Below are 71,729 nucleotides of genomic sequence, written 5' to 3'. Positions count from 1 at the left end.
AACTGGCAAGCTTTCCACAAAGTCAAGGGAAATTGCCTCCCAAGCTTGCCCTGGTATGGGGAGGGGCTGCAGGAGACCTAGGGACAAAACAGTCTCAGTTTTGTTAACTTGGCAAACATCACACTCCCTTACTGCCTTCTTGATGTCTTTCTTTATTCCCTTAAAAAAAAAAAAAATCCCCTTTTGCCCTTTTATAGGTTTTAAGAAAACCTGAGTATCCAGCATGAGAGTTCTCATGTATAAACGTTAGGACCTTGCCCTTGAAGGCAGACTGTAGATCCACAAGGATTCTTCCTTTTTTTAATATCAACCCTTGCTGAAAGGAGTAACCCTTAGGTACATCCTAGTTTATCTGAAACTTGGTCAAGAGCTCTTGTAGCTCCAGTGAGGTGGCATAGCTGTTCTTGAGCTCATCAATCCATAGGGGTGTAGGGAAAGTAATAACTGCCAGAGACCCTTATGTGATCTGATCAGACTCATGCTTCCTGGATAGGGCATCTGCCACTTTGTTTTCCTTCCCTCTTTTGTACTCAATGTTGAAATCATAACCCATGAGTTTAGTAACCCATTTATGTTGGACAATAGTGCCCACTTTTTGCTCCAATAGAAACTTGAAGGACTATTGGTCAGTTTTGATAGTAAAGGCCTGGCTCAATAAATAGGGCCTCCATTTTTTAACTATCGTAACAAGGGCTAAGAGTTCCTTCTCGTATATATATAGGGCTAAAGCCCTCCCTTTCAGAGCCTTGCTTAAAAAAGTTATTGGTTGCCCCATTTGCATTAGGACAATCCCTATAACCCCACCACTTGCATCGCATTCTAGAGTGAAAGTTAGTGAAAAATCTGGTAGCCTCAATACTGGTGGTGACGTCACTGCAGATTTAAGTTCTAGAAAGGCCTTAGCAGCCCTGTCATTCCATACAAATGAGTTAATTTTTAACAATTCAGTGAGTGGTGATGCAATAAGCCCATATCCTTTGATGAACTTGCAGTAATAACCTGTTAGACCCAAGAATCCTCTCAAGGATTTAGTTTTCTTAGGCATTGGCCAGTCCAAATAGCTGCCACCTTCTTGGGGTCAACCTTAACCCCTTCGCCAGTCACAATGTGTCCCAAATACTCAACCTTATTATCTATTAGTTGTAAAATGAGTCTCTTCCCCTTGTGAAATATATTCAACAAAAACTTATATTCTTCATCAGCAAAAGTAGTTTCACTTAGCTGCATTCCCCTCAACCCTACCATTTTACTCTTCCACTGGAATTTCATATTTAGACTTGAAAAGTCCCATGTAATGGGTCCTAATCCCTTCAGCCATTGTACTCCCAATACATCATCACAACCAACTAATGATAACACATGAAATGAGGGACAGAAACTGGTACCTTGTATGGTTGTTACAATACTGCTGCAACTGCCTTTACTTTGCAGGATCTCCCCGTTTGCCACCTTGACCTTGAGTTGTCTAGACTCATCCATAAGCAAGTTGTTTTTTTACACAATTGAAGGATCGATGAAGTTGCAAGTACTTCCTGAATCCACCAAAATGACCACCATAGAAGTGCCAATTTTTCCCCATAACCTCATTGTATTAGGGTAGGGAGTACCAGTTAAGGCATTGATTGACATTTTTGGGTTGTTCTCTAGCACATGGTTAGACCCATTTTCTTTTGAATCATTTGAATCATAAAAACCTCATCTCCTTTCTCTTCAGATTTATCCTTTGTACCCTAAAGGAAATAAATCTTAGGAGACTTTCATATATGAGAGGGGTTCCATTTCTCCTCATAGTAGTAACACAACCCCTTCTTCCGTTTTCCATCCATTTGCATAGATTAAATATTTTTGGTAGGTACTGCTGGTTTATTTACTCTGTTATATGCTTCACCAGCGGATCCCCCTTGACCACCATTGAATGTTGATGCACTGCCCTTGTCCCCCCATGTTCTTGATGCCCTTCTTGAGCTAATCATGTATTCTTCTTGAATCCTTGCAAGGCCAAATGTTGCATTCAAGTTTATAGGATTGAACATGTGAAGGGGAAACCTAATCTTATCTTTGAGTCCATTGAGGAAGTAGCTCTGCTTGTGGGAGTTTGGAAGTCTTTTCAGCTTGTTGGATAGGGCTTCAAACTTGCCTTGTAATATGCTACTGTAGTGGTCTGTTTTAGCCTTGTGATGGCCTCCATGGGGTCATCATAAGCTGTGGGGCCAAATCTCAGTTGAAGGGCTTGTGTGAAAGTCTGCCAGCATGTGAACTGACCAGTATCGACAACATCCTGATACCAAACGAGGGCCTCACCATTCATGTAGTAGGAAGCCATGAGGAGCCGTTAAGGAGCAGGTGTTTGATGAAATTCAAAGTAGTGTGAAGCCTTGAAGATCCACCCCGTCAGGTCCTTTCCATCAAAGTGAGGAAAATCCAACTTAATTCCTCTAAGCAGTGGCCTGCGATTATCAAGATGTTCTTGTTCTACTTCCAAGTATAGATCTCTGGTAACAAGTTGATTCTAGATCTAATTTTGGGTAGCCATCATGGTGCGCATCATATTATTCATCTGGCGCATTTGATCTCGCAGCTCCTGAATACTTTGATCATGGTAGGGGTGATACTCGCCCCCTACGGGGCGGGGCCACCCTTCCCCAGCCCCCCGCCCCCTCATGGACGGGGGTGGGGTACCCCGTCCGCTGGCCGGGGTGCGGGGGTGGGCCTCCATCCGTCCGCACCCCCGCATCCCCCTACTGGGCTTAGGCCTAGTACAGTTTTTTGGGTCCTAAATGGTCTAGAATCGGTTTTTGGGCCACTTTGAATCCATAATTTAACTTAAAAAATATATAGATTTAAAAACTGAAAAAAATAATCTATATATATAGATTGAACTATTAAGTAGATATTAACTTTCAAATATTAACTAATTAAGTAATAATTATCACTAAGGCACTAAGCTAAAATAAGTAGTTTACAATTGTAAAAATTAAGAGAACTAATAAACTATTACACTATTACAAACTCCTCTAAAAAAAAAAATATTACAAATTGTACAATTAACTATTGTAGCAACATTACAATTAATTGTAAATTAACAAAATTATAATTTTTCAATTTGATCAATTTGATTTTGGGGTGGAGCCGTAGCGGTGAGTTCACTCAGTGGTGAGTTGTGACTGTTGTCGACTGCTGTGAGACTGAAAATCAAGATTATAAAAATTAATAAGTTATAAAACTTGAAATATTAATAAGTTAAAAATAAAACAAATTAGAATTAAAAGGTTATAAAGATGAAACAAAATTTTAAATGCAAAAAACAATTAAGGGAGAAATTGTGCAAACCATGGCAATGGTGGGTCCAATACAAAGTCATACTGCATTGGAGGTAGCCGTAAACGCCGTCTCATGTATCACTATAAGTATTAAATTTGAAATCAAATTAATGAATACCAATTGAATTAAAATAAATAAATTAAAATAAATACTAGATCCAGGCTGATCATCACCCTCCTCCTCGACGTCGGCCTCCTCATACTCAAGAACATCCGGAACATGAATTGGAGTTCTCTTGATCCAATTATGTGTGCAAATCAAAACCTCCACAGTGGTAGGAGCTAATGAACTCCGAAATGAATATAATACACGCCCTCCGATGCTAAATGCTGACTCTGAGGCTACGGTGCTAATAGGGATGGCCAAAAGTGTGCGGGCTATCTCTCCAAGGATGAGATACTTCACGGCATTCACCTTCCACCAACTTAATATATCGAAATCTCGTGAAAATAGTAGAATCTCTACTGCTAAGTATCTGTCTATCTTTGACTGAGCCTCTACAGAACTTCGGAGGAAAGGGGTCTGCTCATACCTCTCACCTCACTCCAATCTATGTCTTTTTCCAACCTCGACTTCAGGAAACTATGAGCATGAGGCTGAGGGGGTAGGTGTAGGTGCTGTAATATTACCACCCCACAGGGTGGAAAACTCATCAAATAATCTACCAAGGGTTTCCCGAACCCTTGTTGCAATAAGCTCCCCCATACTTGCCCGTACACAAGACCCAATCCAAATATCATGCCATCCAATTTATATCTCGGGTCAAAGACGACATCTACATATAACAAAATATTAGCTCTAGTTAAATCTCCCCAATAATTGTCGTACTTTGTCCTCATAATCAATGCCATCTCCCGCAGCCTAATGTGACCACCCGTGACCATGTCATCTAATTCTTCTTTTATCCTACATATTTGCTGACATACAACATTGGATGTAGGGTACAAAGTTCCAGATAGCCTCGTGGTGACATTGTAAAAAAGCCTCAAAAACTCTACAAAAATAGCTACAATTCCCCAATCCCCCGCGATCATCAAAATATTTAACATATTGGATATATTCGTCACCCAATAATGCAAATGCCAACTTATATTCTTGGGCCGCCTCCAACATAAAAAATGTTGAGTTCCATCGTGTAGGCATATCAGTACAAAGGCCCTTCTTAGATGTTAGGCCCGCAGATCTCGCAGCAACCTTGAATTTCTCCAACCTCGAAGGAGAAGTTCTCACCCATCTCACAGCAGTCCTAACCCGAGCAATCGAGTCATGAAGATCCCTCAAACCATTAATGAAAATCAGATTCAGAATATGTGCCACACATCTCACATGCAGACACTCACCACCCATGAGTGTCTTATTTGTCTCTCTAAGATAGGTCTTCAGATGTCCCAATGTAACATTATTAGACGATGCATTATCGACTGTGACTGTAACAACTCGGGTCAACCTCCACTCCTTTATTGCAGCCTCCAAAGCCTTCCCAATTGTCTCACCCTTATGATCGGTGATTTTACAAAATTTTATAATTTTCTTTTGCAATGTCCAATGACAATCAATAAAATACACCGTCAATGACATATAATTAAAATTTTGGATCGATGTCCAAGTGTCAGTGGTGAGACAAACAAATTGATCCGCCAATTGACCCCTCAACTTCTCCTTTTCAATGTAAAAATATTTTTTAACATCCTTTGCCACCGTGTGGCGAGAAGGAATATTAAACCTTGGTTCCAAGTAGCGAGAATACGTTTGGAACCCGCCTTTCCCATCAACAAGTTGAAAATGTAGCTCGTCCATGATGACCATACAAGCTAGATGTCTTCTACACTCATCGGGATTATACTTAGTACACCCCCTCAAAGTTGCACCCCCACTAGTCCCATCCGTCATTTTTTGAATTCCAATTTCTAGCCTAGATTGGTTTTTCTCTTGTAATAATCTTAATATTGGACTTTTTTTGCATTGCTCTTCTAAGTGCATCTTTAATTGTGAGGTGCCATGTTTCTTATAGTGACATCCATAAATTTTTCCACAATGGTTACACTTGACTTGGGGGTTACTTGGGTTATCATCCTCTAGTTTGGTGAAATGACTCCAAACTATTGAAGCAGGTTTCTTGCTGGGCTTGGGGGCGGGGCAAGGTGCCGTAGGGCTAGGGGTAGGGGTATGAGTAGTAGGGGTAGGTGTAGGTGTAAGGGTAGGGGTGCCCTCGGCCTAGAAAGGAGAGCTCGCACTAGAATCTACTAGCATATCCATGAACTCAAGCAAACAAGAAATCTGAAATTATAGAAACATAGCAATATACCAAACAATTAACATCCTTATGATCTTTAATTTCGGACACGATAAAAAAAATAAAAAATATCATGATTGAATGGATCATAACTACTACGAAAACACGATAAAAAAAATAAAAAAATATTGAGTACTTTGATTATATATGTAGTTAAGTATATTAACAAGATAGTTTCTTAGACTTGAAAGACTATAAACATAACAACTATATAATGAACATAAAAAAAAGTAGAATAAAAAAAAGTATCACTTGACATTCATATATATATATATATATATATATATATATTTCATCTTAATTAATGAATTATTCTATACATCAGCCTATAGCCGCAGCACACCTCACATGATATTTTTTTTTTTCTTTTTACCGCAGCACATGAGGTGTGCTGTCATGTATTGTGGCTATAGGCTGATGTAAACATTAATCCTTAATTAATTATATTGTATTTCAAAATACCCTAGTGCATTCTAATTTTTTTTTTTTTTTGTTCAATTTGGTAGGGAATATGAAATTCTGTTTTTAAATGCAATGCAAATTTAGGGTGAAATATTCTCATATGAAACCAATCACATAGTTCCCTAACAAATTAAAGCCTAAGGAAACCTCACTTTCACATTCATCAGCAAATCCAGGGTCTCAAGGAAATAAACCACTGCATAGCAATTTTTTTCTTTCAAACTCCTAAATTAATTTAAGGTTTTGGATTGGAGCTCTAAATTAATTTAGGGTTCCAATCCGAATTAATTAGACACAAATAATATCATGATTCACACACATTACATAATGCAAAAAAAAAAAAAAAAAAAACAACAAAAAACAAAAACAAACGGACGGGACTCACCCCTAAATCCAAAGTTCAAACCACATGCACAATCTAAGCTCCACAGCACACAATTCACAAAATCTCATCCTCCATCTCCCATAAATCCCATCCTTTCTCCAATCTCCATTAAATATATAAATCACAAAAAAAAATTAAATTTTGAATTTAGGTTTCTTACCTTCGGACCTTTGGTGACTGAGATGAAGAGAGAGGGACCGGGTGCGAGTCGTGCGACGACAATGGTGACGGGGACGGCGATGCAGAGAGAGGGACCGGGTGCAAGACGCCGGGAACTTAGAGAGAGGGAGAGATTGAGAGCGAGGGAGAAGAGAGCGAGGGAGAAGTGAGAGGGTCGTCTAGGGAGATGAAGGCTCGGGAGGGGGGCCGGGGGTGGGTTTTGATATAAACCCGGAGGTAGACCCAGATGCGGGCGGGTGGCCCTGCCCCCCCCCCCCCCCACCCCAATCTGCCAGACGGGGTGATCCGCCCCACCTCACAGGGGCAGGGCGAAAGCCAAGCGGGGCAGGGCAGCGGGGGCGGGACCCCGCTGCCCACCCCTAGATCATGGTGAGCAAGCATTTTTTGTTGTTATTGTTTGTTGGACATTGTATTTTATGCCATTAGAATTGTGGGTTCTAGATACCAATTGTAAGGGTTCTCTTCTGTTTGTGTAAATGTAAAGGAAATGTGAAATGTGATTGCAGTGTATAGTAAAAGGGACGGAAGTAATGATAAGTGCTAGATGAAATGGTAGAGATGAAAAATCAGAATTGCATTAGGGTTCTTTAAGGGAATCCCTTAACCTCCCAAATAGTGTCAATTCTTAAAATGTTCCAAATGATTCTTTCAGTGCCTTTCTGGTCTACATATCCATGCAGGGATAACCAATTGATCTAATAGCAGTGCGGCACATGTAAAGTAGTAACTGAATTGTAAAACAAACAGTAAATAAAAGCAGTAAAACGACAGACTCTAAACAACAGGACTTTATTTAAGCTTGGGCCCAAAACGACGCCGTTGCTTGTTGGCTCTGAAACGGTGAGCTTCAGTTCCTCTTCAAACACTGCGTTGCGAGCTCCCTTACACATAATCCCTAACCTTCCACTTTCCACTTCGACGAACACTTCACTCGACACACTCCCCCATCCTTTTGGTGCTCCCTTCATCTCCTTCCTTCACCCATCCCAGTGAGAGGCCATAACACTGACTATATTCTAGCAAATTCGCCTGCAGATGAGCATGCCATCACCCACAGAAGCATGAGATATTTCAACACGAGAGTCAGCAGCGACGAAACTGTTAAACTCAATTGTAATCTTTGTCGAGGCTCTTTTCTTTTCTGGAATAGCCTCTTCAGGAGCAGCAACGTTTCCTCCCCACAACGAGTTATCATAGACAATCAGCCCCCCAACCTTAACCAGTTTCAACAGCCTCTCATGGTAACTCCAGTAATTGTTCTTGTCCGCATCAACAAAAGCAAAGTCAAAACTCCCTTCATTCTTTAGCTGCATTAATCATGAGATATATATATATATATGTAGAGAGAGAGAGAGAGAGAGAGAGAGAGAGAATCCTTCAGATATGTTGATGAAAACAGGAAAAACGATTTTCAGGTGAAGCTCAGATGAAAACAGCAAATAGGCAAAACTTACGTCTTGTGTAAGATCATCAAGAACCGGTAAAGCTTGTGACTCGATAAAGTTAATCTTGTGTTCAACGGCAGCTTTTTCTATAAATGGCAACCCTATCTCGTAGGCTTTCCGATCGGGATCTACAGCTGTAATCTGCAATATTTTGAGATTGAAGCACGGATCATACAAATTACAAACTAGACAAATATATAAATGAATACAGGATAAGTGGTATTAGTTTAGCACGTTCACAAATTAATAATTAAGATCTAATTTATAATAAAAAATATACTATATTAAATTACGTCAGTTTAAAATTTAATATTTTTTTGTAAATCAAATATTTCTTTAAATATATAGAAAGGCTACATAAAAGTTTAGAAAAGATAAGTTTCATTCAATTCATTTGAAAATATATGAAGCCCATGCACTATTACAAAATAATCTTTTTTAATTAGATCTCATTTTTTTCAAAGGTTCTGTACAAGATTTGCATTATCTAAACCAACGCAAATCATTACATATATATATATAAAATTTAATAGCTATGCAAACCTGGCCATCATGAGGTAAGGAAAGAGCAGTGAGGAGAAGAGAGTATCCAGTGAAGACCCCAATTTCAATGGTCTTCTTTGCGTTCATTAACTTCAAGAGCATAGCCATTAACTGACCTGCATCTGGTGATGCGCCCAGAAATGCACTGCATAATATAATATGTTTGTTCACCAGCCTATTATATATTTCATGTAGTCACTCATGCAAGTGTAAAATACGATGACCCGGCCAGCTTTCTTTGCTCTTTTTTTTTTTCTTTTTTTTTTTCTTTTAAATTAAATTATGTCACGTGGATGGTGTGCAGTATAAAGGTATTCAAATAGAATTATTTATCCTCTTTTATGTCTATCTTTTACTTGTTTTCAAAAAGTCAAATAAATATTCTTTAAAATTATTTTTTGCTTTTTTATACATTTTATTTTAATTTTTTGATATATATATATGTATATATGTATGAAGCTTAATTAATAGGATAGGATCATAGAACAATTACAAAGGGTGTTTTGCAGTAGCTTCCCTCAGCTCCTTGAGAGGCTGTGGTTCTCTTGGGAACACACTAGTGGCTAGTATATACTGCCAGATCATGATTAGTGCAAAATTATTAGATCGATCAAACGTCATTATATTATAAATTAACAAATAATTAGCAGCTAAAGTTGAAAAAAAGAAAAAGAAAAAGAAAAGAAAAAAAGATAATTATGGAAGTACCTCCATTAAATCCTCACTTTGCAATATTACATGGCTTTTCATCCCCAATTTTTGCTTTGTTTTGTTTTCCATTTGGGACGCTGATGTTACCTGAACATGCAAATTAGAGTTGCTATAAATAATTAGAACATGACTCATCTTCAATCTTTATAATTTTGTAGTACTGGTACTCTCTCTCTCTCTCTCTCTCTCTCTCTCTCTATATATATATATATATATATATATATATATTCATGCTAAAAAGATTCATAATTATTATACAAACACTAGGAAAACTAAAATGCTACTAATTTAAATTAAAATGAGTAATCTGATGAAACATATTATTTATTCTTTTAAAAACTAAAATCCTATATATAGTTTTATGAGTTATTTAATTATATATATTATATATTTTTATAGGAATTATATATATTATTTGAATTTCATTTAATAGTAACTTAAATGGGGAGTGGAGAATGTCATGTCTTTATAGCACTCATTTCATTTGTATTTAATAATAACATAAACGGGGAGGAAATTATATCATGACATTATTACACAAAAGATTTTCAATGTCCGGCTTCGATCAGTACTAAACACTAGTAAAGGTGATTTTGTTTTGGGTAGGAATTAAAAAAAAAAATATTGGGAGTTGAAATCACTCTTTTTTTTTTTTTTTTATTACATATTGGTACTATATATGCTTAATTAGCAAATAAAATTTTCTTCCATTCAGTAACTAGAACATAATTTTTTAATGGTAAAAGTTTTAAAAAGAGTTGTCATATTAGGTTCTATTTTTCTTTTTTGGGTGCAAAATTATTTTTACTAGATGCAACAATTCATAAAAAAAAAAAAAAATCAAAACTGTATAAAATATTATATATATATATATCCAAACAGTTTTTTTGAAAAAAAAAATAGCCAGAAGCATCAACCTGATCAATAATATTGAGAGAGTTGAGAGATAGAGAGAGAGAGAGTTTTCTAATACCACATGATCAGAAGATTCAGTACTATACAAATTACACAAACTATATATATATATATATATATATATATATATATATATATATATTCGTCTCAGCTATAAACATTGACAGATCACTGCCAAATATCATCAGATCAAGATGTTTTCAAAATTATATGGACAATAATAACTACTGTAAAACCTCTTTCATTAAAAAAAAATACAAAATACAAAATACAAGAGTATACCTAAAAAAAGTGCCAAACATCATCCTCAATGCAAGCAATCATTAGAACATGGATATATATGGCCTATATTACGTACATACAAAAATGTCAACTACGTTGATGTTCTGAGTTTTGTCTGTAAATAGTTTAGCTGCAAAATTAGTCAGGTTTTGGAGGAGAAAAACCTGGTGATGAAGTAGTACTACTCCCAATGATATATATTGTTAGTGGCTGTAGCCTACTTAGAGAGAGAGAGAGAGAGACAGAGAGAGAGAGAGCCCGTGCCTGAAGGAAAATGGTTTCTGGGTTTGAGCAGCGGCAGGAAGAACTTGCAAGCACAATACTTAATTATAAGTGCTTGCTTAGCCAACGATATTGAGAGATGCCGGATCGATCCCTTCTTTATTATACTGAAATGAAGACTGATTAAAGCAAGCGAGAAAGAAAAGCAATGCAAGTTTAGAAGGTTAGTTTAGAAAGATTGTTCGGAGGAGATAATCAATTAGGAGGAGGCCAGACTGAAAATTTTATATTAAAAGGGAAATAATAGAGCAGCCATTCTTTTTTTTTTTTTTGATAACGAGCAGCCATTCTTTAACGTCTTATCTGTATCTCATCATGTTTTGCACAGAATTATTAATGTAACGAAGAGATAACGTACCAAAAGCAGACCCAACAGTAAATTTATTAAATAACTTTTCAATTATTTATTTATTTTATAACTTTTTAAAATGGGTGAGTGGGGAAGGTTATCAACACTCAACAGTAATATATATGTATATATATATATATATATATATCACGTGACTTCTGATGTGAAATTCAATTTTTTATTAAATAATTGCACACTTTTTGTCGGAGTTTGGTTTTGACTAGTCGTTGATAAGTTTAGATTAGATTAGGAGATTAAAATAATAGATTTTATTTTATTTTTAATTTTATAATATAGATAAATGTAAAATATTTTGACTTTATTTATAATTATTTTGAGTTTATCTAGAAGTTATTAAAAAATGTTTTAGATAAATTAAGAGTGTGAAAATCGAGTTTCAAAGGTTCTATAATTATCCAGAGAAGAGTTTGAATGAGAAACTGAAACTGTTGAGAAGATTAATGCCTTATTTGGATATACAAATGAAATGAGATGAGATGAAATATTTTGAATAGTAGTGAAATTTTTGAGTTATGATGAGATGAAATAATTTGTAAAAAAAATGTGTGTTTAGATATTGATATGAGATGAGATAGTTTTTAATTTTTTAGATTTGAAAAAAGTGTGGGTCTCATTGTTTTATAGAGTATCCGAATTGTGCACTGTTCATGTCAATTTTCACTGTTTTATACTGTTTATTTACTTTTCGTTTAAGTGGATGTTTTTAAAACTTAAGAGATGAAATATTATATTTGGATAGCCAAAACTACTGTACGGTACAACTGCAGATGAGATGTTTTCATCTGTATTGGCTAACCAAACCGAGCCTAAGTGCTAGGTGTCAGCATCTCGCCAGAAGAGTCACTCGCGATAGAGTCTCTCCATCAGCAGAATCCTACTACAATAGATAGTTTATTTAAATAATCCTATTAATTAGGATCCGTAGAGATTCAATTTTGGATATTTTTTATAGCACTTTTCAGTGTATATTTTGGTGATAAAATTTCTTGAAGAATTTTTATATTGTTTCTCTCTAAGAGTGTGATCGTTGATCTAAGATTGAGATAGCGTGATCATGATTGAACCACTCGAGTTCCAAAAGAATAGCTAATATTTAAAGATCTTCAAAGGTTCTGGTTGCTACTGCGGTAGAGAAAAATGGGTCGTTTGTCTGGTCAAATAAGAGTGTCAATTGATAAAAGTTTTGTAATTGAAACTTCTTGTAACTGATATTCAAATAATAAAATTGATTTTTATGGGTTTAGCTGCTCCGTAAGGTTTTATCTTTAAAGAGTTCTTTAAAAGGTTTTCCTTCGTTAGCAATCTTGGTGTTATGCAATTTATTTATTTTATATTATTACTTCATTGTTAAATAATTACATGGTTGACGACTAACTAATTTGTTGAGTGAATTAGTAAAACGTTGTGTTACTATATAGAGATACTTGAGTAATCTCAATTGATATCAGAGTGTGGTTCACTCATTTAAGTGTGATCCGTATTCCTGTAGATCATGTTTTGCACATAATTATTAATGTAATAAAAGATGGGTCGCGCTACGTACAATCCACAAATAGGACTCCTTTGCAGTCATAATATAGGAATAGACAAAATTATCCCCATTTTTATCATAAAATTGACCAAAACATCCTTATTTCTAAATAAAGAACAAGCCAAAAATTTGAAAACTCATTTATGTTTCTCTCTCCCTCTATGTGTCGTGCATCTGGGCCCTCCACTGCCAATCACCCCACTGTCGTGGCAATCTTCTCCTCCATAAATTACTCGATCATCAAAGCTTAGGTTGTTTTTCTTTCACTTTTGGTTCTGATATTTCCAACTTGATGTATAACATAAAGGAAATACCTATAAACCTCCCAAGACCTTGCAATGATTTTGCTTTGAGAAAGATTGCTTCCAAGAGTAAGCTGACAGCATGTATAGACAGAGATGGGTCAGGAGATCTTTGAAACTTGATGATATACTTTTGGCCATTTGGCCATGAACTTGATGATATAACACCAATTTGCATAATCAAAAGGCTATTCAAACACATACACTGCAAGCATGAATAACCCGTATGGAATCCATTCACGAATTTTTACAAACAAGTAGAGTGCAGATTTCTTATTTACTCATTTATGACTCATGTAAAGCATTTGTGACTCAGCCAAAAGAAAGAGAATGAGAAAAACTTGACCATGTGTAAAGGAACAATTTAAATGTATTCTACTTGTATTTGACACGATGTTCTTCTGGTTTCAACCTACACATACAAGTAGTCTCTGAATGTATAGCAAGTTTTTCACCAACAAATTAAAGACTTTTGGTTGTAGCCATTCATCGACAAGATGTATAATATATAGTAGGATTTGTGTTTTATTGAGAAAAAAAAAAGTTTTAACGAAAACATAATCAGCATAGAATGCAGTTACCTATCAAAGTCATAGCATGTAGTTGAGAGAGTGTGAGTTCTTCCTTGATCTCGATGTTGTAGAGGGCAATGGTGCTTGGAGACTACGTGTGTGGGGCGATGGGGCGAAGGGATTTTTCTCTGTGATATGAGGAAGGAAGGGATTTTTCTCTTTTCAGGAAATGAAACACTATCGTTTCATTATTAATGAAACACTGTGTTTCATTTCGGCCTGCAAAGCAGTCTCCATCTGTGGACTGTAATAAGAATTACCCATAAAAGATAACGTACCAAAAGCAGACAATTAAACATTAAAATTATTTATTATTTATTTTATACCTTTTTAAAATGGGTGAGTGGGGAAGGTAATCAACACCCAACAGTAATATATATGTATATATATACACACACATACATACTAGTGAAGGTGCTATGTGTAAGGCACATATACCCCTTACATATAGCACTTGGTTAGAAGAATAAAAAAAGCATATGTGAAATCAGTTCTGGTTAGTGAAGGTGGTTTGCATATGTGAAGAATGTTTGTTTTTAACATCATGTAGACATTTATTGCATATTATGTTTAGATTTAGTTTAGTTTAGTTTCATGTATATAGGAACAGATTTTGTTTGGATTTTATTTTGTCTATATTTTGTTGAGAAAACCACGGCAAGGTAGTCGGAGTTTGTTAGGATTTGTGTGTGCGGTCTTAAATAGGGGCAAAGATGTAAAATTCTTAATTAAACGAAGGGATAAAAACGTAAATTTGTGAATAAAACAAAACAAATGACAAAGAAAAAACGGGAAAAGCCGAAATGAAGAGGGATAAAATTGAAAAACAAAATTTAGAGAAAATCAGGGATAAAATTAAAAACATGAGATTTGGAGAAAATTTACTGTTTATCCGTATAGGCTCTTTTATTCATAGAATAGATTTATATATATCATGAGATTTCACGTGACTTCTGACATGAAATACAAATTTTTATTAAATAATTGCACACTTTTTGTGAAGGAAAGAACGGAAGCAACACTTTCAAGGAGATTCGCGTGGGCTTTAAAATTGTGAAATAATTAAAAATAATTGCAAGAGATATTGAAATAATTTATAAAAATAATATTATTTTATAAAAACATCGAAAACATTAAAAAAATTAAGCAAATTTAAGATTTATAATATCATTTTCCTCTCCCATATCAGCAATCATGATTCATGACATCTACTGCAAGCGAAAGACAGAAAATGTCAAAGCTGAGCATGGATCCTTCATTCTATTTTTTAAAATAAATCATTAAATTTTTTTTTATTTTATATATTAACTTTTATAATATATTATATATTAATTTATTTATTTTTTCTTCATATCATTCAAATATTATAATTTTTTAATCTTTTTTATTCATTTCAAATATTTTCTCTAACTACCAATGATATATTCATATATTTTGATATTTGTAATATCTCTCCATATACAATGTCATATAATTATGTTCTATTTTAAATTAATTCAAATTTATAAATTAAACCAAAATATAAATTAATTAAAAAAAATAAAAAGAAGATATTATATAATAAAAATATTCTTAAAGTATATTATGAGAATATTCATTCTCGATAATTGTAAAAAAAATATTCTTAAAAAAATTGAGTCACTACTTTTTTTAAAAAAATTGAGTCAAAATCCGGCAAATAACTTTTCTTTAATTTATGTCAAACCTCTTGTACAAATTTATGAACATTGAAGCAATATGAACCTTGAAGCTTAAATATGAACATTAAAGATGGGAGGGTCAGACAGGAAATCAGTTTGAGACTGCAGAAGGTTGAGGTTGAGAGAGGCGTGCAGAAGGAAAGAGAAATTAATTAAAAATGTTTACAATGATGAACAGAATTCTCTACATCTAGCGGTTTCCTGTAGATGAATGTAAAAGTTTCTTTAAAAATAGAAGATCCAATGGAGAGCCTTTTTGAGAGCATCTCTTTATAAATATGAAGAAAAATATATTATAGAGGGTCCATTGGGAGTTGGGAGTGCTCTAATGTATGAAAATCAGGCTAAAGAATAATAGGTTTATAAAGTAAACTTGTGAGTTTAGTTTGTATTAATATAAAAAAATTAAAATTATATGAAGCCGAAAGTCTTGCATATTGTTTCTTTGCTAATCTTATTAAATATTACAAATTTACAAGTGCGATAATGAAGTTTACACTAGATATAGGCCTTTTTCTCTATGAGTTTCATAGACATATATTATATATATGTGTGTATATGTATATATCTCTATTCTACAAAAAAAAAAAAAAGGCTATAACCTCATGAATAGTAATTTGTATTTGAGTTCACACTATCCTCATTTGTATAATTATGTTCTTGTCCTCTAATTCTTTATTACAAATACAATGAAATTTTCTGTTATTCTAATACTAATTAGAATTAAATAATAATAAGAAGAATGAAATATTTTACTTATTGAATTTTTGTGGAACAAATTAACAATTTAGGTTTTTTTTTTTTTTTTATATTTCTCCTTAGATTTAAAAATAATAATATTTTTTTCATATAATGTTATTTGAAAAAAATAAAAGTTATCTTCATATTACTTTTCAAAGTAATTCATAAAAATAAATCATAGTCATTGGACTAATAATATTTTCATTTTACAAAATGTAATTATTATTTTTAGGTTTCAATTTATGCATCAGTTTATAATTAATCTTTAATTTATCACATTCACTATTTTATTTTTTTGTGGTAACACATTTCATATTAATCTCTTTGTAATTTATTTTTAAAATTATTATTAAAAAAAATTAAAAACACTTTTTATACTTTAAAAAATTATTTTGGTAAGAATATGCTTTTATTTTCTAAGAAGTAAGATCGATATTTCAATTTCAAATTTGCAAAGAATAATAATATTATATTTAAGTTCAAAAATGGAAATATTATCTTTAAATTTAAAGAATAATATTTTATTACTTTAGAATATCGTTTTAAAAAATAATAATTTTCTTCATATTATTTCTCATAATAATGAATCATACTAAATAACACTTTTTAAAATAATATTATTTTCATTTGAAAAAAGTTTATACTTTTTTAAATTTCAAATTAATACTCTATTTTGAAAACTGTTACAAACGCAAAGAGATTATACAAAGTAAACTCACAAACAGACGTGACTTTATGAAATCTTTTAGATCTACTTTATAATAAAAGTAACTTTATAATCTGATGTACCACATCAAATCTAGAGATTCAAGATGAAGAGTTGTGATTTAAAGTCCGAAACTCAGACCAAGCAAAACAGTGGCATAAATGGAAAAAGTGGGTAAAAAGTGTCAAACACAAATTACCATTCATTCTTGTTCATCTCATATAGACACTTTAAATATATATATATATATAAAAGCAAGTAGAAGACTATAATAAGACCCAACTGTCAGGAGCATTGATGGAAAAAAAAATTGTTAAACATAAAGCATTGTTCATTATTATTTATAAGGAGATAGATGCTTTTAAGTATAAGGAGATATCCCTTATATATTAAAAGTGCCTATAGGCATATGAATAGGAATGAATAGTATTTTTGTTTGACACTTTATATTCCACTTATGCCCATGTGTAATTGATTGTTATTACAGTTATGCCCTTGAATGCTCTGTACAAGATGAATAGTATTTTTTCGTCCAATTTTGCCATCTGTTTTCTCAAATTTCCATCCTTTTGTGCTTTTCTTTACCTCACCAACTATGTAAAGTGTATTTTTACGGTGTTTCACTTATCTCTTTACAGCTTTCTTCTTATCCAAAAGTTGGTCGAAATTTTTTTCCTCACTTTTTCACGTTTCCAATATCTTTTACTCCCCACTTTCTTATACAAATTTCTGGGTTCTTCAGCGTTAGAATTTCTCTTCTTGCCTATAAATCTCACCGTTATGTGGGTATGAGTTTTCTCCGTCTCTCTTCTCAGTTGAAGCTCTTTAGATTTTTAGAAGTTATTTTTAATTAGATGTTGTTTAGAGTTTGTTTTTAAAGAGTTTTTATTTAATGAATTGTTACTTTTATATGCTTCTGTGAAGAGATTTTAGGATTGTTTTTTTCCTCCAACCAGACACTACATACAAGGGGCATACATGCCTTGCCCGTAGCCCCATGCTAGTGTATATATAAGCGCCTATCGAAAGGTGAATAGTACATTTTGTCTCAAACAAAATTATGTTTTTATACTTTGAGTTTATTTGGGAATGAGTTTTTCTTTTGTTACTCTTTTATTTTCTCATCTCATTTGTTTATATATATATATATATATATATATATAATGTCTCTTTTATTATAATAGTGTTTTGTGTTTGATATGCAAAATTATCTGTCCTTAAGGTTTTCATTTAGATGTTCGGTGTCTCTTGTTGTGTTTTTTTATTTTTCATCTTTCCTTAATGTTTATTTTGCCTTAATTAAATTGTATTTTCTCTTAAATAAAATTATATTTTTACCCCTGATATTTTTTTGAGCAACTTTTAGGTAAATTCGGTTATCCCCTTCTATGACTGGCTTAGGATTAGGTTTCTGTGCCATTTTTTTAAAGAATAACACTATATGGTATGAGTTATTTAGAAACAAGACCATTTAATAATTTTCCTGTCCATTAATATTTACAAAATATAAGTGGTCCAGTCGTATGGGTTAGTGTACTAAAGGATGTCAAAGTTAACATTCTATTCTTATTCCCTTCCATTTGCATTCTCATTAGTTTAATCCAAAACATTCAACCTTCAAGATCATCTTCATATATCCAAACAATGTAGAGCTAAGCATGAGCCTTGCAGTGAAGGAAAACTATACATGAATTGGGAAGATCCATTTTATGAACAAAAAAACTCCATCTCCTAAAAACAAGTTAACCATCTTCTTCATAGCCTGATCGTGTATGAAACAAATACATGTCCGCAGCTAACAAACACTAAATTTTACAATGGTTGTATATCTGCCTATTGGCTTAACTTGTTCGGAAACCATGTTTTGATTCACGTATCTATCATTGGTTTGCTACCTTTGCTACTACCAGATTAGCAATTATGTTTTATAATTGAAAAAACTCCAAAACACTTTCGTTCATTATCATGCTAACAATTATTATTTCTCCTCAATGATTCTTAATCTCAATGATCTATTCTAATTTATATGCATTTTGAATGTTATATTTTATCATATAAAAAACGCAGAGCAACACTTACACTTGAGGAAGCTCCTAACTAGTGTGTGTCTGTGTATGTGTGTGTGTGTTTTGTATTAGTTATATCAAACAAAAAGCTGCAAAAAATTCCTGTGGTTTTAGAAGAGAAATAGAGTAACAAATACCTGAGAGGAAATTAACGTTGAGCCAAATGATCCCCAGTGTAGGCTCCAATTACTACAGAATGCTTGGGAAGCGATAATCCGATCCTTGCTTTATTATGGTACTTCTGATATGAAGATCAGTTCTTACAATTCTCAAGAGTGGTAACAGAAAAAGAACACAAAAATTTCTGCTTCTGTTTTATAGAGAATTATTAGAGGCAATGCGACATTCCAAGGGAGGCTCAAGCCACATGTGAGCTATAATTTAAAAGGACTAGTCAATGATACAATTGAAACTCCATTAAAACCATTATAAAGAGCAAGAATTTTTCTTTCCTAAACAATACGAGATCTTATATACCACTTATCTTTATCACTTATTAATCAATATTAGATTAAAAAAAAACAATATTGGAGTTAAAATCCAAGTAGAATCTTTAGCAATCCCAAACTGAGCATGGCCAAACGTACAAAGAATAGCTGTTTTCTTTTGTGTGGCAAACAATGCATTTATCTTTTATCTTTGGGAGAGGGGCCTTAAGCATTGTGGGGTTACTATGGGAATCCCCTTCGACAAAAACATACAACTTCATTTAGAGTGATATTTCATTTAGGTTGCCCATATATATGAAATAAACTGGACATCGATTGACATGGAGATGAGGCATATATACAGATCAAAGGCCAAGCATGGAACATTCTCAAGACATTACTATTTAAAATCAAGCCAGCTTCAAGTATGAGAGCAACTATAAAAGTTGAACAGAAATTATTATGGACAAATGTAAACAATCATACAAGATAAAAAGGGCTGCAACCTTAGAATTTTCATCTCCCAACTCAACCAAAAGAAAACATTTTATTGCATTACGCCAATTGTAGAAGAAATAATTTGAGGAAAAAATACAAATAGTGCAACTGTCTTGATTCGTATTGGACAAAGGAAAGTTTCATCTTACAAATCCTATAACCAAAATCATTTGAATCTAAAATCAAAACGGCATTTACAACAAGAAGCATTGTAAGGAAAACACCAATAATAATCACGTAAAAAATTAGCTGTATCCTATGTGCAACTAACTAAGGCCTCATTTGTTTTCGTAGATAGAATGAGTTGAGATAAAAACTGAAAGTTGAATAAAATATTATTAGAATATATTTTTTTAATATTATTTTTGTTTTGGAATTTGAAAAAGTTGAATTGTTTATTTTATTTTGTGTGGAAATTTGGAAAAATTGTAATGATTAAATGAGATGAGATGAGATGAGAATGGTTGTGAAAACAAACGAGGCCTAAATTTGTTAGCGACTCTGCCGGAGAGACATGAAGTGTGCAGCTAAGGCATCATAGTCTGGAAGCTTTGGGTGAACATGACTGGCCTTTTCCTTAGATGGAATCTGATCTGCATTTGAACTTGCAGACTTCGGAATCTCAGTGCTACCTGATGTTGGTATCCTTGGAAAAGAACCAGAAGAATGTTTCCTTGTGGATGACTTTAAACTGTCCCCATTCGGGACCTCTCAAATTCTAGCATTGGCTTAGAAGTTGCCTGCACTGCTGGCGGACGCTGCTCAGAATTTCCCAAGTGACCTGAACTCTTGGTCTGAGACAAGGACTTTGGTAGATCTTCCGTGGCATAGGATATCCTTGAAGAGGATTTCCTTCCTGCTGCATGGTCAGGAGTCAATGACACCGCGGAGCTATCTGTAGCCTTCGAATAAGAACTCCTACTGGTACTTGAAGCAGCAGCTTTTGTCCTCTGAGAAAACCCAGTAATTGTGCGAGCATTACAAGTGAAATCCTGTTTAGGATGATCTCCCTCAGAATCACTAGTATCTGCATTAAAATATCTAGTTGAGACCCTTGAGCTTGAATGTTTATTTACTTCCCTGCCTACTTTCTGATTGTATGGCTCTTGATTGCTGCTAATATTCTGTTTTAAGGCATGCTCAGAATCCTCATCAGAATCAGAAGATGAGACCAGAGCTCTTGAACTTGGTTCTTTACTGTGTTTTAGAGCCACATTCTGATTGCGTGGCTCACGATTGTGAACATTAGGACTGATTGAAGTCCGGACAGTTACAGAAGGAGAGGATTGATCAATCATGGAAGAAGTATTGCCTGATAGTTTTGTGAATGATGATGCATTTCCTGATGTATTTGTAGTATAAGGTGGATGCCTGAAACCCTTATTTCGAAGGCCGCCTGTCAACTTTCCAAGGTTCAACCCACTACCACTATCTGAACTAGACCCTTTCAGAAGTTCGTCATCCTTCCATGTATCTGGTAACCCTGGCACGTGCTCCTTGTCCTTGGTTCTCAAATCTGATCCAGATTTCTCAAGTTTTGGAGATGGCAGGTCACTATAACCGAACTTTCTATCATAGATACCACAAAATTCTTTTCCTTGGTTTGTTTCAAGACCTACTTCCATGTGATCTGAATCAATTGAAGAGGGTGGCAACCGTGGTTTTCTCTTATACGCTAAATTTTCTCTCTGTGTAGATGATACTTTTAACCCCTGACTTGCAATCTTGTACAACTCTGAATTACTGGAGTAAACATTCTGTTCACGAGGATACATACCACCCTTCTTACTCCCAACAAACTTGGATTTCTCCAGATCCTCTCCACCACCCGAACTTTCACCATCTGAATAGTCACAAGTCATGTGTGACAGGTCATGTGGTTGTGCAGGAGCCACAGAACTTTCAGAAAATAGAAGAGAAGAATGTTGCTTGCCGAAAGAATGTGATGGGGAATGGGACTTTCCAAATAACTCATCAATGTTTTTCCTGGCGCTCAAAGCATTTCTCTTTCCTAAGAGATTTTCAGATGATTCTCTACCTGGAGAAGAAAAATGCAAACTAGATTCTTGTCCCTTGAACACTTTGTCTACATTGAATTTATAGTCATCAGTATCTGAACAATATTCATCAAAAACTATAGAATCCTTGTCATAAGAAGTCTCCTCATGGTCGCTGTGGATGCTTCCTTGATCAATAGCAAAAGGTTCCCGACCAGCATCGTGCCCTAGGTTCTGGCGGTTCAAATTCAAGATATCATTCTGATCATCAATGAAAGTGCTTGAATGAGAATGAGAGGAAACTCTGCTGGATTGTCTTCTGATACCTGCATCTCCACTATAATCAATGTTCTCATATTCCATATTATCATTCATTTTGCTAACAAATTTTGCCTCATTGTTGTTGGATCGTCTCTTCGTACTCTCCCCACCTATAGAATCACTGTTCTTTAGATCAGATGAATTCCTTTGAGGATATCTATCTGTCTTTTGGGAACCACTAACCAATGGACCATTATCAATGGAAGCTGTAGTTGACTTCAAGGAAGCTGACCGGGTAGATTTATCAGTGTTCTTATGATTATTCCTGTAAAAATTTTCAGTTTCTCCTGCCAGGATATCTTGCTCAGTGCGATCAATTTGATCTTCATGCATCCAAGAATTTCTTCCAGGAAAGGCATTATTAACCGGATGTTTGGTAAGATGTTCACCTCGCAATTGTGATCTGGCATATTTTTGCGACTCTCTACCACTTAGCGCACAAGCAGAGGACTTCGGTGATTCCATAGAATATTGCCTAGTGACCTTTTCACGGCTTGAAAGCTCTGCAGCTGCTCTGGCAGCCATGCTTGCAAGCTCTGCAGATGCAGCAGCTGCCTGTGCAGCAGCTGTAGCGTCCTTAAATTCCATATTCCAATTCTTCCCACCCAGAGAAAAAGCATTCCCATACCCAGAATACGAATGCGTGGACTCTCTCTCTTCACTTTCATTTCCTATATGACACAGAAGCCTATAAATCCACTTTGAGAGAAAGTAGATACAAAAAATTGCCTCTATATGAGACCTCAAAGGAGTAACCATTTACCATCTTCAAACGAATACTTCACATACCTGGAGTTCCCACATCTGAATGAAATGTACCAAATGTTGTCACTCTTTTGGCACCACCATCTGCAGAATTAACATTTTGGGAGGTAGGTGAATATCTTGCATGTTGCTCGTAGAAATTTCCAGATGCATCATGTTTAGGAGGAACATGAACATTTGGAGGTCCCTTGTCATCACGACTTGGTGAAGCTTGGACACGAGGCTCCAAAAATATTTTACTGGCCTTCTCAAAAGTGTTTGGTCCATTCTGATCAAATATTTGAAAATGGAATGAACAAAAAACCCCTTTAAAACAATTAAATACAAATATATAAAAAAAAATACATTATTGCTTCCTGACTTTAATATTGGCTAGGCTCTACGACAATGTCACATCAAGTAATGTAAGGACTAATTTCAAATGATTGAATCTTACCAGCAAATCCTCAGGATGCCTTGTATCTTGCTCTTCTAATGAGTTAGGATCCCACTTAACGTTATGTTCCTCAGCAATGCCTCTCAAAATTTTGATCTTTGTCTGGCCATCAGGTGTTTTGGCAGATAATTTCTCAACCAACTGAATAGGACAAAGTTATCAAAAAGCAGTAACCTAAACCATAGTCCGTTCTCAGATTGTATGTTACTCTCTGTAATTTTGAATCATCCAAAAAACATGCAGCGTCTGAAAACCTACCATTCGGCTTACACCACACTCTGGTCGTAATTCAATAGCAGCAGAAACAAATTCTTTCCCATATTTAGCTGTAAAATGCTTGCGGACATCCATGAGCTCGGGAATGTCTCCACATCTTGGAGATGCAAATATTACACTTGAAATTGCTTCCTTCATATCAATGGGACAGTTTCTGGAAAAAGACTAGAAAATATTAATACAATACAAGCTCTCAAAATGCAAGAACTAAGAATTTAGGAAGTTCAACCAACAAAGACCACATTATTTTATTAATTATCATCCTAACCACGGGAAATAGAAACCTTTAAAGACCACAACACTTCTCATAATGTTGAAATTTACTTCCTTTAATAGCTTTGTGAGTCAACCGTCAACCTTATTTAAAGACCTTATGCTCAATCTAAGAGTAGAGGACCTACAAGACCATAATTCATGTCTCAGTCAGTGGGACTGAAGCTAAATAGTACTAGTACATATATATTTAGATATACACACACTTTAGAGCCACATGATTAAACATGACTTTAAACAACATCAGGCATTTCCCAACTGCCCAAGTAACTCCAACATGAAAATTCTCAACAAATTATAAGATTAATAAAGACAGCTGTTATTTTTTTCAACACAATTTCATACTTTTGCGAGTCAATGATTGATAGGCGTGCCACAATAAGCTCGCAGTATATCTCAATCAGTTCATATGCAGATGTTGTCTTGTCCTCCCTGACAACATGCTCAACCTGAAATGCAGGAGGTAAAGAAAAAATTAACCAAAAAAAAAAAAAAAGATGTATACACTTCCTATCACCGTGAAAACCTTAACAAAGGAAGAACCAAACTAACGTAGATATAATGTACAGTTAACGTCAGACGTGATAAGCAAAGTGTAAAGATCTTGGTCCGGGTAGATTTACAAGTTTACAACCAACCGAGTTGCAAAAACCAGGAACTTGTATACTTCATGTCCATGAGATATTTACTTCCATTGAAGTGCCTCATGGCTGTGGAGCACGAATGCTATCACAAGAGTAAGCAAAGGAAAACAGAGCAGTTAAGGTCTAGTCTTTTATGAGAGGAAAGCAAGCAAGTTAAGAGTTAGGAGCTCCCACTCAGCTACAATTTTGGCCCTTGAAAATCGACACAGGTTTGGTTTTCATCCGAAACTTAAAATCTTCCAATCCAGTCCTTAAAAAATTGAGGTGGCAGAAATCTCGCCCTTTCGTCCTCCAAATTGGGTGCAAATGGAAAACGAAGAGATGGGGTGCAACGTTAACAACATAAATGACGTGAAATGCCCGTGTAATTGTACATACCCAAACACCGGCAAACGATTAATGGAAGAATTCAGAGTGTCATAGTATACCCGAATTCTGGCAGTCCGGTCCTGCCCTGACTGGAGCAATTTAGCTACTGCCCTCTTCAGCTGCTTCACCTGCGCTTCCCTCTTATTCTTCAACAGCTTTATGCGCGACACCGCAAGCTTCAACGCAGTTTTGCTGCATCAAAAACCAGCAATCCAAATCCGATAAAAACCTTGTCAATCAAACAGTAAAATCAGGAGAGAGAAAAAAAAAAAGAAGAAAAAGGACATAATATTGCTTTGATTCTAGAGAAGCAAGTAACAAAGAATACGTTTGGTTTCCAAGAAAGCTTGGAATCTAGACGACAGCCAAGTAAAGGTAAAGTCTTTACCATTTGGCGGCCTTGAAACTCCTACTTAGCATAGCTATTCGAAGTTTGAGGCCGAAGTTCAGATCCTTCGCGTTGCAGAGCAAACTTCAGAAAAAAAAAAAAGGGAATCAATACGGACTTTCGTGGAATCGATGGAATTACAAGTTCACAATGGAAACGGAAATGACATTCTTTTCCTTTATAATCACTTGGATTCCTCCGTCGGTAACTCGAAGGAAACCGAATTAAGCAGAAAGCAGCAATTTCAGAAGGCTTTTGGGTATGGGAGCAAGTAGAAAGTAGTCCTTTGTCTGGTCTCTACCGTCTTTCGGAGTTAACCAACCTGCAGGCTAGTACATGGGATGGATAGGGTTGACCAAACTATTTTGTTGTACCAATCAGCTTCATACAAAAATTGTGAATATTCTCCTTCTCCTGTGTGACGATGCTCACAAAGTCTCATTGTTTTCATCAATATTTAATTACTTTGCAAATTGCTTATACGATAATTTGAAAAATTATAATAATGAGATGAGATGAAATTTTTTGTGTATTTGAACCGAGCCCGATTGAGAATACGTGAGTAAAATTGTTACCTAGTACATATTAGAAATAATGATAGGGTTACTATCATATTATTATTCATCTACTACTCTTTTTGTATTTTATTTTTTATTTTACTTAATGATTAAGGAAATAAATATTAGTAAAGTTATATATTTTTTTAATTTTTTTTTAATGATTAAAAATGTTAAAAAATACTTAAAAGAAAATTTAAAAATTAAAAAAAATTGAAATATACTTGACTAATAAATAGATAGTAAGTTTATTACTACCCATATAATAGTGGATCTTGTTGCCATCACTGAAAGCGAGACCCATTAAATTTAGGACAAGTTGGCAGTGCTGGACTGCTTGTGTCTCGCTGTCTGTCTGTCTGTCTTCTCGGTATCTTTATTTCTAGTCAAGAATCTGCATATTCTTTTAGATTCCATTAGCAATTTTCTTTTGTCAACTTCTTCTTCTCCTCCAAGAGCCACATGCAACTTAAATGAGTATACACAGCAGAATGACTGCGATCAAATCCATCCAAAGAGGCGACTCTGCCAAACAAAAGAAAGAGATACAATTCATCATATGCAAAAGAAAGAGAAAATTTAGTTTGGGGGCTAAGTTAAGAAAAAAATAATTTCAAGGGATTAAATGCTAATTTTTATATAGGCTACTTTATAAAAACACCTTCTAAAACCTAATTTTCATCAAATTTTAAAAATTTTGGGGGGCCAAAACCCCTCAAGTCTTAAAGTAGTTCTGTCCTTATATACATAGACAAATTTATCAGTTTTCTTTATGTTGCTATTCGTTCTCCCCATAAATGAATTCTTCATTCTAAAATATACAAAAACGAAAATGATTTATTCAGTATTAGAGTGTACAAGTCTTGCACACTCTTTTTTAAAAAAAGTGAATAAATTTGAGATTTACCTAAAAAAATTCAAATTTTAATAATAGGTCTCACTTCTTTTCAAGAAGAGTGAGTACACAAGACTTGCATACTCTAAAACTGTATCTAGCATTACTCAACAAAAAAATCTCTTCCACTTTCCTATAAAATCGTTCTTATTTGAAACATAAATGAAGGGATATATAGGAGAGATTACTCATGCTTTCCCACCTCTTCTTTCATATTAGCCATTTCATTCCTCAACCAATGCTACCTATTAGCATCAATGGATGGCATAAAAACCAAATACATTTGCAATGCATGAAAGCAAGTTTCATTCCATGTGTCCGATGTTTTCATCATGGTGATTGCAACAAGCATCAACATCATCCCATGGTTTTTCTCTAGGAAAATTAATATTGAGCAATACTTAAATTTAGTATTGATTAATTATTTTTAGTTACATGTAGCACATTTTAAATTATTTCATAAATCAATTTTTTAAATAAAAAAATTGCTACTTAAAATACGACATATCAATTTATATAACCAGTGGAGACAAGACTCATGATGAATAATAGCCTTTTTCTTTAAAAAATAGTAAAGAAAGAGTAATAGAACTTTTCACCCTAAATTTTATAATCCTCAATTACACCACTTGATATCGATTACTTGTACTTGCAAGCCAGTATATAGAACAAATCTTCCACATTGCCGACATAACAACATTTGATTTGTAAGAGATTGATTTTTAAGCATTTTTCTTGCAAATCAGGTATTGGCACATCAACAGTGTGAAGAGTGTATTTTTCATTAATACAGTACAATTTAAGTGACTTCATAAATCAACTAAATTGGATTTGTTTTTATGCTGCTGTTTTTTCATTTTTTTTTTTAAATTCCTATTCCTATTTTAAGAGTGAGCTACATCTGTAAAGTGTAAACCATGTTTAATAGATCAAGGGAGAAATTCTTCTATGGTCTTAAGCCCAGTTAATACCTAAGACGTAAGAACAATCACCCTGAGTCCTGACTGACAATAGCATCGAAGTTGGTCGGCAGAATTCTATCTGTTGACTGCCATGGCCCGATGGTCTTCAACATGGGATAACAACAAGTCATTGCAGGAATAGATCAGGTAAATATTTGCAAAATGCTAGACACCAAGATTTGGAGAAAGTGTTGTGATATTGTATAGAAATTAAAGTAAAAGCTCATCCAAATTGCCTACTTTAAAAATAAGTAGATTACAGTAGCCGAATTGTCCCATCACACCAAACTGGATTCTACTTTCGAGTGTATCAATCACAGAAGATGCTCAAACATATAAATATTAGTTACTGATGTTGGAGTGGTAAATCAGTAAATCAATATAAATTTGCAGTATTTTCATTCATTCATGGGCAGCAGTTGCTTCCAACATAGATAACAACTGCAACAAAAAGGTATATAGGAAGTAGTTACTTCAAATGCATGGATTATTAAGGCTTCCAGAGAAATTCCCACAGATTTCCCAGCTTCAAAAGTTTTTTAGAACAAAAATTTGATGCAGGGTTCCCGCGATTCCAATCGCTCAAATGAAAAGAGAAGCTTACACATTCAAACCCCTAAAAACAGTTGTCATTCTCAGACATGGTAACCAGTGATAGTAAAACCCCTCCCCACAATCTCCCCAGCACAAAACCATGCAAAGCATTCCAGCCCAAATAAAGCTGCAATACCAGCATCTTCAACCTTCAGCTCCTGCCTGTTCTTCCATAAATGCTTGACATAATCAACTTCCTTCCAGAATGCCTCGTAACGGCCAGGAATACTGTACAGAACATAAGAAATAAGTCCCATAAAGTTTCAGATGTATGTTTATAAATCTGAAGCAAAACCACAATATATTTCACTAACGGGTCTAGAAAAACATGCATTTGTGATGCTAAGTTTTCTCCAGAAGAGGGGATAAGCTATTCATTTTTTTTTTTTTCTTTTGAGACAGCATTTACCATATAGCAAGAAAACATTGTAACCCAAATAAATATTAGTGAAGGAGGTATCAGACACATTGTCACTGACTGATTCTAGCAAGCATGACCCAAGGCAAAGTGAGAATGAGAAACATCATAAAACCATTTTCATGAATGGATTCTCGTGAAACAGAAAAATAGAACCTTATATCGTGATTTCAGAATTACCAAAGATTTGTTTTTTTTTTGGCAAGTCCTGTAAGGTTATTCAATAGATTTTCTATTTTCTATTACCAAAATCCAAAACAGATTGAGGCTTCTGAGTTCAACTGTGCAGAAGACATTGGGCAACGTTTATTTTGTCCACAAAGTGCTTTTGAAGTTCTTTTCCAGTAAGGTGCAAAATTCGATATAGAACAGTATCCATTCTATGTAATCATCTAAGTCCCTCAAATCTTATCTTCTCCTTACCACCTTCCATGATGGGAACTGGAACAGACAGTTAAACTGCCAATTCAAGCTTACATCTTGATGATATTCCTTTCTTTTATTCCATCTCAACGTAAAAGCATTAATTGAACAGAGGAAAGACAGTGTGATCAGGCAATTAGCATCTCAAGAATTAATACCTATAAGAGTATGATATTTGCTCACATAAATTGATAAAATTATAAGAGTATGATGCAATTCCCTGGTCATCTATAGTGGGCAGCAAAATGTTATTATAAATAAAAATATAACTCCTTTGATAAGTATAAGTAATACTACAGTAAATCAAAACATAACAGAATCCATATGTTTGCCACTGCAATAATGTCTTTAAGAAGAAGTTTTTGGGGCCAAATAAAGATAAAAGTAGTAGTGAATAGTACTGACACATGGCCAATTTGAAAAAATATACTGGAACATGCTAACACATACTGAAGAGGTATGGGTATGGTCAGAAAAGGAAAAGAAAATCATGTTCATCATGAAAGAAGTGAAGAATATCACTGATCAGGGTGTATGTACGACATCAAATCAAGACAAAGAAAGAGAGAGTTGGTAGCAAAATGAGAATGCCAGCGAGCGCACGAACCAATGAATAATTGATTGCAAGGTAGGGTAGCAATTATCCCCACTTTGTAGGGAGCTACCCCTAATGCAGCCGCTTTGGAGGACCAAGACCTGGAACTTGGTCAAAGCACAGGATAGATTTAAGACCCAAGTTAGCTTTGATGCATGGCAGGGATGAAGAATAGATGTAAAACCCGAATTGGACTCAGACAGATTTCAACAACAGGATACCATACATCTATATCAACAGTATTGTGGGAGTGCAAAGTCGAGTTGGCTCAAGTAGTAAAGGCCTTGGGTTTGGGGATATGCTCCCCCCAAGTCTAAGGTTCAAATCCCCTTAGGTGCAAGGGGCCATCAGACTGGGAGATTATTCCCTGGAATTACCTGAGGTGCACTTGTGGGAAACTCCTTAACGAGGGCCTGTGCAACCCCGGGATATTTCTTGGACACCCAGTGCCAATCAAAAAAAAAAAAAAAAATTGTGGGAATGCAAGTCCTCCCAATCAAGAATCTATGAGTCAAACACACCTCATTACATGCTACCATCCCTATCCGAAGTATTATCAACAAAGCAGTTGGAATGTTAAAAGTATATGTGGTTGTTAAAGGATTTAGAATTATGGAATGGGACCTAGACGACGAGGTGCATGATTTAATGACTTTTCTGCTCCAACACACCATCATATAATATTACTGGCCATAATATTATGAGTAAAGTTTTACTTCAAATTAGGAAAAATTTCTGTAGTGATCGTTGGTATTTGATCATTAGCCTTCCTTTAACAACTTCATTCTGAAGTTCAAAATACTCTTCTCAATCACCATATGAAACTGATTGGCTTACATAGAAAAAATACAACTTAAAAAAAATAAACTTGAAAAACTAAAAACAAAACAAAAATTAATAAATTAAATAAAATAAATAAATTTAACATTATAAACTAAAGTTAGAAAAAGAAAACTTAAATAAAATAAAATTTCAACAATAAAAAATTAAAAAAAACACACTCGTGCATGGCATTTTCCAATCCTTAATGTTGTTTATATTTAATATAATTAATATTATATTATATTATATTTTTTTATTTTTTTATTTTATTTTAAAGTTCTTAAGTTTTATTTTTTATTTTCCTGTCAGCTTTTTATGTTTCTTTAAATTTGAATACGTTTTTTTATTTATTTTATATTTTAGTACATTTATTTATTTTTTTATCTTTTCTTTTATTTTTAATGTTTTCCAACATTTTAATATTTTCTTATGACATGGCAAATGACCAACACGTCAGCAATTTCAGTTAATGAATTAACGAAATTTGGATAAAAGTACCACTCTAAATTAGTAAATTTGGATAAAAGCACCAGTTTCATATAAGTTCCTCACCTCAGGAATCTTTTGAAAGTATATCACCCTAACAACCAGTTTGAAAAAAGATTAAAGCCCAGGGACCACTACAATAATTATCCACAAGCTATTAAACCTAATTTCTAAAAGAGCCTCTTCAACGATGCACAAGCAATGAAATTATCATTCATTATATTTAATTCATTCTAGTGGTATTGAATTCACTTAACAGGTTCTAATTTTGGCAGTTTTTGCAATACTGATTTAAAGCACAAAATTCTCATCAATATAATATTTTACACTTGTGGTGTGACTCATTAGAACAATATCATCTTCTTTATTACGAGCCTTTACTTTTTAAATCCAGACTAGATCGTATGGTAATTGGTTTATAGAATAAGGAAAAGGTTATGTAGGCGCTCATTAAGAGTAAACTCATTAAGCGACCAAGGTTGATGATTTTATAAAACCAGAGTGGAAGTTCCAAACATTTATAATCACCTCTCCCCCAACGTAATGACATTAAAAAAGTATCCTAATCCATTACCCGTCCTTGAAAGTCCCAAAATAAGCCCAAAAGACTCTTCAAAGGGCACCTGATTCAATATCTACACCTAAACACTAGCACATTTGAAACTGATAATTAATTGTCCTATTAAAGAATATATCCACATAACAACTTATTTTGAAGTATGTTTACAGCAATTGGCATGCTGCATATACTACTGTTCACAGAAAACAAGAAGAACGATATCCTTCCATCTTAAATCTATGACTCCAATACATACATGAAATCCAACTAGCACAACAAATGATAAATATCATGAGAAGGGTAATAAAATATGATCTTAGAACAACAAGAGAAAGAAATTAAACATTAATTACTCCAACAAGCAGGACGAACTAAAGACCCAAAATAAGAACTCTTACTATAAAAAAAAAAATGTTGGTGGCTATATCCATGGCAAGGATGCTATCTAACGGTCCTATAGACATTTGAACCAAATCCCTCCTTACAAGTCATCTTGCACAGAGCTTGAAACTTCTCAAACATTCAAGTGGACAAGTTAAGAGCATAACCTGAGATGTTTACCCTATCATGTGTAACTATAGTGCCCATCACATGCAGTGTCTTACCACAAAGCCAATAACAAGAAACATATTAAGTTTGCACCAACTGTGAGCAATCTATAACACCAGTCAGCATTGCATGAATAAATGTCATGCTCTACCAAAAAAACATACTAAACTCTTATTCACAAAGCCAATAACAAGAAACATATTAAGTTTGCACCAACTGTGAGCAATCTATAACACCAGTCAGCATTGCATGAATAAATGTCATGCTCTAGCAAAAAAACATACCAAACTCTTACTCACAAAGCCAATAACAAGAAACATATTAAGTTGGCACCAACTGTGAGCAATCTATAACACCAGTCAGCATTGCGTGAATAAATGTCATGCTCTACCAAAAAAACATACCAAACTCCTACTTCATTTTCGGATATTTGCATTAATATACATGGTCCACAACCAAAGCCATTAGAATATGATTAAATATAACTTATACTAAAAAACTTATACAACTAATTTTATCCTTATTTAAAACATTTTTTTATAGCATTTTAACATCACATTTGATAAATTGCAAGTTATTGTTTTGTCTAAAGATCTAGAATGCTAAAATCTTGTATTCAAATGTCTTTGAGCTATCTATCACACTACCAAGGAACACAATTCATCAGACAAATCAGTGAGAAAAAGCCCAGCAAAACCAACTGAAAATTAATTTCAAATGCCATGACAACAAGGGTAGTAGAACTACAACCTAGCAAGTCGAGTGTAAAACAATTGCTTTGACAAGAGGTTGCATTTCTCCACTGTGGGTGGCTCCTGAATGTATTGTTTGTTCTGCTCCAACAACTGCTTGTAGTAAGCACCTCCATGCTTGGAGACGAACTGCGTTGCTTGACAAGCCTTAGATTGTAACTGCCGCAACTTTGTCGCCATCACCTTCCCAAACTAAGTTTTAATCACTAAAAATAAGCCGATATACGATGGAATACTCAGTTAGCCATGTCAATGCTAAATCAAAAAAAGGATTTACTATTTCAAAGATAATAGTTTTCATATCAAATGAACACTATTTTGGGTATTGAGGATAGTAATGGAGAGAAATAAAAATTCAAAGCAACTTGCAATATTATTCTAAACATAGCAAACCGAGCCACAAAATTTTGTGAGGCAAACTTCTTTTTAGCCCAGGTCCAATTACAGTTAAATCTGCTAGGAAACTTTCAATTCCAAGCTTTTTCTACGTTTTCTTAGCACCAAATCAACCCTAGTAAGCTACGGCGGGGCAACTTCCGACATAAGAGAGAAACAAGGAGCACAAAAACACAACCCCATCGCTATTCTATTCATTCAACAGGACCAGTGAGGGAAAACAAGCCATAACCAATACAGATAGGATTAACAATTAGGGTTCATTCAATTCACAACCTAACACAGCATAAATACCAGTCTCGCGCTCAAAAGACCAATACTTCAGTTCATAACCACTTCGCGTTCAACGCATTCGGGGTATGAATCTAAAATTCTAAATTTAAGCATTCACATGCTACATTTCGATGGTCATACTTCACAAGTACGTTTTTCCAAAATAAGGGAGTGTCACAAAGCGCAGGAACAGAGGTGGATCTACCAAAAAAACACAAGATCTAAAGCCTGAAAATGAAAATCCCAAGCGACCCAATTAAAATATTCGTATATGACAAGCATACAATTAACATAACTGCAAATCTTAGATGCAGACGAAGTGAATTCTAAGGATTTACCCTTTATTGTTCTTGATTTGAAATGAAGAGCAGAGAAAAGGACAAAACGGATAGGAGCCTGTTGGCTCTGTCGCTGCTGGCTTTATCGCCGCCGCTAGGTTTGATCGGTGAGCGTGAAAAAGAGAGGACGTTTAGGGAATTGAGAGGGGTTTAACCAGTGGCTGGACCCTTCACTCGTTTGTTTGAAAATAAATAGGGGTTAAACATTTCGCGTCAAAAAATTGAAAAATTTTATTTATTATTCTCTCACCGTACATTACATAATTTTTTTAATTTTTAATTTTTTTCTCTTATCAAATATATAATGTATGAATAATAAATAAAAAAATTCAATTAATTTAAAAAAATAAAAAATAATAATAAATGTGATATGTGATGTGTGGATATGATGAATACCAAAACTCTAAAAATAACTCTCGTGTTAATTAAAAAATAAAAAATTATACTCATCATTCTCACACCACACATTTTTTTCATTTTTTTAAAAATTTAAAAAAGAATTAAAATAAGTGTGATGTGTGACGTATGAGGATGATGAGTAGTAAAACTCTTAAAAAATAATACCTCCCTTAACTTTTACTTTCCTTAAAAAACTAATTGTAGAAAATAAGCTATATATATATATATATATTGATAAGTAATATATATATACACACTAGCGGTGGTTCAACGTGCGAGGTATGTTTGTCTGGTTGGAAAAAAAAGTTCTACTAAAATATATAAATCCTCTGTAGAGACAGATAATATCACAAAAAGGATTAAGAAATATAATTATCATATCTAATATGGAAGAATGATGTGTCTGTAAAGGACGTATCTCACTTCCAATTTGCAACTGTTCACTTGCGTGATGACAAGAAGTTTCGGCGTGATACGCCTGAGAAAACTCCGATACTTAAGTCAGTAAGTTTAACAAACAATTCAGAATTCAAAAGAGAGAGATCGATCCCTTACTATCAAGGGTTACCTGGTATATATAGATTCCGAGGTGATGTCTATCTAGTGCAGAGTTTATCGGTGTGGATCATTACCCAATAACCGAACTGATCACGTATCTGCATGAAATCTCTATCTTCCTGTGAAAAGTGGCATGCGGTGTGTGTGTGACTTTGCTGGGTCTTGGACTCTCTAATTCCCTTCGGTTAACAAAGAGCCTTTTATACTGAGCTTCTTTTATATTGAGCTTTTAACACATAATGGGCCCTCAACTAAAATAGGCCCTCCAGCTACCTTGCTAATTCTCTTCGCCCCATGGTGTAGGGAATTCATGTTGATAAATCTTGTTGCCTCATAAGTGTCGTGAACCTCGTTATGGGTCCCCTCTTTATTTCCAACCCTAAATCTTTTAATGGCTTACCACGGGCTTGGTTATGCACAAGGCGCATGCGCATAAGAAGGCTGTTGGGACAAGCCCATCCCATCTATGAACTATTGAGTATCCGTCAGTCTTTCATATGCATCTTCCTATGCTGTTTCACTTTTTCAAAAATAGAGGAGCCCCCATGATTTCCTGCTGACGTGGCGAAATGGGAGAGGGCTTTTGTGTGACGGTTACTCTTTAGATTCAATGCCAGGCCATGATGTCTACCGCTGCTAGCATTTCGTATTCGCCCTTCTTTAAATACCCCTTCTTTATCTTCTTCATCATTCTCTCTGCTCAATTTTCCCCCTTGTGCCTTTCTTGCCCGTGCTTCCTTTCTTGTTTTTGTTTCTTTCCCATTCTGTCTTCTTTGTCTTCTTGCTTCTTTTCTCTTCCAGTTTTCATGGCTAAACATGGTGACAGCTCTGTACAACCTTTTCAAGTCCCGGAGGGCACAACCTTCGATGGGCATGGGTGGCGTTCAGCCTTTCGAGAGAAGCATCTTCCCGAGATTCGGGAAGAATATCGCATCCATGAGGAGGCGATGATGAAGGTTCCCCCATCGGGGTGTTGTGATGATGAGGGTTTTGCAGGCAAGGTTACTCTGACCACGTCCTTGATTTCCCATGGGTTGAGAATTCCCTTTGTCTCCCCCTTGGCGACATCTTGGACTTCCTCAGCGCCCGCTCAACTCCATCCTTTTGCATTGAGGGCTTATCTTTATACCTGCATTGTTTCCCGTATGGTCTTGGAGCCTCTTGGGGACCTTTACCCCAACCCGACCGCTTGAGAGTTTTTGGCTTTCTACAACGTCAGCCACCAAAGGCAATGTTGCCAGCTTTGACAAGAAAGATAAAGGGCAAACTTTGGCCCGATTTGAAACTCGGTATTCTAACACCAAAGTTTGGACAACCAAGTTTTTCTTTATCATTGGCCAGGGCTGGGACTTTCTTGCCCAAGAAGCTCTTTTCCGAGATTTTCCAGTTAAGGCGATTTGGCGCCCTCTTCCTGAAGATAAGAGTTTGTGGGCAACCATGCCGCCTTTGTCGCATCGGGAGCTGGCCCAAATTAAGATTGTTCGTTCTTAGGCTGCGGCCCACCCTGAAGATCTTTGGACTGATTTTTTGCTGACGCCTGATTACATTGATCGATTTCTGATGTCCCCCAATTGCTCCCATGTTCAGGGGCTTTCGTTCATGATTTCAGATATAATTCTTGCTCCTTTACGAAAACCCTCTGAGAAAAATAAGGAGGATGGCCAGTCCGAGCAAGGAAAGAAAGAGAAGAAAAGGTCTGAGAAGAAAGAAAGTGAAGAGAAGAGGGAAGTAAGAAACAAGAAGCAAGAAAAAGAATGACGATAAAAGTCAGAGAAAAAGAGCTCGCTCTGAAAATTCTCCTCCCTCATCGCCTCCACAAAAGAAAACTCTGGCGTCCTCAGAGGGTGCCCATGCCCAGACATCCACGTCGCCCGCCATAGCTGTGTTTCCCATGTCATTGCCTATGGAAGCTTTGGCGCCCTTGGAAGGTGCCCGGACTTAGACGCCTATGCAGCCAGCCACCAATGAGCTCCCTATGCCGCAGTTAGAGGAAATTGATGCACCCTCGGAGGGCGGTCAAGCTCATCTGCCCACCCCGCCAGTTACTGCTGCACTCCAGTACCTTGCGGTTCCTCTGCGCGGCCACGTTCTTTTGGCCTGCGAGATGCTGAAAGTTTGGCCAGCATTGCCCTCTTCGATTTGGCTGCCACTTTCCAAGTTGAACCCCCCCGACCGGCACGCCCATTGGTAGCCAACCTTACATTTGAATTTCCAGTTGTTGAAGGTCGAGTGAGGGAGGGTGAGCTGGATGCTGCGATTGTGACTACTCTTAACTTGGATGTTGTCACGGGCGCAGGGGTTCACCCACCCATGGCAGACGATCTCATTCCTTCCCCAACTGGGGATGTTCGTGAAAACTTGGGCGTCAGGGCTGCTGATCAGGGTGACGTAGTTGGGCGTACATCCTCTTGCTGTGAGGATGTCCACATTGAGGCGGGGGCAAAACAACCTGCCCCAGAGACCTTACCAGTCATTTCTCTGGGGGAAGTACCCCTTTGTTGGTTGGCAATGGGGAAGGCCTATCTTTTCCTCCCCTCTGTATCCTATCCTTTAAGGGAGACATCGATTCCCTATTCGAAGAGGAATGGAGCAATTTTTTGCAAGAAGATATTTGCCTAATCGAGGCTGACTTGGCCTACGCCAAGTCCCCCTTCCACCTATACACCTCAGGGGTTTGCTAGAGAGGGTGGTGGATTCAACCTTGAGGCTTGCGAAGGCTTCCTAGCTCGGGGTTGTTCCTAGCCCTAGGGAGATCATTGGTGGTGATGCCAGTGGCGATGCCTCCTCTACTTCTGCCAATGCCCAACCTGAAGCCATTGCTCAGATGGCTAACCATTTAAAAGACAGGTTTTCTGAGGTACCATGCAGCTTGTTTTTCTTCTTGTTGTGCTTCCACGCAATTTCTTACTTGGGTTGTTTCATTTTCTTTTGTAGGGCATTAATGATCTGGCGGCGTGGATTGTGGCATATCATGACCGCCTAGAGGAGGAGGTCAAGGAGCGGCGAAAGTTGTGCTATATCGCCAAGCGTGCTTTCGAGAAGTGGCAGGCTGACATAAATATTTTATATTTCATGAAATAAGAGGGTAAATGAATAAAATCACATATTTTTAAGTAGTGTGCAGGAGTGTGAGTTTTATATCTAGAATTTTTCTTTATCCAAACAACCTATACTCTTTAATTTGTATGATTTTCTTTGCATTTCATGCCTTCATCAAGTTACGAGTTATTGCCTAATGGGAAAGTAACTTAATGGTTTGAAAGCCGATGGAAGATGTGACTAAACTTTAGGTAAATTTGTTTCTTAGGGTCTTTACATTATGAATTCAGGTAGAAAATGCATGCGTGATTACATGTGCCCTCAGTTTCCTTCTCTTCTCCCGATCTCTATAGTTGAAGATGCTCTTCCCCTATAAAATTAGGAGATGTTGGTTCAAAGCCTCACAGAACAATTTGGAGGGAACACAAAAAGAATGCAATACATGACTACTTGCTGCTTCCCAAATGATCTATGAGAAATGTCAATGTACTGCAGAAATTGTTGATATATATATGACTCTAATTGCCATTAGATCAAACATGTGAAGACATGCATAATACATTATATCTATTTTACATTAAATAAAAACAGCTTTATAATCTAACATACCACATCAAGCTATGATAGTTTATGTGTTTACTTTTATAAAATTCCTTTGTGACAAAATCATTTTTCTTTTAACAAGGGGAGATAGCCAGCCCTTTTTTTTTTTTTTTTTTTAAACTTGAAGAACTCCCCAAGATGCAATATCATGTCTTGCTCTTCTCTTTGTTGTTGGACTAGAAGAACAAGCGTAGACTTTTCCTCCTTTATTATTGGAAAAATGAGACAACTTAATAGATGAAACTTCCATTTTTTTAATGGTAAGTTGGGGAAGACCAAGCCCTTCTGCAAAGGGATTTTTTAGATTGCATTTTTTTTTAGTATTTATGTTTTTGGTCTTGTTTTATTCTATTTATTTTTCTTCTTGTATTTCTTTCAACTTTTTGGCTTTTAAATGAATTTTTTTTATATACTATTTATAAAATTTTATACACATAACAATATATATCTAATCTGTCATGTGACATGCCCGTACGCAAACCATTATTAATACTAATGTGACATTTCTAATGGTTTCTTCATCAAAGGTTTGACGAAGGGACTATATATATTGATAATTTTGCAAATTAATTAATTAATCATATAAACTAAGGAGTAAAAAAGCTTAATAAAACACATGAGAGGCCGGACCTATTAGACTTTTAAGCAAATAGTAGGGAAATTTCGTTTTATACCCCTTCAAACACATCATATTTCAAATTGCACCTAAAACTACCAAAATGAACAATTTAGTATTCAAAATTATCAATTATTTGAATTGAAAAATGATAAACACACATAATTTTTTATAATATATTACACAAACATGTTTTAAAATAAATGGTATTTTAGTAAAATACTTTATAAAAATAACATTATTTTACAAAAATACCTCCACTTTAAAATATATGTTATGAAATATATTATAAAATGTGATGCGTAGATATCATTAATGAATATCTCTGTCCACATTTGCCCCTTGTGAGCCAAGGTGGGTGACTGCATGAGGGACGTACGTACGGCTGTGATCGGTCGATTTGCTTTGTTTGGTTGGACATGATCGAAGTGTCCTTAATTAACTCTTATCCATTTTTTTTTTTTTGTATATATTATGAATTATATTTTTCTCTGCTCTTTAATATTAAGACGAAACGAGTGATATCTAATTAGGTCGTAATTAAAACAAGGTTAATAATGCAAATAAATTAGATTTTTTTGGGGTGTAAGTGAACCATATAATTAAAATGGCATCATTTTATATAAATCATAGATCAGATCATAGGGCTTTAAACGAATATTCCCCAAAAATAATTTGGATTTAATAATAGTTGAAAGTCTCATGAGCATGATTTCGACCTTCTTGCATTTAAACCCACAATTAAGCAATTTGGATTAAGATAAATGAAAAATTAATGACTACTACCACTATATACGTACACATAATGGGAAACTAATTAAATTTAATTAAAACATATATATATATATATATATAATATGTTTGACATGGAATTAAGTCTTTTAATTAGGTGATTACGCACTTTAACAGTACAGATCAATTAAGAACGTTTTGTTGCCAAACTTGCCTTGAGAGATGATAAAAGCAACTGAATCATTAAATTAATGTATCAGAAAATGATTGTTAATAATTATAACTAGTTGAATTTAGAAAAAAAAAAGTTGTTAATTAAAGTAAGATTAAACTAATTTAAACTTCATTTAAAAATATGTTCCAAACCCCAAAGTGGGATAGCTAGCTAGCATGAAAGAGACCGTCAAAAATATTTTGAAAAAGAAGAATTCTATACATCATCTACTATTTACTTTCGCACCCGATACCAATAACTTTATTGGTAAGTTTTAATTACCATCGTTTTGATCATGTCATCTCTAAATTATATAGTAGTAAAAATAAAAAATAATAATTATCTCCAAATATATATAAGATCAATATATATATATATATATATATGGCAAATCATAAGATATATAAGAAAATGATTATGATTATGCTTATAATTTACAGTACCCTTGGTTAAAGGATTATTAAATATTATGATAAGGTCGTCTTCATGATATATCTGTATTTAATTTTAGCCAAATCTGTTTGCTGCCTCTAGTTTAAGCTTGATCAGGTTTGGTCACTGATGCACTAATTTCGAACGGTATCACGTGGTTGACTATTGCTTGGTGTAAAGCATCGTTGTTTAAGGAAAGCAAAGCATGATATTATATATATCTAATCACATCTTAATCGAGCAAGATTAGGTAAGCCTGACATGACCATGACAAGTTGATCATCAGCTTTATACCTACACATGAATTTTCAAAGGTAAGAATTTATAATTAGTTCCGATGATCGATCTCCAGTACTACATTGTTTAATTAGCTGCAAACCCAGAAACAAACCGTATCTGCATAAAGATATCATTTGTTGCAGTAGTATTTATTACAGTTGTAAAAAAATATTAAAATTAATAGTATTTTTTTATTTATACTAATTGATATACCAATGATTTCTCAAAATAAATTATATATAATGTGCAGGATGTATCAAGAAATTCTTCATAAAATACTTGTAATTGAGAGAGAAAAAGTTCAGCATGCAGTGGTACTTTTTACTTTTGATCAATATACAAATGGAACTTCTGGGAACTTGCTTTTGGCAAAGCAAGAAAACAATAATACTTTCGAGTTCATTCTCTTGTACATCATGAGTATAATAAGTACTAATCATGAGACAATCCCAAATGTTGAAATGGGTTTTGTCATCCAAAGAATCAAAATGGGTAGAACCATTTTTTCTTTTTTTTTTTAAAAAAAAAAAAATGAAGATCACTGAGAAGAGATTACTAGATTTCCATCTCTTTCTCTAATTTGTTCCATGAAATTTTGAATTCTTTTCAGTGCAACCTGTAGTGTTTGCTCGCTCATGTTGGCAAAACACACCCTGAACCAACCTGGTTCAGAACAATGGCAAGAAGATCCTGGAGATATATTTAGTTTCACTTCATGCAGCATAGGGTTCCAAAGAGCCAATTCACCTTCCCTTGTTTGGTTCTGCAACAATGGGCTTAGATTCATCCAGCAAAACAACCCTGCATTTCCTTTCAAACACTCAATCCCAGAGCTCCTTAGGCCTTCAATGATCATTTCATACCTCTTCCTTAGTCTCTCTCGGTTTGTCTTTATGTAATTCTCTGTGAACTTCTTGTCAGACAACATGGAGGCCAGGAGATGTTGTGTTTGAGAAGAAATTAAGGTGAAGCTCGACATCCTCCTTGCTGTAGTCACAACCTTGTCGTTGTAGGAATATATTGTCCCAACTCTAAAACCTGGAAGGCCGAGGTCTTTGGAAAGACTATAAACAATGTGTACTCTCTCTGAATCCTTGTATTGACGGGCTTCAAGGACTTCAGCAACGCTTATGAATTCAGACGATGAGAAAACGGATCCTGAGTAGATTTCATCAGAGACAAGATGGATGTTCTTGCGAGTGACAAAGTCAAGAATCTCTTCAAGAGTTGACCGTTGGATTGTTGCTCCTAATGGGTTTGAAGGGTTTGTGATTAGCACCCCTCTCACTTTGATGTTCATGGCTTCTGCATCATTATATGCAGCTTCTAAAGCTTGTGGAGTGATCTGAAAATTGTTTGAGCTGTGGCAGTGAATTGGTACAATTTTTACACCCGTCCTCCACCTTAAATCTCTATCAAATCTGGAATAATAGAATCATAAATTGACATTAGTTCAACAAAATGGACATGATAACACATGATCTGATGAACTTGAAAGTGATGAGAAGTTTCATGAGGCAGGATATATAACTTTTTCTTACCCTGGATAGTATGGGGTTGGAACAAGCAAAGCATCTCCAGGATCTGCCAGAATGAAGGTCAACAGCTCATTAGCAGCAGTCGCACCCGCAGTCAGGACTACTCTTTCAGAGTCGAATTTTGCTCTCCCCCCTCTTATTTGTTCCATAAAACTTGCCATTGCCTTTCTGAATGATTGAAGTCCATGGTAATCTTGAAACAAAGCATTCTCTCTAAAGCCAGAGACACCTTTTCCCCAGCTAGAGGCTTCTGCATGCTTTTCTAGGTACTCTTCCAACAAGTCAAATGAAACCTGTTTAAGAAACAACAAAGAAAGTTACATGCAAATTCTTTGAAGTGAGGAAGTGAAATCAACAAATTTTCTAATTTTGCTTCTGCACTTTTTATGAAAGCTCTTGCAGATACTCACTTGATTTTCTGCCAGCCCCATCTGTATGACACCCGATGGATTACTAAGTTCATCATAAGGGTTTTCATCGTATGCTTTCCAGCCGGCAAAATACGGGGAGTCTTCCCCATGAGTGTCAGAAACTGCAACTTTTGATAGCCCCACATGAGCAGAAGGTTGCTCAATCTCTATAGCCATAACTAGCTTGTCTTGTAAATAATGAAGCCTCTTTTGCATTTGAGAATTTTGAGTAGAAAGCTGCTATGGCTATGAGAGATAAGAGATAAGAGAAGAGTGCTGAAAGCGCTGCTGAATGAAACTTCAGTCTAAGACCCCCTTATATATAGAAAGCCTATGACATAAAAAGGTCCTTCATCAGCTCAGAAAAACAAAATATTAGAGAGAGAGAGAGAGAGAGAGAGAGTGAAATAATATCAATCATTGATTCTGTAGTGTAAGCAAGATCAAACTTTTTTACAGATATACTTGTTATGTATATATGTGACAACTGTTAGCTTGTGTCATCTTGTCAAAGCTTTCTTTGTCCAATCTCCATGAGATCCATACGAATATATATAATGGTGGTTGATGAGGAGTTAAGTTCTGATGACCTGACAAAGATACCAATTTACGCAAGATTAATTAAGATTCTCATGATTTGCTAACAAAATTGTGACAAAGTATAAGCTCCGGGAAGATCTGATGGCCCCACACATGTATTAATTCCAAACAACAAAATTTATAACCTCAATCGGGTTTTGAGGAATATTGCAGGCCCGCGCTGTGTTCTCGTGATCTAGTATCGTTTACAAGATTTGATTTGTTCTTGATCAGTTGCAGTACTTTCTTATAATGTTCTAATTATATACAAGATTATAGATCATCATCCATAAATATTCCGCCTTAATTAATGAACATGCATGCTATAAACATGGCTTAAATAAGTTACACATATATAATATAATACGTACGTAGATTTTATGTTGAAGACTGTAATGCTATGTGTGTGCATGCAGTATACAGCCTATACAAGAGTATAGATATTTGTCAAGATTGTGTCGTTTTTGTGGAATATTAAACAACATTCAGAACCCAAAAAAAGATGAATGCATTAAGATAAACTAATAATGAGGAGAATATGCTGCAATATTAGATCGATCGATCAACGACGTGGGGCTCAAGATATATCATGGATATCCATGTGCAAGTACTCAACGGCATGAGATTTGCATTAATATTGATAGATATTGAATCCAATCAGCCTAGTGAGAGAAAGAGAACGTGAATGGATTGATTATGACGACTGTTCGGCGACTTTCGGCCTGTAAGGGAGGGACAAGTATCAATCGAAGGTCTTCAACAGATATGGGATTTCAATATTATATCATTTTTCTTATGATCACTTTTTGTTTTAAATTTTCAAAACGGCAGCATTATCATGGGCACGAAATTACAGTACTATATATATATATATATATATATATATATATATATATATATATCTTTTCTTACTGGAAGGCCCTTTTTTAACTCTCCATGTTAAAATTAAAGAAGCTGCCCAAATCATTGGTTAGAAAGCCTGTAGTTGTTGGAATATTAAAATATAACCTCATGATGCTTCTTGAGCTTCGGCTTATGGCTAACTAAAGCATTATTGCAGACTAATATGTCTCAGAAAAATGGGGGAAGGACTGTTTTGAAGTTGTCTTTCCCGAAATAAAATAAGACTTGGATTGCCAAAAGGATAATCAAGCAGTTCTATTCACAGTTTCTTCCATCTATAGTCAATGATGTGGGAGAGTGGGGGATCACCAAATTAAACTGGCTTTTTTTCAGCCATCAAAAGCTCTTAAATATATATATATATAATATATATAATCATATAGTTAATGAATAAGTTAAGTGTGTTAGGTAGCTAGGGAAAGCAATCTCATCACGCAAATTAAGCTCATTGCCGAGAAAGTCAGGTGTTTGTCATGTCCAAACTCCAAGTGGATTCCAACTGCGAGGGAGCTAGCTAGCTAGCTTCTAGGGAGAATGTCATGGGAAGCACCCTTGACATTAAGAATTGCACATATAGATGAACATGACAGGCCAATTAATGCATGGCTTTATAGGGATCGAGCTGCTTACAAGTGTCCTTCAGGAATGCGTCTTTTTCCCAACATAAAGTACTGTTCTAAACCAAAACCGGAAAATGAAATCACGGGGCGGCTTACAAAAGGTTAAGATGTGAGCATTTTCTTTATTATTGTCAACACCCCAGCTGCTAGCTCACCAATGTCAACTTGTTGGAAAGTACTTCCGGGCCAAGATTACTATGTCACTGCTTGTTGTTCAAATGGACTACAAGCAAAAAGAATGTGTTTTTTGTCTTAATTAATTTGCATATGCATATATATTACCACCTGCATGCAGAATTGCCATGGAAGAATATGCAGAGTAGTACTGCAATATTTACATTTGATTATCACAAGTACTCATCAATGCAATGAATTAGTTAGCTAGGCTTCCCCATATTCCGGTATATATCCATTTGGATCTTCACAATACATGAGTTTGAAATTAGTAGTACTACGAACTAATGTACATGGATAATGCTTGATAAAATGAGGTAAGATAATGCAGTGGGGTACGTAGTACTTTCCTATAATATTTTGCAGGCAAAGGTAAACTGGCATATTGTTTGTATCCGAAGGTGTAATGAGCATGAATCTGGTGGGAAAGATATAATACCAATTGCAAGATGCCACGTGGAAATTAAAGATTATATTGATCATGCTAGCTAGGACCATGCCAATGAGATAGAACTTCGGAATATTGGGTAGGTCAGATGTTAATGTACTGAGTACTCTTGGTCTATTGGCCATAGGCATGAGGTTTGTAATGCAATTTGCCTTCTCTCTCACCCGCTCCCTATCTTTCATGAGCTTCTTTAATATATTCAACGCGGCATACATACATATACATATATATATATATATATATATATATATATATGCTGAAAGTTTATATATTTATAGTGATGATTCTTAGCGTGTTTGTAGAAACACGTTTTGAGAATCCCATCGGATCCATGCAATGACCTTTGAGGTAGGCAGTACTGCCTGCTGGTGTTCACAGATGCCTTAGCAGAAACTCCCCAATAATTGTCTTTATATTAGAAATTTCATGCAGCTCTTCCAAAATGTCATGTACTTTTCCATATAGTACTATGCTTGATCTGCATATATATATATATATATATATATCTATCTATACACACATATATACATATATACGTGGCACCAAAAGATGTTTTTGTCCTTAATTTCTTAATATTGAGGCTGCAGTTGTAAAGCATTAAGTGTGATCCACCGGCTTCCACATAAGCTAGTTTGACTACCAACTACAGATCATGACCATTCAAAATCAATTTATATAATTCCTTTCTGCACTTATATTTTAGCTTTTTTTCTCATCCACTTGCACTTTTTGATTCCTTTGTTTTTAATTGTCAGTGAGCTTTAAAAACCAGTGTTTCTACTTTCTATGTATGCGCCAAGAATAACCTTTTTGTGGAGAAGTGTCTGCTTCTACCCGGCCCAAACCATGTGCCTAACCCCACACCATGACCACTCAAAGACTCTCCCTCGATCAAAAATATAAGTGTATATATATTTACATTATTGGTTGAATTATAAGTTTATCGTGACTAATTAATATTTTCATTTTTTTAATCCCTTTAAATATTTTTAAAAAAATTACAAACTCATTAAAAAATACTTCATTATAAACCATTAAGTTAAAAAAAAAAAAAAAACAAAAAACAAAAAAACACAATTCGGTACGTAGAAATTCTCGATACGCATCCTCAGTGGCTTTATCATATTCCTTATAAGTGTTGTCTTCACTACGTGCTCTTATCCAAGGTTAATGTGAAGTAAGAGATCAATTTCTCGACCGCGCTACAAGTACTTATTCATAATCGGTACAACGGCCTCATCTATTGCAGCCATCACTCACATGCATCTAGTAGTAGAAACTTTGGGGAGTCTGATCTCGATTAAGAGACTGCTAGTTTCATTTGGTTATATAGATTAGATGAGATGATAGTTAAAAGTTAAATAAAATATTGTTAGAATATATAACTTTTTTAATATTATTTTTATTTTGAAATTTGAAAAAATAGAATTGTTTATTGCATTTTATGTGGGAGTTTAGAAAAATTGTAATGATTAGATGTGATGAGATGAAATGATTTATATAACATTCTATTGACCAAGAGAGCATGCATATGATCACGATATGATCTATTAGGTGAGATTTGGATAGTGAGATGAGATGAGATGGTTTTAGATGAAAATTGTAAATTGAATAAAATATTTTAGAATATTATTTTTTAATATTATTATTGTTTTAGGATTTGAAAAAGTTGAGTTGTTTATTATATTTTGTGTGAAAATTTAAAATAATTGTAATGATAAGATGAGATGAATTTGAGTAATTCTTGAATCCAAACCGAGGTTTTAACTTCTCCTCCCTATCTTTTCTTTTTACAATTTTAGAACATTCAACACTTAGATCTTAATGCGTTGGAGTGATTGCAAGAGAGCCTCAACTCCAATCATGTATACCTAATAATTTGTACGTACCTTGGAAGATTGTAATAAAATAATTAATTATTTGCCACTAAAAAATGACCAATTAATAATATCATACTTAAAATAGCCTCTTGTACTCCCTAAATTGTGATCCAAGAACATCTCACACAGGCCAAGAGATAGGATTAATTTTAATTATAAAAGATCAGGGGCATGCATGGTTTCAATTTGATCCAAAATAATCATTTTATTTCTTTACCCATGCATGCATTATATATATATATATATATATATATATATATATATATATCCTGTTTGGCATTAATTTCATTTTCTAATTGGCCTTTTTAATTATATAGATTCTAGTGTAATCCAGCTCCTCGCCAACCAGGCTTATGATAGCTAGGCACTACGCTAGCTCAGTGTTCCAATCATTTAAGATGGCTAGCTTACGTACGTTGGAACTCATATATATATATATATATATATATATATATATATATGTGCAGTACTACTACTTTGTTTAGTAATAAGACCTCAGACAAATTAGACCTCGTAAATTCAAACACATGAATATGATGCCTCATGCACACATCATGTCTTAAAACGAAAAGGAAAATACAACAAACATGATGACTTTTTCTAATATTAATTGTGCAAGGAAGTACTACTAACTCATGCATGATATCACCATCATCATGATCATCTTCCCCGCCTGAAAATCAGCACTTGGAATCTTCGAGTGAGACCTCAAAAGCCATTGGAGGCCGTAATTAATTGTATAGATTGCTTGCTGGTGAGGGAAACATAAGATGTAGTTTATATATAAGATTGTGATCATGTAATATATCATGATCATTTAATATATTAAGAAAGTCTACAACTATATGAGTTTTGGGTCGGATAATCATGTAATTAATATCAACTTCTGACTGTTGGGATCGATTAATATAACAAATCAGAAATAGTACTACTTATTCTTCATTTAAATTTTATCATTTTTATTCACGCATGTAACTTGTTGACGCGACATATTTTATGACTTTATAGGTTAATCACTCAAATTATCAATAATTTTAAATATGTTACATCAACAAAAGTGTTCGAGATGACAAAATTTAAAATGAAATACAACATCACGCAAGATGAAATTCAAATTGAGGTCTAGATCGATAGACCAGACAAGTATCGTGTCGCCCTCGACCTCCACGTATGATTTGGAGGGAATCGTGATGTTGAGGTGCTGACCTCACGGATCACACATCCCAAGCATAACGTGAACGCAAGTATCTACGAGCATGCAACTAAAAGTGTACAGTTATAAATGCAGAGGAGAAATAAAAAGGGCAATCTGAATAGATAATAGTACCAAAAATTCAAATTACAAATTCTAGCAAAATAATCAATGAATTAATCCAACTAGATAAGAAGTAAATGCTACATCAAGCTGCATAAGGGAAAAGTTCTTAGGTCTTCACTCCTTAGGTGGGGCCGATCTTCCAAGCTCATGATCGTCCTCTGCATCAAAATGATCCTTCGTGGAATCGCAAGTGGGAACACCACAGTGAGATTTCGCAATCTCAGTAAGTAAAACAGATAGAATGACACATAAAAATACAAACACGAAAAAAAAGACATATCACATCATTTGAAAAAATAAGAGATTTACCAAAATTGCACAAAGCTAATATCATTCTCAACAATTTACAAAAAATGTCACGCACGCCATATAAACATTTCCATTCATTTAATTATTGTATGCACCATGGTCTCCCTTAAGGATCATCCGCACATCCTGGTTTCCTTTGTTACATCACGGGTAACGACCTTGCATGTGAATTCGCAATGAGTAATGTCCAGCTCCGTACCCAACGCGTACGTGACTAGACATCCTTTAACCTTTGCCAGCAGAGAGGCCATAACATCAGCACAAGAGCGTTACTATCTCGTCAGAGCTTGTTGTCGCTCGACGATAGCGCATGAGACGTCACTTAGTTTTACACGCTATCGAGTGATCAGAGGAGATTCACCGATATAATGCTCCATCTCAACGTCGTCATTTTTTATGGGTGTAATACACACACACCCATAAAAAAATGCTTTTAATCTTTTGACACCAAAACACAGTTTTTTTTTTTTATTTAACAGCACAACCATAGAACAAAGCATAACTAATGAAATCATGACAAATAATAACAATTAAAATGCAGATGCATGACGGGCAATTATTGGATGACATGGCAATAGGTATAACAAACAATGACAGAGCAACACACAGATTCACAAATTACAACTACATGCGATTCCCAACACTTCACCTGGCCCACGAGCATCACTTCCAATCTTCCAACACCACCAACAGTATTATATCCCAACACTCCACAGGGCCCTCGGCCACTTAACCAACCACAACCAGACTGCAACAAACACAGTTTAACACTTTATTCCGCGTTAGTATTTCAAGGGTCAGCCTAGGGTTTTACTTACCTAAGCGGAAGGGAAATTTTTGAATGATCAAGCGTGATGATTTAAAGTATCCTGCGAGTGTGCGTGTGTGCGCGTTGCTGTGCAGATATGATGCTACCTAAAGATTAATATACAAGGTGAGTGGCATGTGACTTACTATGGTGGTGTCTAGAGGGGCAGAGCACAGCAGCAACATTGGTGGTGCGGTAAAGGTAGTGGCAGACCTGGACACGATAGGGAGATCTATGATTGGGAAAAAAATAAAGGGTGGCAAATTTGATGCAAATGTATGGTGGAGGAAGGGAAACTCGCAACGGCAGGTGATGGAGCAAGGCAGAGCAGTGTTTAAAGTGAGCCTTAGCTCATGGGTTGGGTGAAATCAAGGGAGGAGGAGGTTGAGAAAGGGAAGGGGAAGGCCAGGGGTGGTCGAACATCCACTAGAACACGGCTGGGAGTGGTGGTTCATGGTGGAGCTTGGAGAAAAATCTCTTAAAGGCTACGAAAATGAAGATTAGAGAGAGAGGAAGGCGATGAGACAATATTTGAGAGGAGGAGAGGGTGTTTTGGGATGGTTTTGAAGAGGAAGAGACTTGGCCTATTTATAGGCCGAATGACCCACTTGCGACAAACCTCACCATCGGCGGCAATTGGGCACACTAGGCAGTGCGTGGGGCGCCACAAAGGAGGGGATCACAGTGTCCAGACTCGCGCGCGCGTGTGTGATAGGTGTGACTGACGACGTTCACATGGCCGAAAGAAGCCATTTATAGTGTGTAGATGACTCGACAATGACTGGGGATGACGGGCAATGATCTGGTAGTGGCAGGGAAGGCATGAACCATGCCAACACGTGGAGTTGGCATGGTGATGGACGAGGGTGGTGGCATAGTTGCTGCCTGCCAAGGGAAAAAGACAATGGAAAAAAACAAGAGGGGAGAAAGAAGGTGTGCAGCGCTGGAGGGAAGGGAGGAGGGAGAGAAAGAGATGAAGTTTAGGGTTTTACTTACCTTAGGCCAAAACAACGTAGTTTTGGTGAGGGTAAGAGGTTGGGTTTTTAGACTCTAATTTATGGGCTACACGGGTTGGGCCCAAATTTGCACCCATATCACACTAAAAATAGCCCAACTCACACAAAATAAAAGAATCCACTTCACACAATTAAACCCACTTACCACAATTTGGGCTCTAACCTCACTAAAGAAAAAAATACACACACATGAGCAAGCTTGGGCTTCACTTGTACTGAAACTTTTTCTTCCATGAGCTATTAGCAAAAAGCAATAAGACACCCTTTAGATTTCTTTTTTTTTAATACTCTAAATTAACTCAAAATAATAAAAATGCCTCTAAATATCTGTTTTTTCACAAATTAGAGGGACCAATGCAACCCTGTAGATTCTTCAATGTTATATATATAAGGTCAACTCTACAACTTGTGACTTTTTACGAGTCAAATTGTCTTCCAAGAGTCACCATCTATTTATGCCCTACCAAGGAGGAATAGTACAACCAAAATCATAAAAACACACATGATAGGGTCCAAAGTCGCACCTCTCAGGTGGAGCTAGTGCCCCCTTCCCACACCCCTTGGGAGGGTGTTAGGGACCTCGGTCTAGTCCCTAAACACTATGTTGTCCTCGCCTTGATTCTCCTTGTGATGATCGAAGTGTCTAACCTTCTTGCTTGGCCTTGAGCAAAACGTGGCAATGATGGGACCCTAGGTTAATGGAGGTTTGGTGTTTAGTGATGGAATAGTTTATGATGGTGATGAAAATGGTGATCTAGTTTATGAACTCAAGCAATAGAGTAGTGAGGCATGGCTAGCATAGAGATCCTTGAAGTTGGCGCCACTTGTGATGCAATTAGGGTTTGGATGATGGGTGAGGCTAGGGTTTGGATGGAAGAAGGGTTTCCAAAATTGTAGGAGGCAATCTTGGAGTGATGGGTTTTGGCTATGGCAAGATGGAGTGGATTGACTTGAAGAATAAGTGATTCTAGGAGGATTCCTAGAAACAAGGGATCAAATATGGTAAGAATGACCGGTTGGCTAAATAAGGGGATATTCGGTTATGGAAGGGAATTAGGATTCCTAAAGTTTAGGAAACCCTATAAGGAAAGTGGGAATTTGGCTAAGTCAAGGGGAATGGATGAAGATAAGGATTCCTAAAGTTTAGGAATCCTATTATGGCAAGTAGGGTTTCGACTAGGTCAATGGATGATGGAAGAATGGAATTTATGGGAGGTGGCCGAATATGGTAAGTAGGGTAAACACTATGGTGGTCGAATAATGTATTTGAGGAGATGGAATGGATGCAAGAAAATTTATGAACACAATGGCTAAAAATATGAACACTCAAGAACTTGAATGAACACAAAGATAAACAAATCAACATTGATTCACGAATTGCACAAAGTCGAAAAGAAAACTCATATATTGATAAAATAAATCACACATTCACGAATTGTAAAGTGTGATTCTCTCTTAAGGGATTCACAAATTGCACTCCAAAGAGCCCAAGTGCATATGGACCGAAAAAATGATATCAAGAACAATAGCCGTCATTTAGGAAAATTGTCAAAAGATGTAAATGAAATAATTAAGGATCCTATTTATAGATATTACAAAGTGAAAACCGTTAAAATGTCCATTGGAAAATAATTAAATAAAAATAAATGAAAGCAATAAAATAATCTTGCAAGGGCCATGGTGGCCCGTGGCATGGAATGGCCCATGGGTGGGCTAGTGTGGTTCATGGCCCACAACTGGGCTGGTCTGGCTCATGGTCATTGGGGCAAGGCATGGTGCCGTGCATGGGCCTGTAGGTGGGCACGGCATGGTTATATGCATGGTATGCTGATGGGCATGGCACCATGGCCTGTTGGTGGGCACAACATGGTGTTGTGCGTTGATGCTGCATGGCCCAGGCAGGTGGCCTGGGCGTTGGCTCCGCATGGCCAAGGCAGGTGGCCTAGGCGTTGATGTTGCAAGGCATGAGCTAGTGCAATGCGCTAGATGGTATGCCTGGTGGGCATGCCACTGGCCTTGCCTGTAGAGCACAGGCTAGAGCCGTGCGTTGGATGGCATGCCTACTAAGGCATGCCACTAATCTCGCTGGGTTGCTGCTGTTAGAGCACGCGCATGGGCTTGTGTCGAAGGGGTGCGCGCGCATGGGCGTGCATAGGGGGCGTGCATGGGCATGTGCATGGGTGTGCGCATACTTGGCCGCGCGTTGGGCTGCACGTGGTCACTAAGCTCGCTAGGCATGTGCATGTTGGGCAGCGCGCTGGGCAGTAGCCTCGTTGGGCCTTTCATGCGTGTCAAGGCATGGGCCATGGCACACATGTAGGCTGGCTGTGGGGTTGTCTTGGCATGTCAAGGGTAGTGTCGAGGCGTGGTCTGATGCCACTTTCCTAGGGTTTTGACAGATGGTGCCTTGTACGCGTTGGGGGGAGGGGGGATTGGCCCCTGGTTCAACCATCCCCTGCCATCCATCGCCCACCCACAGTAGAAAACAACCACTAAATTCAAAAAAGTCGAAAAGCAACAACAAATCTATATATCTATCCCTAAAATCCATAGATCTATCATCCAACAACAAATCCAACAAATTAAAAAGTACAAACAATGGCACACGACAAAAAAAAAAATTTAAAATAACCGCCATAACAAACGGAAAGACCACAACTTGAGCAAAGGAACTACGACCATGAAAAACCGACCACGCTTCAAGAACGTTGAAAATGTGGCATGAATCATTGATGATTTGAGTGTGGAGAGGAAAATTAGGAGGAGGAGAAGAAGAAGAAAAGGAGGAGGAAGAGAGAATGGCGGACTCGCAGAGAGAGAAAGAAGCGAGGAAAAGAGACTGGAGAGGAGTGAAGACGATAAAGGGAGAGAGAGAGAGAAGATATGAGAAGTGGGCTGGGGGCTAAGTTTTTTTTTATATACTAATTCATAAATATAAAATGATGTGTATATATATATATGCATGAGAGTTAATTTATATATATATGTATATGTATATATATAATTATATATAGTAATTGGACTGGGTTGGGGCGGGGTATAATGCAAGCAGGCCTAGGCCTAGCCTGACCCTCACTCCTGCTGCTTCAAATGTTGCACCCTGCATGGTGCGAGCAAGGTAGCCTGTGCCGCCCAAGTAGGGTGACGGGGGCGGTACCTCGCCACCCAAACCTAGTCCAAAATCCGAGTGGAAAGCAACTTACTTGGCTTTTAAAATGTTGAGAGCTTTACAATGCCGTACTCTAGGCCATTTTATGAAGTAATTAATTAATGAGATCCTGAATTGACAAGGAATATACTGATTTATACGTGTTCACATTATACCAATTAACAGATAATACCAAGAGATCCTAACATAACTCAAAAGTCTTTATAGTGTCATTAAGCTTTAAATAGATTATTGGGTGTTCGTAAGAGGAGTTTGGACGATAGAGAAACTCCAAAAAAGTTTACCATTTGCCTCTAACCCATTAAGGCTTCTTCTAAACGATGCCGATCCTCTCCATCTTCTTGCACCAAAATGCTAGATGAGCCAAATGAATCACATGTCAACTTATTCCACACAATTTTATGCAACTAATTAAAAAGAGTGATAATTGTCAACATCCATCTCGGAAGATAGAATCGGTAAGAATCAATTGTGAGTGACAAGTATTGTCGTTCTTCATTTAAAATTTTGTTATCCCGAATCACACTTTCTGATGTAGCACGTTTCAAATTGGTTAAGAAGCCACTTAAAACCACTAGGAGCATTTCATGTAGCATGAAATATAATTAGAAATGACAAGACTTTATAATAAAGACTAATAGAGAGAAAATATACTTAACGAAAATGTGTGAGCACGTGTACAATAAGCTCCTTTCAGAAATAGAATGCACATTTTTGCAGTGCAAGTAATCCTCTTATCCTCTTATCCTAATAATTAATTTTTGAATTATTGATACTTCACGACTTGGACTGGAAATTGAAGGTCAAGATCATAGGGCCTCGGCCCAACAACACATTTCAAATTTCAATACCGTAGAAGACTATTTATACACAAGCTAATATGAACCTATTTATATTAGGGTTGTACACAAACCGGCCGGACCGACTGCCGCCGACGAAGACCGACCGCTGGATTCAGGAACAGGCCGAAATCGACAGAGAACCGGTCAGTCGGCGGTAGAAAATTAAAGAAACCGACGTCGACCGGTTCGATCTGTGTTTCAGACCCGGTCTGAACCGAAGAACCGACCGACGTCATATATATATATATATATTTTAAATATATTTCTTATACAAAACGACGCCATTTCACATGAAACGGCGTCGTTTTGTTCTTAAACCTATGAGCCGTTTGGTCTAAACCAAACAGCGTCGTTTTTGGGTAAGGTTAGAACACTCCCCCCCCCCCCCCCCGGCGCGCGCGCGTTGTTTCTCCTTCTCATTTCTTTCTTCTTCTTCGTGAGCGCCTCCCAGTCCCAGTCCCAGACTCCCTCTCCCCGCCGTCCCCAGACCCAGTGAGTGCCAGACTCCCTCTCCGTCTCTGTCTCCCAGTCCCAGACAGACTCCCTCTCCCTCTCCCGTCGATCCCTCTCTCCTTCCTCGTCGCCGACAACCCACAGCCCTGTCTTCTCTCTCGTCGCCGACAACCCACACGGCCCACATCCCAGTGTAAGTAAAAATTTTAAAATACCGAATCTTAGTTGTTATTGTTAATTTCTTGCTTAGTTGTTAACTTGTTATTGTTAATTTCTTGAAGAATTTTTTGGGAACAAATGATGAATTACCGAATTTTAGTCTCTGTTTTTGCCTTGCTTAGTAAAAATATTGTGGTTTGTGACTGACATTGTGTCGTGTGTGATGGAGCTTATGCCGAAATGAGCTTATGCTGAAGGCCTGAAATGCTTACAGTGTGATAATTTGTGTGTGCGCGTCTATGATAGACTTGTGAGCCATGTTTAGAAATTTTATTTTTTTACCAGTCTTTGAAATTTGAATCAATAAATTTAAAGCATGAATGTGATGAGTGAACTAAACTTAGATAAAAGTCTTAGACTTGTGATGTTTGCTATGTTGCAAACTAGCTGTTGTGATAATGTACGTGATAACATATTAAGTACGTGATGTTTGCTATGTTTTATAATGTACGTGATAACGTATTAAGTATTAACGTGTAACATTTATGTTTTGTTTTATAATTAGATGGATTCTTCGTTGTCTCTGATTGATGTTGATGCATCAACACCAACCATTAACTTGGGAGATGATGTGAGGGAGACCCAGTCATCAAAACCCCATAGTGCCCCTACTAGTTCAACTTGTCCATTACCTAAGAAACGTAAAGGGAAATATCCATCTATTGTTTAGGATCATTTTACGAAGGCGGAATTCGGCTCCACCACGAGTACCCAAGAACATGTGTCCCCTCAGACATCTAGAACCATGAATGATGGTGATGGCAAGCGTGAGACCAAATGATTCTACGAGTGGTATAAAGCATCTTCCGCCATGGGATCTAATATTACCAAAACATAAGTAGATCGATATTTATCAAATGGTTGTGAGGCACTCTCCACATCGTTTGACTTGTTGACTTGGTGGAAAATTAATGAGGCTAACTATCCTATACTCGCGAGGATTGCACGAGACTTATTGGCCATACCTGTTTCCACGGTTGCATCCGAGTTAGCATTTAGTACGGGAGGTCGTGTGCTTGACCCTTTTCGGAGTTCATTGGCTCTGAGAATCGTTGAGGCACTGATTTGTACTCAAAATTGGTTAAAACATCCGGCAACAACCATTGATATCCGGGAGGCTATGGATAATGTGGAGAGCTTCATAGTAGAATCATGTAATATTTTCTTTGTTTTCATTGTAATTTAATTTTAGTATTTTTTATTAATCAAATTCACTAACATTTAATGTTTTATTCTTATTATTAATATTTATTAATGTTTGTATATAGAGTTGGGCACACAATCAAACGTGACAAGTATTGAAGATTGAAGGTTGACGGCTTGAAGTTGAAGTAGCAAGTAGCAACTATCCAATTTGTTGTCATTTAATTATGCTATATTTTTTAGTTGCATTTTGCTATGTATAAGACAATTTGTTTTTTTTTTTGTTTTCTTTTAATATGTATTAACTATTAAGTAATACTAAACATCTAGTGAAGTTATATTTTTTTAATTATGTAATAAGTAGTAAGTAATAATTATTAATTAATATAGTTAGTTAGTAATAGTAGAAAATTATAAATGACATTACTATTAAAATTTAAAATGAAATCAACTCAAAAAAAGCTCAAAAGGATATTGGATAATGAAATGAGAAAAAAAAAGTCTAAAATATTTATTGAATTGGCCCAATTGAGATAGAACAAAGGCCCAAAAAAAGGGCCTAATAAAAAAGCCCAAACTAATCAAACTGACCGGAAACCGGCCGGATTGAAGCCGGCCGGTTTCAGCCCTTAACACTGGTCGGTTTCGATCGGTTTTTATCCCTAATATATGTGTCTCGGTCGGTTTCGGTTTCATGAGAAAACCGAACCGATTAAATCGATTTTCAGGCCTAATTTATGTAGCATTCTATCAAAACGAACATTTACAGCCCAACTATCCATTTAACAGCCCAATCAACCACTTATTACAACACAGCCCAATCAAATAAGCAAGCCCATGTACATATAGGATTTTGACCCATAAAAGTTAAGAAGACCCAAGCCCTGACACCATCATATAACATCTTCCATACAATGGGAATATAATTTAGCCATGTCCATATTTCATTCCCTAAGGTTAGAAACGACTCAACAAGTTAGATTATACGCGACATAATGGTAAAAACATTGCATATTAGTACAAGAGAATTTGTTGTATTTCTAATATTGGATACGATGGTTGCTACAAGCAACCTCTACTTTCACGTTGTTTCATAGGGATATGGTATCACAACAAGACATGTTTTGTAAGAAAGTTGTACTAAAAAGGGGTCCAAGTCTAATTAAGGCCATCTTGGATTTTTTTTTTTTTGAGATCTAGAAAATGAGATAGACAAATATATGATATCATGAGTAAGGCAAAAGAAAGTAATACTGTGTTTTGGCTATAATAAGACAATTATCAACTCATAGTTCTCGACTCTATGAGATTGTAATTAGGACACTAAAGTGTTTCTATCCTAATTTGTTTGCCAGAAGAGTAACGTACTAAATAAAAATGTTATACTATACAAAGGCAATGACTCCATACGATATTAGGGTCTACATGAACACATCGATTCATAGATTCATTGATCTCAATCAAAAAGTAATCAATATAAATAAAAGATGAAATTCAGTTATATAATATTTATTGAAGAGTAATGTTAGGTATAAGCTCCGAACTTGCAAACCCAAATCCTTTAAAAAGGAAATAAAAAAAAAAAAAAAAAGTGAGAATTTCTGGTTATTTGTCTATCTATGTGAGACCATAAAATTCATAAAACAAACTTGAAATCTCTTCATCCAAAACTACCTACCTACCCATTACTGTTTTTAACCAGAGTTAGAAGCAGAAGCGTTCGAATTGAGAGTGACGTGGTACGCGCACGTATATTATTATATAAATATGAAGGCTCGGCTGCGGAAGCAAAGCATTTTGTACTGTGAAGTGTAAACCCTACAGAAAATCCCTAATTTTTGCTCGCAATCAAATGGTTCGCCGAAAGGGCAGCAAATCCGACGCGAATCAGAGCTCGAGCAGCTTCGGCAGCTCGCATCAGCTCCCGAACACTAAGATTCGCTTCGAAGACCCCGAGGATACCACCGAGAGCTCCAACCTCGACGACTCCATGTCCGACCCCGACGGCCATGATCAACCCATTGATGACCCCGCCTGCGACCCTGAAGACGTTTCTATTGTCCAAGACGATGATAAAACGAGTGCCGACTATTACTTCGATTCCTACTCTCACTTCGGTAAGGCTCCAGTACAGTCTTTCGATTTGGTTTCCAAGAAAACTGGGGAAAAGAAAACTGAGAAAAAATGAAGATTTTGAATCTTTCGTATCACGTTTTTTGGTTCGTTTATTGCTGTTTTCTTTGTGGAGGAAGGATTAGGGAAGATAACTGTGATTTTGGGCTGTCTTCCTTCTCTGGGGCAACTCGCGTAGAAAGTGCTTTTGTTGTATTTGAGTGGAATCTTTTGTTTTGTTCACCGCAAGTAATGAAGCATGAACATTTGTTTTTTTTTCTTAACTGACTCCCCCACCCTCCAACATTGATGGCTTGTCATTTCTTTTAATCTAAAATGTAATGAAATTTATTCCATTGCTTGCTTCCATAGTATCTATTTAGATATGCAAGAATTTAGAATGCATATAACCTAACCATATTCCGAGTCTTATGTACGTCTTGGAGGGATGTTTTTATATCTTTCTAGATCCACCCTACAATGTTGGAAGCAGATTCAGAGTTGTTCTGTCTTGTTTTATCTCTTCTTCCTCTGCTACAGGTATTTGCTCCCCCTTATGCGTAGGGGGACTGCCTTCCTTCGGATTCGAAGTACCTAAGTGGTGTTTCACCTCTGTCAATAGTACTTTAACAGATCTAATATGTACACTCTAATGCGAGTTTGAATGGCTATGCAAGGAGCAGCCCCACGCAAGTAATGGCTACAGCCCCACCAAGGCCATTAAAAAAAAAAAACTGTCTTAAAATATGTCTTGCTGTTATGAGCTAAACAAGCTCTACGTCTCCATTTAAGAGCTGACGCAATAGTTGTAGCTCCTTAATGCACTACCCTGACTTGGCAGTTAACCTACCTATGTTTATCTTAGTTCCTGAATTGTATATGTGAGAGTGGTATTTGTAGTTGCTTGTAGTAACATTGCATATGGATGATTGGGTTCGAGAACGGATTCAGGTTGTCTTTTGTTCTGTTCCCTTCGCATTAGTTTATGTCTTGTAAAAGCTTATTTTGGTTTTTATGTGTTTTTGCAGGTATTCATGAAGTAAGTTCACACGATCTGGATGCAGGGTGGTGTTAGATTTCGTTGTTGTGGCTTCCTATTGCTAATACTCTGATTTTTTATTTATTTTTTACCATCCTTATATTGCAGGAGATGTTAAAGGATGTTGTGAGAACTAAGACATATCAAAACGTTATTTATCAAAATAAATTTCTATTCAAGAATAAAGTTGTTCTTGATGTGGGAGCTGGGACAGGGATTTTGTCCTTGTTTTGTGCAAAAGCTGGGGCAGAACACGTTTATGCGGTATTTTTTTTCAGGGTTTTTTGGCTTAAGTTTATTTGTACATTTTGTTTAATAAATCTGTAAAATATGTTGTCTGTGTTTATTTCATCATGTAATTTGGTCACATCTGCTAACATTGTACAACTTTACAAAATTTTCATTTCCAGGTTGAATGCTCCCAAATGGCTGACATGGCAAAAGAGATTGTTGAAGCTAATGGATATTCTAATGGTGATGTTATTGGTGTTGATTTTTTGGTTTTCTTGATCTCTTTTGCTATTTTTTGGAGTTGCAGCTTTATGCATTTACTCATTCCTCATTTCTTGTTGCAGTCATAACAGTTTTGAAGGGAAAAGTCGAAGAAATTGAGCTTCCAGTCTCCAAAGTGGATATAATTATTTCAGAATGGATGGGTTACTTTTTACTGTTTGAGAATATGTTAAACACTGTCCTCTATGCTCGTGATAAATGGCTGGTAAGTTGTGGCTATATTTTAAATTCCAAATTGTCTGCTTCCAATAGATCTAAAAATAGCTGATAATTATGCTAGTGGCTTCATCAATTCCAATCATGTCTCTGTCACTCTAAAGATATTTTGTAATTATTCTAATATTTGACTTCAGAAAAATTTCACCAATGATTCTAAATTTCGCAAAGGGTTATAGCATAACTTTCTTCACAAACTCGAGTATATAAAGGGAAAGTTGTTTCCTGGGAACCTTTCAACCTTGCGGTTCACACACATGGTCTATAATATGCATGTTGCAATGAATATATGTTGTTTGTATGAAGTTTTAATGGCCTTAGAGTTGGAAGTTCTGTTGAAACATGTGAAATTTGGGCTCATATAGATTGAGATCATTCATTTAGTTGTGGACAGAAAACTATGGTGGTGAGAGTTATGAGAGGCATTATCTCTTGCTTTCATATTCTTACAGGCCAACTTCCAAATACTTCATTCATTTGATAACTAAGGTTTCCAAGATGGCAGACTTCATCTTGCATTGTCATGCTTGGCTTAGTGTGCTAGGCTGAAACATGTCTTACTAATGCATGCTGTACCATAGTTTCCATTAAATCTAGGTATAATTTATGAGAACTGATTTAGTTCCCTTTAGTGTGTTGGAAAAGTCTTGATGACATTTGCTCATGCCCTCAGTCCTCTTCTGCATGCTCTATCCATCACATGGTGGACTGTAAACATACCCTAATTAATCAATAGCACTTTTACTTATAGAAAAGATTGATTAATATCACTTCAGTTCCTTGTATTGCTGGTATTTGTGTCCACCTGCTCACCTCCATGGTTATCTTTTGTTATCTGAAAATTATGTATATAGGGATTTTTTTTTCAATCTTCAAAGTGGGGTGGTTTGTGTTAATTCAACCATGCTATAGTTTGTCTATGTCGGGAAGGTGAATTTTATTTGTTTTAATTCTTTACATCCATCCAGGTCGAGGACGGAGTTGTGCTACCTGACAAAACTTCTCTGTACCTGACAGCCATTGAAGATGCAGAGTACAAAGATGACAAGATTGAATGTTAGACTATTGGCAGTTTGCAAATATAAAGCTGATAGTATAGGAGCCATTTTTTATGTCTGAATAGTACAGAAACCTGTTGATTCTCATCTATAGTGTTGGAAAAATTTAAATGCTGTCTTTTACTACCGTAACAGATGGTGCAGTGTAATTTCTTTATGCTTAACTTTTCCCCTTGCCAATTTCATTCTCCAGTTTGGAATAATGTATATGGCTTTGATATGAGCTGCATCAAGAAGCAAGCCTTGATGGAACCCCTTGTTGACACAGTTGATCAGAATCAAATTGTTACCAACTGCCAGCTACTTAAGGTGGGAATCACAGGAACATGCTCAGCCGCAAACATATAAAACACTATTAGATTTTTTGGGCAGTGTATTTAGTTTGCTTTTTGTTGATGCTTTCTCACTGGACCCTCTGAAGCTGTTACTTTGTATTTTGGCTGATGTTAGTTGATTTGCTTCCATTCGTTCAGACGATGGATATCTCCAAGATGGCTCCTGGGGATGCGTCCTTCACGGCTCCCTTCAAGCTTGTAGCAGAACGTGATGATTACATCCATGCTCTTGTAGCATATTTTGATGTATCATTTACTAAGTGCCATAAGTTGACAGGCTTCTCTACAGGTGGTTTTCTTTCTTTTTTCTTTTTTTTTAATTTTAGCTTCTTTATATATTTTTTAGCATGTGGTGATTATGCTCTTTATGGCTTCAAAATAAAAATCGTTTCTTTATGCCTGAGAGTTGGCATGTTCCATTATGCATTTGCTAATGCCCCTAGTATAATAGGTGTTATAAATTCATCGGACTACAGTGTCATGCCAAATTACTGAAGCATTGATTTGATCGAATTTGTATTCATGATACCAATAAGACTTTTTTTCTAGATTGTACGGTCAGCAGCACACTTGTGGTGATGTTAGTTTAACGAGCATGTCTATCTGGACTGTGCTGTTGTCATCAGATGGCATCTTAAAATGCTGCTGCTCTGACAATCTGATCTTCATGATTGAAAGGTTGAAATCAAGTGACCAAAACTTGTGGTTAACTTATTGGGGCTTCGTGTCTACATTTCTCGTTTGTGTTTGTTTATTATGTGATTACATATGCTAGGGGTTTGTGATTACATATGCTAGGTTTCAGTAATACAGGCTTTGGAAACAATCATTCAATATGTTTCTAATAAGTCCGGAATATCACGCAGGTCCAAGATCAAGGGTTACTCATTGGAAGCAAACAGTCCTGTACCTGGAAGATGTGCTGACCATATGTGAAGGTGAAACATTAGTTGGGAACATGACTGTTGCTCAAAACAAGAAAAATCCTCGCGATGTTGATATAATGCTCAAGTATTCCTTGAATGGTCGGCGTTGCGTGGTGTCGAGAATTCAATATTATAAGATGCGCTAGGATTTGGGTTGGCAATTCTTTCCGTTATAGAAGAACTTGAGAAAGTGTTGGGTTAGAGATCGTTGCACTTCTCACTAAGAACGGTTCAAAAGTGGGGCTAGTTTTCATCAGGAAGAGCAACTTCTCGGTAATTTCAGATTCCAAAGGATAATAGTGTGATACATAACGCTAAAAAATTTTGGAATTTCATTTGTATTCACTGCTGCTCAATTAATTTGTCACTTTTCCGTCTGATTGATGCAAGTTATATTGTGTTTGCACTGTGTTTAGAATCTCTAAATTCCCTGTCACCAAAAAAATGTCATTGTTTGAGATGTAGGAGTGCACCACATCAATGTGAAGAAGCTTCGTCATCATTTATAGGCTGTATGACAGAATTACTTTTTTCTTTCTTTTTTTCAGAAAAAGCACTTAATTTTGCTCCGGTGATCATTACAATGGCATAATTCTGTGTTGTAGTAGAAATTAACAAGCCTAATTTCAAAAAGGTTGCCCCTTCAGCGAGAAAATAACTAACAGATTGATGATATAAAGGGAAAGGTTCCATAATATGGGCTTTAATCTGTTCTCAAATTCCTACCCAAACGTCACATTTTCTGTTTTACTCGTCAAAATAAGTCAAAAAAAAAAAAAAAAAACTCGAACGAACAAAATCGTGCAGATCCATGCTTTTTCTGTAATGGTGTGTGATTAGGAGAGAGCTAAAGATCTGATTTGCTGGACTTTGAATTCTTTGAACCTGCTGTTTTCATTTCTGTCCACCACTTCCTCACCCGGTTGTTGACTTTGTATGCATGTTTCTTTAATGAGTCCCTTGCGTCTGTGATTCCTTTGGTGATCTTTTGTCTCCAATCAACCTTTGTATTCTTTTTCTCCCTCAGAACTTTTCCCTGTTTAAAAGGATTGTTTTACCTTTTAGTGAAAAGATATAACATATTCTCACAAACCAGAATCAAAGATGTGACTTTCATATTACCAATTTTGAGGGGAAGTTTTCGTCATCATCGTCGTCCTCGTCCTCGTCATCTTCCTCACCAAATTTATTCATGTTCATCAACTCATCCCTCGAGTACATTTTCATGCCAGGTGCTCCTGGCATACCCTGAAGCACAGAGAAGCAGAATAAAGGCCAAATCCAGCTTATAAAGAAGGCAGATGTTATAGAGCAATGCCAAAATGATCACCTCCATAGATTTCATTATCTTTTCCATTTCTGCCTCTTTGGATGACTTGGGCACAAAAGGTTCTCCTGGAGTCCTATCCTGTACAACAGTAAGAAGATAATTTAGTGCTATACTGAATTTAAGCTTTAATCAAATGTATAAAACCACTCTTCTCGTTAACAATCTCACACTACTTGATAGCCAACTAGTTGAATTATCTAATGATGGGACGAGTTTCTTCACGTCCATTCCAAGACATACACGTTCCCAAGTAATGGGAACTTTGGGCAGAATGAACTTGTTCAGATATGATACAAAAATGTATGGTCACATGTTAATGCAAAGCTATTCAGGGCTTTATTGCCAATCAGAAAGAAGATAAAATGTTCAGAGATTTGACTTCTAAGCAAAAGTTATGCTCCGTCTATGAAGGACCTCATTAGGACTTCCATATTTTCTTTGTTTGGAGGTACAAAGGCATCATCTTTGGAAACCATTGTCACTAAAAGGTATTCCTCTTTTTTCATAACAGTACTTATGAGGTGCATAGGCCACATATTTAGTGGAAAATACATATAGGAGTTGGATAGCAACGCTGTTGCTATCTGCAGTTTATGTGCATGTATATGTAAGAGTCATGCAGAGCAACTTGCTTAAGACCAGAATCATCCAGACTTAATTGATGTATACAATCTATTCCAAGACAACCAGTTTTTGTTTTTGGCTCCAAAAGCTCCAAATCATCGCATATTGAGGATATAAATCATGAAAGCAATCGAATGATCACGGGGTTGAAAGGAAAGAAAGCACCAAGATTGAGCCATTTCACATGATTTAGTGAAGAAGGGATGAAAGGTGGTCTACATAAATACTTAGGTGGTCTACATAAACAAGTTGCCTACAAGATCAGTTACAGAATGCAGTTACCTTAGGAACTGGAGGTGGCTTGGTACTGCATGCTTTAGAAAGGTCTTTACATAAAAAGTTAACCAATGAATCAAGTTGTGGCTTGGAGCTATATAGATATTCAGCAACATCAGTATCAGAATATCCCATGACCTGCAAAATCCACAAACAGTGATTTGATCATAATGCGAAGTGTGGCATCCAAAATAATGTAAAAAGAGCCAAAAACCAAACAGAATCTTCTGGACAGTGACACAATCCACATGACTGCCACAATTTAGAAGATGTTAAACATCCCATTTAGCTTTACTTGGCAGTATCTTAACCTGTGACCTCACCCAAACACCACATCAAACTCAAGTCCACCTTTGCACCACCTGGGCAAGATCCAGGGGCAGACAACTTGGTGCCAAGAATTCCATTAGATTTTAACATAGGACCTCTCTCATACTATTCAAAATTTACAAATTTAAATGGTAAACCAAATTAAAAAAAAAAAAAAAAAATTAGCCAGTTTTGTCCATATTATAGCTACTTACTTGAAAAAGAACTTCGTTGCCAATATAGAGTTACATTATAATAAGCAGACCAAGACATAAAATAATGCATATCAAGAGGCAAAATCTCACCTCTTGGCAAGCCCGCTCAATTGTTTTGCACTCTGAATTGCATTGTCCTTCAGAGTCTTGTTCCACCAGCTGAAAAGAGACGAAAATAAATGAGTAGCCAATTCAGGCATTGAAACTCAAAATTATGTTTTAGGTTGCCCAGAAAAGTAGAAATACATCAATACAAACTGGACTTATCATAAAGAAATTGTAAACTCATTTACAATCCTACCAAACACCAACTCCATAACTTCTATCAACAGTAATAATTGACAAAACCTAACTCAAAATACAAAATTCCAAATACGCAATTCATCAAACAGCTCCAAAAACAAACCCAGATACTAAATTCTTCTTACCTCCAACTTATTTCCTTGTTCCACAACATCTATCTGTAAAATCCAATCCGCTTCAGCTTTCTTCAGATTGCAAACATTCTCCGCTATCTCAATTATTTGATACTCTGAGATCTGATGACAGATACACAAGATACAACAAAACCACAGTGAAATTCAATGAAGGATTACCCACTTCTAAAATAAGCATATCGAAGGGAAGACGAGGGAAACCCAGATGACAAAAACAATAAAAGTACCTTCTTGGGAGCGATCTCAGCTTGCTTCTTCTGGACCTGGTGGTACAACTGCGCTGCGAGCTTTTCACAGACCTGGCATCTGATGTAAGGAATGTCTTCCTTCCTAGCAACCGTCGCTGGTTTCTTGGAACAATGAGAGACAGGAATCCATGCTGAGACTAGCAGAACATAGATTCCAACGAAAAGCAGAGACTTCAAATTAGCCATCACAGACGATCTCCCTCTTCAGACTCCGAAAAGAACAAGAACACCCAACGAACAGTTAGCGGGAAAATTTTGTCAAATCTGCTGATACCCAATTTGAGATCTTTATAGAACAAATTTCACAAGTTTACAAATTGCACCGTGCCTCTCTCGCTCTGTGTCCCCCTCAGCTTACGTTTGGCTACGTGGACTGGAAAACACACTCGTTTCGCTGTTTACTCGTTTCCCATTGGATCCCTAGAGCCACGTAAAGTAGCTTCTACCAATAGAGTGCCAGATACCACGTGTTCAGCGTTCGTGAAAAATACGAATGTCCCTTTCCGTGTCGTTTGATACAGTCGAGAGTTCAAGTTTAGATATTAATTTATATTTTAATCTTGTTGTATTTATATTTTAAATTTAAATTAATATTATTTTTAATAAAATTTATTTTCTAGTTAATCATATTGAATTAATGCGTATATTAGTATTCAGAATCGTTTATAGTTAGATTTTTTTTTTTTTTATATTAAAGAGCATATAACCCACGCAACGTGCATACTGATTATTTATGCGAAAATTTATAAATTTATATTTAAATGAGTAGTATTATTTAAAGGTCTTTATATTACATAATATTTAAATTTAATTTGTAAGATTTAAAATTTTAAAATTTATCTTTAAAATTAAATTATATTACGTAGATAATATGTGGTGTAAAGACTTTTAAATAAAATTATTCTATTTAAATATAAACTATACATAACTATTATTACACTATTCAAAATTAATAATTATAATAATTAGTCAATATATAAATACGTGAAAAACGTTAAAAATTATATGTCTATTTTAAATGAAGAGTGCGTATATTGTATTTAAAGCTTTGAGTGAATAATTAAGCAGGTTTGTGAGTAAAAACTGTTAAACTATACATAAACCAATACTTTTTATCAGTGTTTTAAATTTCGTACCGTACCGGCCGGTACGATTGAAATTTTTCATTTCGACTGTCAGGCCGGTACATGTACTATAGCTGTTCCGAACCGGTTAAAATACCGACCTGAATTCTGGCCTGTACTGGCCTATATTTCGGACTAAACTATTTATAATTTATATATATATATGTATTTATATATAATTTATTTATATATAGACTATTGTTTTGGAATATAATTTTTATATATATTTATATATATAATTTATTCATATATCGACTATCCCGAAACGTTATCCCGAAATGCTATCCCGAAACGGTATCAGTACCGAAATATTTCGTTCCAATGTCTTGACCGGTACGACGTCCGGTACGGTATTCAAAACATTACTTTTTATCTGTTTCTGTAAGGTAATTTGTGTTTGTCTAAATTCCGTCCAAGTGTAGAAACTCAATTATTATCAAACTTGAAAATGAAATAAACCCAATTTAACATTGCAATCAATTATGCATACCCAGAATTAATTTTTCTCAAACCCCATTATAGTCACGCATGATTGATATATCCTCCTTGGGAAATTCTATATCAAGAAACATGCAAACATTTTCAAAGACATTTAATTGAGTTATTTTATCAAACAGATTGTACTCAACTATCAACAATCAATGGAAAGAGCTCATATAGATTGAATTTCCATTTTCGTTTGTATACTTAATAAACAAACAAAACATTGTGTACCTACCCAAGATAATGTTTGTCTTCAATCTATCTTTATGGCAAAATAGTTTTAAGATTACTACACTTTTAATTATCTATAAATAGTTTTAAGATTACTTTCTAAATTTTCACTGAACATAAACAGGAGAGAGTAAAAGTAGTGTAATTTATCTATAGATTTTAACAGGATTTAAAAAACACATTCCATCATTTTTGTAAACTTTGGATGCTTCCAGTGCCAACTAAATCTAGCCAACTTATCTTTTCCATATAACAAATAATTATTGAAATATAACAACCAACCAAATAGGGTAACCCAAACCAAAAATTTCACCATTTCTTAAAATTACATAAACCAAAAACAGAATTTATGAAGCAATTACAGTACTATTTTCTCTTTTCAACGTAATTAAAATATCAATGTTTTTCAAAAATAAATTTTTCCCATACCACCATGTCCATATATAAAATAAAAACCACCATTTTCACCATTCATAAATTCAATGACAATCATATATTTTAATATATTCAACATTAAGATTAACAAGTAACTTGTTATGTTTTTCTTTTAATCCAACACACATTTTTCTTTGTTCCATAGAAACCATGCTCTATATTGATATATATATAATACACAAAAATTACCCAAATAAAGAAACCTAAAGAGAATTATTACACACAAAGCAATAAATCTGAAAAAACAAATAAAATGAATACATAAAACTGTACCAAATCAACGATCAAGGAAAAAATATAGAAACTTCATCAGATTTGGTATAAATATACCTAGACAGATGGATTATGAACACCCATCATCATTCTATAAAAAGATAAATTAGAGAACATTCACACCCCTTCAAGACGTTTTCAATGGAAAATATGCCCGTTTGTTTGCCTCGATTTCTTTTTTACATTGCTTCACATTTGTTTGCCTCTTCAATTTCCTTTTACATTGCTTGGCTATTTGTAAAATGGTGATAAAAATCACTGTTTTAATATATCGTACCTTACCGATTGGTACAGTCGAAATATACTGTACTGGCTACTGGTCCGATACAGGTATTACATATATTTCATACCGGCTCAAATACTGGCCGTACTGGCCTATATTTCGGTCCGTATTGACCGATATTTCGGCCTTTAAATTTTTTATTTTTTCAAACAACAAGCTCATTTTTTGACTCCCAATTCAGGCTAGACTATTTATAATTTATATATATGTATTTATATATAATTTATTCATATATAGACTATTATTTTGAAATATAATTTATATATATATAATTTATTTATCTATCGACTATCCTAAAACAATACCGGTATCGAAATATTTCGTTCTAATACTTTAACCAGTACGGCATTCGGTCCGGTATTCAAAACATTGATAAAAACTACTATTGAATCATATGGACAAGATGGTAACTTATAGTTGAGAGTTTGTTTGTAAAATTGTGTAAAATATGGAAGCACCGCTTGCCCATTTGTGTGACTGTCCGGTTTCCTTTCTGCATAAAAGCACGGCTTCATAAACAATCTTTAGCAATACTGGTTGATTGCTCGAGTACCCAGCAATGCGGCACGAATCAAGTTTAAAACCGACTAATGCGGTACCAAGTCAGAAGTGAACTTAACTTTTATATAATTAAATAGATTCGTAAATTATAAATTCCTTTTTGAATAATATAATGATGTAACGATATTTGATTCAATTATTTTTTATAACAGTTTCGCTTTAGAATGGTAAGGCTGTTTTCAGCCATTTAACAACAATCAATGAAAACATGACATCTCAACTATATACAAATTAAAATCATGGAGATCACTACATGGAATTTCTAGCTAGATTTTTTTTTTTTAAAGAAAAGAGATCTTCATTGCAAATAGGCACAAAAGGCCTTGCTAGGTGATGAGCTGCTGCATTAGCCATAAGGGATTCATGTTGTATTTGACAGTTCATAAATCTGAGCATGAATCTTCTAATTTCAGTGATAACAGTTCTTCTAGAAGAGCAAAGTGAATCAACACTGTTTATTTCTTCTACTAGGTGTAAACAATCACTTTCAATAAGAAGATTAGGAAGGCCAATCTGAAAACAGAATTGGAGTGCCCTCAAAACAGCCATAGCCTCCACATTTTCTGGTTCTAAGAATTGCTCTTCAACTTTGCTAAGCCCCATAATCACCACACCACAATCACTGCGCAGGATAGCTCCAATCCCAGTTTTGTTGCAATCAAAGAAAAGAGCCTCATCTACATTCAGTTTAAACCAGCCTGGTGGAGGAGGAGTCCATCTATAATTCAAGTTCTTAACCATAACTTGCTGCTGAGAACATGTGGACTGAAAGCCTTTCAAAGAGAGAGCATGGCTGATAACTTGTTGTGGGTGAAGCCTCACACTTTCATGAATCATTTTATTCCTTCGATACCAAAAGCCTCATGCCATAAGAATAAAATCTGTGAAACAATCAATAGACTCTGCAGAAAAGATTTCCATAGTAGTATGCAAAAAAGATCTGAAGCAATCCACTTTCTGTAAGATAACAGATTTAGTTACCCAATATACATGTATATTTGGACAGAAAAACAGTGCATGAGCAACATCTTCCATTGAGTTAGCACATAAACAACATGAACCATCCACCATCACCCTTTTCCTGACCATATTTGATTTAGTGGGAAGAATCTCTTTACATGCCCTCCATGCAAACATTCTGACTTTATGGGAAATTTTCAGTTTCCACAAAGCTTTCCAAAACTTCTTTCTAGAGGGCTCAGCTGATGTCTCCCCTGTATCAATAGTAGCTAACCCCTTAAAAAATCTTTATGCACTTCGAACAGAAAAAACTCCACTCCTTTCATGTTCCCAAATCCACTTATTAGGTTCATTTGTAAAGCTGGGATGAATCATCAACTTTTGGATTGAAGAGAGTTATGATCTTAGGTTTATTCCACCAATGTGTATTACAATCAATTAAAAGAAGAGACTTGATCATCCAATTCTGCCTGTGCATTTCTTTGTTGGTTAGAAAGAACAGAAACTTCATTACTCAGTTCTTGAAAACAAGGGATCCAAGAGTCATTGAGGATATGTATACTGCTGCCATTACCCACACTCCATCTCCCTCCTTTGATCAACAACTTCTTAGCCTCCCATATCCTTCTCCATGCAAAAGAGGGTGAATTACCAAGAGTGGCCTCAAATAGATTAGAAGTAGGGAAGTATCTTGACCTATAGATCTTATAGAACAAACTATCTGGGCACTGCAGCAGCCTCCAACTCTGTTTAGCTAGCATAGCCATATTGAATGTTTCCAAATCTTTGAATCCTAAACCTCCTACACTTTTAGGCTTACACATACTATGCTAGCTAACCCAATGGATCTTTTTTTCTTCCTTCTTCTGTCCCCACCAGTAGCTTGCCACCATTCCTTTGAGATCAACACACAACTTATGGGGGAGTTTAAAACAAGACATGGCATAGGATGGAATAGCTAGAGCCACTGCTTTGAGCAACACCTCCCTTCCCCCTTGAGAAAAAAATATTTCCTTTCCAACTTTGTAATTTCAACCAAACTTTACGCCTAATCTCAGCAAAAGTTGTCAACTTAGACTTACCAACTAAAGGTGGTAAACCTAATTATTTTTCATAGTGCTAAATTTGAGAATTTCCCCATAGATCCATGATAGCTCCCTTCTCAATAGCCTCAGTATTCTGACTAAATACCATGGCAATCTTGTCTTGATTAATCAAT

The 71,729-nt window shown here is 35.7% G+C and overlaps 6 protein-coding genes across 8 annotated transcripts; 1 reads left to right on the top strand and 5 right to left on the bottom strand.

Moving 5' to 3' along the window:
• Positions 1 to 7,657: 7,657 nt before the first annotated feature.
• On the bottom strand, positions 7,658 to 9,409 carry LOC121250673 (probable caffeoyl-CoA O-methyltransferase At4g26220). The gene is made up of 5 exons (XM_041149857.1): positions 9,338 to 9,409; positions 9,123 to 9,202; positions 8,630 to 8,774; positions 8,096 to 8,227; positions 7,658 to 7,948 (listed from the first exon to the last, which is right to left on the bottom strand). Exons 1-5 carry the CDS (start codon positions 9,407 to 9,409, stop codon positions 7,658 to 7,660), a joined length of 720 nt encoding a protein of 239 aa, XP_041005791.1.
• A 10,894-nt stretch (positions 9,410 to 20,303) lies between these two features.
• Positions 20,304 to 25,463, bottom strand: LOC121250728. Its single transcript, XM_041149926.1, has 7 exons — positions 25,203 to 25,463; positions 24,874 to 25,006; positions 24,147 to 24,250; positions 23,511 to 23,682; positions 23,253 to 23,393; positions 22,841 to 23,084; positions 20,304 to 22,722 (listed from the first exon to the last, which is right to left on the bottom strand). The coding sequence occupies exons 1-7, from the start codon at positions 25,232 to 25,234 to the stop codon at positions 20,420 to 20,422; spliced, it is 3,129 nt and encodes a 1,042-aa protein (XP_041005860.1). The 5' UTR covers positions 25,235 to 25,463; the 3' UTR covers positions 20,304 to 20,419.
• A 2,529-nt stretch (positions 25,464 to 27,992) lies between these two features.
• On the bottom strand, positions 27,993 to 34,016 carry LOC121250080. Of its 3 annotated transcripts, none has more exons than XM_041149005.1 (3): positions 33,822 to 34,016; positions 32,813 to 33,006; positions 27,993 to 28,438 (listed from the first exon to the last, which is right to left on the bottom strand). In XM_041149005.1, exons 2-3 carry the CDS (start codon positions 32,992 to 32,994, stop codon positions 28,252 to 28,254), a joined length of 369 nt encoding a protein of 122 aa, XP_041004939.1. In that variant the 5' UTR covers positions 32,995 to 33,006; positions 33,822 to 34,016; the 3' UTR covers positions 27,993 to 28,251. The 3 variants fall into 3 exon arrangements, with proteins under 3 accessions (XP_041004939.1, XP_041004940.1, XP_041004938.1); XM_041149006.1 differs by having other exon boundaries at positions 32,813 to 32,997; XM_041149004.1 differs by having other exon boundaries at positions 32,813 to 33,020; positions 33,822 to 34,014.
• Positions 34,017 to 41,103: 7,087 nt separating this feature from the next.
• On the bottom strand, positions 41,104 to 42,897 carry LOC121250478 (1-aminocyclopropane-1-carboxylate synthase 7-like). The gene is made up of 3 exons (XM_041149607.1): positions 42,642 to 42,897; positions 42,235 to 42,524; positions 41,104 to 42,114 (listed from the first exon to the last, which is right to left on the bottom strand). Exons 1-3 carry the CDS (start codon positions 42,855 to 42,857, stop codon positions 41,232 to 41,234), a joined length of 1,389 nt encoding a protein of 462 aa, XP_041005541.1. The 5' UTR covers positions 42,858 to 42,897; the 3' UTR covers positions 41,104 to 41,231.
• A 15,400-nt stretch (positions 42,898 to 58,297) lies between these two features.
• LOC121250023 (probable protein arginine N-methyltransferase 1) lies at positions 58,298 to 63,477 on the top strand. Its single transcript, XM_041148933.1, has 9 exons — positions 58,298 to 58,639; positions 59,663 to 59,673; positions 59,782 to 59,937; positions 60,084 to 60,147; positions 60,249 to 60,391; positions 61,371 to 61,458; positions 61,654 to 61,769; positions 61,934 to 62,084; positions 62,662 to 63,477. The coding sequence occupies exons 1-9, from the start codon at positions 58,375 to 58,377 to the stop codon at positions 62,865 to 62,867; spliced, it is 1,200 nt and encodes a 399-aa protein (XP_041004867.1). The 5' UTR covers positions 58,298 to 58,374; the 3' UTR covers positions 62,868 to 63,477.
• On the bottom strand, positions 63,377 to 66,474 carry LOC121250024. The gene is made up of 7 exons (XM_041148934.1): positions 66,140 to 66,474; positions 65,904 to 66,014; positions 65,566 to 65,634; positions 64,958 to 65,089; positions 64,052 to 64,129; positions 63,844 to 63,969; positions 63,377 to 63,757 (listed from the first exon to the last, which is right to left on the bottom strand). The coding sequence occupies exons 1-7, from the start codon at positions 66,344 to 66,346 to the stop codon at positions 63,569 to 63,571; spliced, it is 912 nt and encodes a 303-aa protein (XP_041004868.1). The 5' UTR covers positions 66,347 to 66,474; the 3' UTR covers positions 63,377 to 63,568.
• Positions 66,475 to 71,729: the final 5,255 nt, after the last annotated feature.

The sequence above is a fragment of the Juglans microcarpa x Juglans regia genome, chromosome 2D (assembly GCF_004785595.1).
Source record: "Juglans microcarpa x Juglans regia isolate MS1-56 chromosome 2D, Jm3101_v1.0, whole genome shotgun sequence".
NCBI lineage: Eukaryota > Viridiplantae > Streptophyta > Magnoliopsida > Fagales > Juglandaceae > Juglans > Juglans microcarpa x Juglans regia.
Note: the sequence above shows the minus strand (reverse complement) of the source record. Positions and strands in the feature narration are given on the sequence as shown.

Bases quoted from the DNA above. Each gene is read 5' to 3' on its own strand.
- LOC121250023 (XM_041148933.1), top strand. From the start codon at position 58,375: ATGGTTCGCCGAAAGGGCAGCAAATCCGACGCGAATCAGAGCTCGAGC. The intron at 59,938-60,083 runs GTATTTTTTTTC...TTTCATTTCCAG, and splicing joins GGGCAGAACACGTTTATGCG to GTTGAATGCTCCCAAATGGC. The intron at 61,459-61,653 runs GTTAGACTATTG...TTCATTCTCCAG, and splicing joins CAAAGATGACAAGATTGAAT to TTTGGAATAATGTATATGGC.
- LOC121250478 (XM_041149607.1), bottom strand. From the start codon at position 42,857: ATGCAAAAGAGGCTTCATTATTTACAAGACAAGCTAGTTATGGCTATA. The intron at 42,525-42,641 runs GTGAGTATCTGC...TTTCTTAAACAG, and splicing joins TGGGGCTGGCAGAAAATCAA to GTTTCATTTGACTTGTTGGA. The intron at 42,115-42,234 runs GTAAGAAAAAGT...CTATTATTCCAG, and splicing joins CCAACCCCATACTATCCAGG to ATTTGATAGAGATTTAAGGT.
- LOC121250673 (XM_041149857.1), bottom strand. From the start codon at position 9,409: ATGGAAAACAAAACAAAGCAAAAATTGGGGATGAAAAGCCATGTAATA. The intron at 8,775-9,122 runs GTAATTGTTCTA...TATATTATGCAG, and splicing joins GCTACTGCAAAACACCCTTT to TGCATTTCTGGGCGCATCAC. The intron at 8,228-8,629 runs GTTTGCATAGCT...AAAATATTGCAG, and splicing joins CCTTACCTCATGATGGCCAG to ATTACAGCTGTAGATCCCGA.
- LOC121250024 (XM_041148934.1), bottom strand. From the start codon at position 66,346: ATGGCTAATTTGAAGTCTCTGCTTTTCGTTGGAATCTATGTTCTGCTA. The intron at 66,015-66,139 runs GTACTTTTATTG...ATCTGTCATCAG, and splicing joins CTGAGATCGCTCCCAAGAAG to ATCTCAGAGTATCAAATAAT. The intron at 64,130-64,957 runs GTAACTGCATTC...ACTGTTGTACAG, and splicing joins AGCCACCTCCAGTTCCTAAG to GATAGGACTCCAGGAGAACC.
- LOC121250728 (XM_041149926.1), bottom strand. From the start codon at position 25,234: ATGCTAAGTAGGAGTTTCAAGGCCGCCAAATG. The intron at 25,007-25,202 runs GTAAAGACTTTA...TTTTTGATGCAG, and splicing joins AGTTTCAAGGCCGCCAAATG to CAAAACTGCGTTGAAGCTTG. The intron at 23,085-23,252 runs GTAAGATTCAAT...ATATTTGATCAG, and splicing joins GGCATCCTGAGGATTTGCTG to AATGGACCAAACACTTTTGA.
- LOC121250080 (XM_041149005.1), bottom strand. From the start codon at position 32,994: ATGGCGACAAAGTTGCGGCAGTTACAATCTAAGGCTTGTCAAGCAACG. The intron at 28,439-32,812 runs GTTGTAGTTCTA...TGTTCTGTACAG, and splicing joins TTTTACACTCGACTTGCTAG to TATTCCTGGCCGTTACGAGG.